The 71,067-nt window shown below is 42.0% G+C and overlaps 3 protein-coding genes across 3 annotated transcripts; 2 read left to right on the forward strand and 1 right to left on the reverse strand.

Moving 5' to 3' along the window:
• The first annotated feature begins 3,098 nt into the window (after positions 1–3,098).
• LOC135180058 (uncharacterized) lies at positions 3,099–3,818 on the forward strand. The gene has a single exon (XM_064152214.1). The coding sequence runs from the start codon at positions 3,099–3,101 to the stop codon at positions 3,816–3,818; it is 720 nt and encodes a 239-aa protein (XP_064008284.1).
• MED14 (mediator complex subunit 14) lies at positions 3,608–43,949 on the forward strand. The gene is made up of 31 exons (XM_064151909.1): positions 3,608–4,021; positions 6,402–6,428; positions 11,216–11,321; positions 11,961–12,134; positions 12,837–12,966; positions 14,570–14,698; positions 15,050–15,157; positions 16,400–16,532; positions 17,054–17,204; positions 20,127–20,238; positions 20,851–20,976; positions 21,810–21,888; positions 23,430–23,589; positions 24,230–24,424; positions 25,458–25,592; positions 26,012–26,088; positions 27,986–28,146; positions 29,068–29,214; positions 29,307–29,398; positions 30,431–30,583; positions 31,443–31,712; positions 33,014–33,169; positions 33,741–33,852; positions 34,460–34,591; positions 35,289–35,471; positions 36,098–36,333; positions 36,998–37,177; positions 37,377–37,484; positions 38,755–38,880; positions 39,494–39,683; positions 43,261–43,949. Exons 1-31 carry the CDS (start codon positions 3,840–3,842, stop codon positions 43,332–43,334), a joined length of 4,344 nt encoding a protein of 1,447 aa, XP_064007979.1. The 5' UTR covers positions 3,608–3,839; the 3' UTR covers positions 43,335–43,949.
• Positions 43,950–57,438: 13,489 nt separating this feature from the next.
• ATP6AP2 (ATPase H+ transporting accessory protein 2) lies at positions 57,439–68,992 on the reverse strand. The gene is made up of 9 exons (XM_064151910.1): positions 68,813–68,992; positions 66,182–66,312; positions 63,807–63,935; positions 62,747–62,842; positions 62,436–62,573; positions 62,032–62,085; positions 60,440–60,589; positions 59,330–59,446; positions 57,439–58,486 (listed from the first exon to the last, which is right to left on the reverse strand). The coding sequence occupies exons 1-9, from the start codon at positions 68,880–68,882 to the stop codon at positions 58,292–58,294; spliced, it is 1,080 nt and encodes a 359-aa protein (XP_064007980.1). The 5' UTR covers positions 68,883–68,992; the 3' UTR covers positions 57,439–58,291.
• Positions 68,993–71,067: the final 2,075 nt, after the last annotated feature.

Genomic DNA, 71,067 nt, shown 5'->3' on the forward strand with positions numbered 1-71,067 from the left:
CTAGAGTAACTCACACAGGAATGTGTTCAGGTGGGTTTTTTAATGTCTCCAGAGAAAGCGACTCCACAACCTCTCTGGGTAGCCCATTGCAGTGTTTTGTTCGCCTCAAAACGAAAAGGTTTTTTCCATATGTTCATGTGGAACCTCCTGTGCTCCAGTTTGTACCTACCGCCCCTTGTCCTATCATTGGACATCACTGAGCAGAGCCCAGCTCCATCCTACTGACACTCACCCTTCACATATTCATACACATTAATGAGGTCACTTCTCAGTCTCACCTTCTCCAAGCTAAAGAGACCCAGCTAGCTCAGCCTTTCCTCATAATCCCTTGAGTGTACCACTCAAATATGTATTTTTTTCATCAGTGTACTTAAATAGCAACAAATGGAGGATCTGCAAGACTGCAGGAATCAACAGCCCCAATTAGAACAGACACTTCATCATCTTTTTTATACCCTGAAAGATCCAACTCTGTTTATCATCCTCAGGGAGAAGGACACAACATACAGGGGTTATCATCTACCTTACAACAGGTCCACGTGAAAGCACTGTGCAACAAGCCCTCTCTCCCCTAAAAGTCCTGTTACTCTTTCCAGTTAGCCCACTGCCCTAGCTTTTCCCCTCCCCTGACTTCTGAAACCTATTTCCAGTTTCCTGCATGCTGGAGTTCTGAGTTCAGGCACAACACTCATCCTTTTTAAAAGTGATTGTTATCAACAAGGTGGTAGTGCTGCTGACCTCAGAAAGGCAATGCAAGAAGCAATAAACACGTGTTTAATTTTACACAAGTATTACATAGGCCAGCCACCTGATTTCTGAACAGCTTACCATTAAAACAACTGATCTTGCCAAGTCTCCCAACGGCATGATTGTTGTGTGCACACAAGCATAAGCCTTGAGCTTCTGGAATTTCTCTGCAGCTGCTCCTTCTTTGAAAGCAGCAAGAGCTTCTTCCCTATGCAGTCACACAACAAAAAAGTTCAGCAGGATCTCTGCCACAGCTCTGATAAACCTCTCCTCTTCCAGAACTGGAGAAAAGCAGCCAAGCTGAGGAAACATTCCCCCCTCTCCAGTAAGGCTGAAAAACTCACCAAGACCGGAGCTTCTCCAAGCAACAGCAGCTCTAAAAAGGACAAAGTCAAAATGTACCACAACAATTTCCCACTTGCATGTTTGTCAACAAAGTCTGAGCCTGTGCTGCTGAAATCAATTAAGAATTTTATTATGGGCTAAACTGGAAGAGATGGGAAGAAGAGAAAAGAACAATAAAGAAAGCCTATATTTCTAAGTTATAATGCTCAGAGATATCCTAATCACATCCCAGTGCACATAAGTCAGTGTTTTCTTCAACTGTGCAATCAGTTGGCCATAAAATGGGCACACTGCATTTATTCATGCATATAAAGAAATAAAAATTATTTTGAATACACTTGGGGAAATGCATATTTGCAGTAGGGAAGCAAGAACTTAACATACACTGAGCAAAGAATGCTTTTGTAGCAAAATATGATCCAGACAGTAGTAGTCATTTTAGCCTTTTCAGATCAATTTTTATCAACAGCATAGAGTAGGTATCTCTTTCACCTGTACTGAAAAAAAATCACCTCCATTAACCTAAATAAGAAAGAAAGAAATGCAAACTTCTGTCTAAACACATTTTAGTGGTTTTAGGAGTAAAAAACTCCCAACCATCAGCACCCACCTCCCACTCCAAGGCTTCCAGGTTCATGTCCCTTACCAATGAAGCAGCTCACAAAACTACAGACCAGTAAAGCTCTCCAGCTGCCGCAGTCCTGCCTCTTCCAATCCAGTTGGGTTAGGCACTGCAGTCCTCTAGAAGTGGTTATCTCTTTGCTCATTTGAGCTGTGGCACCTGCTGTCAGCTTGCACAGCAACACAGGAGCTGGCTCGACAGTGTGGAGTTAACAGTCCACCTTCCTCAATACACCTTTTTATGCTCCACCATGGGAGAGTGGCTGCCAGCTCTTACTTGCTATCTGGCTCATAACCCAGAACAAGAAACACACTCCCTGCAGGTATACAACTGACCGCTCTTGTCACTAATACTTTTAATTATTGTTAACCTGTCGATTACATACTTTACAGTTTGAAAAAAGCTTTCTTCTCATTTTTACCTTCCAGTTTGAAAGAGGTGAGCAAGAGAGGTTTTTGAAGTCTGTATTTAATAGAAAAGGACCTTTTCTTCTTTTTATTAAACTCTGAGAAGTTTGGATGTTTGTTGTGCCTATTTCAGGTACTTCTTTGTAGTTGCCAGGCAAAAATTCAACACTTGAGTGGCTTGTGATATATTTTGTACTTGACTTGTTCCATTCCTCAGCCTGAAGGGAGGCTGTAGCCAGCTGGCGGTCGGTCTCTTCTCCAGGCAACCAGCAACAGAACAAGGGGACACAGTCTCAAGTTGTGCCGGAGGAGGTCTAGGCTGGATGTTAGGAGGAAGTTCTTCACAGGGAGAGTGATTTGCCATTGGAATGGGCTGCCCAGGGAGATGGTGGAGTCACCATCCCTGGAAGTGTTGAAGAAAAGCCTGGATATGGCACTTAGTGCCATGGTTTAATGACTGGACAGGGCTGGGTGACAACTTGGACTGGATAATCTTGGAGGTCTTTTCCAACCTGGTTGATTCTATGATTTGGTAAGCAGTTCCAAAACCAAACCAACCAAACAAAACCAACAACCAACCCTATGTTGAGCTGTTTATAGACCTTCCCTCTCCCTTCAGAAGTGTCAGCTAATTGGGAAGGCAGAAATACGCAAACGTTCCCATAGCTTTGTGTTTATCACCAGATCTCACCGCCCCCTCACCTGCTCCTTTTCCCAGCCGTAACAGCGACTTTACGGGAGAATGTATAGCTGGCTACCTCTGACCCCCTTACCCGGCATCGCTTTGCACCCTTTACAAATGCTTCACATTTCTCAAGTCATTAGAAAAGGATTAGCAAACCCAGCGCCTATCACGGATCGTTGTTTCCTTGACAGCCTAAAGAACCGCATAGAAGGCTTTTTCTGACTCCTAGTCTGTAATCTGGTTCTCCTTCATCCCCTATTTCATTAACACGGCTGAGCACAATGGAAGGGCCATGCCACAGTTTTGCTCCCATTATCTTTCACAGTGTTTCAAGCGGGCGCTGCCGGGAAGCACTCCAAAAGGAAGGCAGGCGGCTCCAGCCCTCGTTCTGGGAGCAGCCTCCCCAGAATGGCGCCATTTCCCCACAGCACCGCGCCTCCACCACACCGCGTCCCACGGCGAGGCGGCCCCGCTCGGCTCTCCCGCCTCCCCGCCCACCAGCCCGGCGAACAGCGCGCCAAGCCAGCCTCCCGGGCACGGGCCACCGTCCAACTTCAAACTGCCCGGGGGCTCGGGAGAGTATGCCGGGACGGGCGACACGCCAGCCCGCCGCCCGGGCCCGCGCTCTGACCCTCAGGCAACAGCCGCACTGCCCCGCCCCAGCGGCTCGGCAGCAGCGGAACGACCTAGCGCCGCCGCCGCCCGCTGCCGCCGCCCGGTCCCCCCCCCGCCAGTTAGGCTCTCCCGGAAAGCTTCTCTTTCCGGTCCGCCACAGCTGTTCGCTTCCGGTTCCGTGCCCCCAACATGGCGGCGGCCCCTGCGCCCAGCGGGCTCTGATCGCTGCCGAGCCCCCTCGGTGGAGCCGCCGCCGCCCGCCCCAGCGCCGGGGCCCTCGCCCGCCTGCGCCTCTGGCCTCCCCGTTTCCTCGGTGCGGGGCGAGTCGGGCCGGGTGCTGGTGCGGCTGGGAGCGCCGGCCACCCCGGGCTGCCGAGCGGTTCCTGCCCGGGGTTGAGGCGCTGCTGCCGCCGCCGCCATGGCGCCGGTGCAGCTGGAGAGCAACCAGCTGGTGCCGGCCGGCGGGGGCCCCGCGTCAGCCCCGGCCCCGCCGGCCCCCGGGGCAGTGACAGCTGCCGCCAGCCCCGGCTACCGGCTCAGCACCCTTATCGACTTTCTCCTGCACCGGACCTACGCCGAGCTCACCGTATTGGCTGACCTGTGAGTGCCCCAAATTCCCTCCGGCCCGCTCCCGCCCCTCTCCCGACCCTGCTGCCAGGGCTACCGGTGCCATCTCCTAGCATCCCGAGAGGATCTGTCCTGACCCCTCGCCAGGGATGGAGTGGAGGGGACGTGGCTTCTTCTTGCCCTTCTCCACTCCTGAGGGTGTGCGGGGGCTGTGTTCGGAGACTGGGTGCAAGCTGCCGAGTGATCTGTCACACGTAGAGAAAATGATGTGAGGAATGCAGGGCAGCTGAATCCAGATCGTCTGGTTAAATATTTAAGTTGTTCCCCAAGTTACCATTAAAAAGCCTAACTGTAGTGTTTGTACTGATAGCAGAGTACACGACAATGAAATGTGTGAAACTGACATACTTTCAAACGCTGCAACTCCCTGAGTTGCTAATGTATCTTTTAAAATACCATTGGCTTATTTTGGGAAGATGAAAGTAGCTATTCACACTTACTTTATAAACGGCTGTGCGCTGATGTTGTTGTGTTTGAAGTGGCAAAACAAAGGGATGTTTTTGGGCCAAGAAAAGCTTTCCTGAAAGCGTTTGGACTCTGAATAACCCTGTTCCCCTTTAACTTTGTTTAACGTTAGAGGGTGTTGTGGGGAGCCGGTATGTTGTAAGACATGACGTAGAGAACAAATGGAGGGGGGGTGGAATAATATAGATCTTGTAAAGTACCATATCTGGTAAGTGTGCGAGCAGTTTTGCTCGGCTTGGGGTTAAGAACATTCCAACTGTGGATAGGATGAGGAGTTTTAAGATTTTAGTTTAGTTAGAAAGAATTTCTAAAGTGTCAGTGTCTGGTATGGCTATGGTATGTGTAAATGGTAATTGGTACTGTATGCACTTCTGTGGGAGCTTCTGCCTGTCATGTCTTCGAGTCTTGTTTTAAGGTATAGAACAGGTCTCTTAGACTTAAATATATAATTAAGGTACAAAATAAAATGGGTGGTGTGAATGCTTTGGGCACTTGGAGTCACGAGGTATAGAATCATTTCAGTTGACATAGAATCATTTCAGTTGAAAAAGACCTTTAAGATCACTGAGTCCAACCATTCTCTAACTCTGCTGCTGCTAGACCAAAGTCCCTGCAGCTTTTAAACACCTCCAAGGATGGGCATTCAACCACCTAACCCTACTGATCTGGGGAACTATTTCTCTGCAAGGAGCCTTTATATGACTCTCAAGCAAAGGCTCTTTCTGAAGCAGCATCTGTTGCATTTACATCCCATAATACAAAGTCATAACTTGGACAAACAAACTACTACTACTACAAAGGTAGTTTGTAAGCTATGTAATGTCCTCTCCAAAAGCAGGGTGAGATGTCTTTTTCTACTGCATTTTTCCTTAAAGTCTGGTTTGGACTAGTAGAAAGCCCAGCTAGGAAATATGTTCCTCAAACACAGTAGTTCCTCATCTTTTTACCAGCACCAGTGTAGTCCTAGAATAGGAAAAAAACAACTTCTTTAGTGAGATGTCTATGATACGTGGACAACATAACAGAAATACATTCCCCTCTCTGCAGTGGTATCTTTCTAATCAAATTGAGGATGCTTCTGATTATGGCAGAGGGTGTTGGGCTAGATGATGTTTAGACATCCCTTCCAACTCAGACCATGCTGTGATTCTCTGGTCTCTCACACAGAGTGTTAATGAAGTTGGTGACTGTGGTGTTTCTCCACTTTTAGATTCATTTAAAAAGGAAGAGAATCTTAAACATTTAAGACATGTCAGGAAAGAGATGATTTTTGACACCTGCTGCGGATGTTCCAGGATTACTACTATTAATTCATTAACTCTAGTCATATATGCTTAGTGAGTGTTTTCAGTTACACTGCAGTGAGCCACACACATGGGGTGGCTCACTAGGTTAGCAGATGTCTTGAGATGTCAGCACCCTTCATCCACCTTTTAAATTAGTTTGATCAATTCCATCTTACCTGGTACAGAGTAGTGACAGGTGCCCACCTGGCTTTCATAGAATCTTAGAATTACAGAATGTCAGGGGCTAGAAGTGACTTTAGAAGATCATCTGGTCCAGCCCCCCCTGTCAGAGCAGGATCACTTAGAGCAGATCACACTGGATCACATCTAGATGGTTTTATTTTCTACTCCCTTTTTCTACTCCTCTTTAATTAGTCTGCTTTGTAGAGCTGCCATGCCACTTCTTTAGCAAACACACGATTTTATTGTATTGAATAGACATGTATAATTGTAGACATTTAGAAATGCTCTTTATAGGTATGTAGAAGGTTTTCTTGTATTTAATTGAAGGCTATTTAGAAAAAATTCTGACTGTCTGAAATGTAATAGAACAATATGTAAAATGTATTTATTTTCACTTTTTTTCCCCCTTTTTAATATAGGTTACCAAGAAAGACTGATATGGAAAGGTGAGTTGCAAGAGACAAACTGTAATGCATGTTAAAATCTAGAGCTTTATTTAGGATGGTAAGATTCACATAGAACTGTGTCAATAAATATTTTTCTCTTAATTTTAGTGGGGTTTTTTTGCAAACAAATTAGCAGTTTCTATCTTGCTACACAGTTTAAAGATTTTTCTCATCATCTGTGGCATTATTAGTTTTTGGTGTTTGGGTGGGGTTTTTTTGTATGTATGTTTGCACTTTGGGTTTTGCTGTTGTTTGTGCAATAAAACCAGAAAGCCTTGTTCAGTGACATATCCTTGCTGTTACAGTAGGTGAACTCTTAAGGGCATTTTTCTCCTTGTGAATCTTGAAGCAATGAAGTGACAGTAAAGCTGACGTGAAGGGGAACTGGAGAACCTAAATAGTTACTAGTTAGTCTGATAAAGAAACTTTTTGTTGAGAAGCAGCAGCTCAGCAGTTAAGAGAAGGTGAAAACCCCTCTTTTCCCATGTTACTTGATCATTCTTATCACGAGCATTTTATCTGCTTCTCTTCTATGTGGTTTTGAAGTGTTGTTTTTTTTTCCTGCTACCCCACCCCTCAAGATGAGAGAAGCTGATTTACTTTATCTTGTTTCTTTGAATAAATTTTATGGAGCTTGTCAGAAAATTATTTCCTATATTTGTGTTGGCATGCTGCTTGACCTAATTTTCTTTAGAAATTTACAGCAGTTGTGATATTCTTAAGAATGTTAATAAACAATTCCATCTGCTGGGTGGTCATTAATGCAGTTATCTCAAATACTCCAAAACTGTCATAAGATGTTCTGAAATTAATCCCATTTTCAGTGAATCATCATAACCTGGGATTATTCCTTATTCCCCATTGCCCTATACATAGCATGTTATGAACAGAAACAGTCTGGGTTTTATTGGTTTTAGGTTTGAGGGTGTTTTTATCATTTTTTGTTTCTTTGTTTTGGTTTCCTTTGTTCATTTGGATGTTGCTGGGTTTTAAATATCACTCTGTTTACTGAGGAAATTACATTCAACTTAGGTCAAGAGTTCACTTAGGGGACTGCTTTTATCTAGCATTTCTTGGTAAAGCTGGAATCTATTTTGTGGGGCACACAGGTCTGGAGTAGCAACTTAAACCTTAATGGATTACACATAAAAGAAAATAAAATGGCCTTCAATGGTTACAAAGAATGTCCTGCAGTTGAAGTTAAATGTTCCTATTGTTGTTGGTTTTGACTTAGAACTTCTCCTGGTGAAGGGACTTTCCAACTCTGGGCTGCTCAGAACTTAGATGGGTGTATGCTTCACTGGATAGAAAACTTACTGGGTGACCAGGTCTAAAGTGTGATGGTGAATGGAGTTAAAACCAGTTAGTGTCTGGTGACAAGTGGAGTTCCCCAGGGATCAGTACTGGGGCTTGTTCTCTTTAATATCTTTATTGAGATGATTTGGACAAAGGGATTGTGTGCACCCTCAGTAAGATTGACCATGGCACCAAATTGGGCAGTAGTGTTGATCTGTTTTGTGGGTAGGAAGTCTCCACACAGAGACCTGGACAGGCTGGATCAGTGGGTCAAGGTCGGCTGTATGAGGTTGAACAAAGCCAAGTGCCTGGAACTGCATTCAGTCACAACAACCCCATGCAACATTGCAGGCCTGGGAAGAGTTCCCTGGTAGAAAAGGACCTGGGCGTATTGGTTGACAGCTGGCTGGGTGAGAGCCAGCAGTGTGCTCAGGTGGCCAAGAAGGCCAACAGCCTCCTGGCTTCTATCAGGAATAGTAAAGAAGTGATTGTGCCCCTAAGACATCTCAAATACTAGGTTCAGTTTTGAACCTGTCACTACAAGAAGAATGTTGAGATGCTGGAGTATGTCCAAAGAAAGGCAACAAAGCTGATGAAGGGTCTAGAACATAAGTCTTTTGAGGAGCAGCTGAGAGAGGCAGGGTTGTTGAGCCTGAAGAAAAGGAGGCTGAGAGGAGACCTTATTGCCCTCTATAACTACCTGGAACAGCCTCAAGTTGTGCCAGAGGAGGTTTAGAACTTTACAGCAGTACACTTCAGCTCCCTCAGTACCCTTGGATGCATCCTGTTCACTTCAATGGACTTTTGTATGCCAGGCGTGCTGTAGTGGCCCTTGACTTGATGTTCTTCTTTGGTACCTAATGCATTACTCCTTCAGTCTCAGGTACTGATCTGAAAGATCTGAAACCTTTCAACTAGAACTTGCCAGTAAAGAACACACTGAGAACCGTGGCCACTAAAAAGCTTTTTAATGTGCTTTGCTTTGCTTATGTAGGCCTCGTAAATGTCCTCTTTCCTTGATTTCATCTTCCTTGAGTAAATTTTTTGTGCAACCTAGCATAAGATGTTGTATCTATAATAAGGGACTAAAGAATGTTCATAAAATTGGAAGACTTTGACGTCTTAATAGAGAAGTAGATGGATGTGAATTCCCCATGCAGTTGTCATTCAGGGATGATTACAGTGGTTCTGGAAGCAGGATTCTGTTGATTAGAAGTAAAAAGTGTTCTGTATTACTAATGGAGCAGTTACTGAAATACTTTATTTTATCAGCAATCTTCATCATTAAATTGTTGTACTTTATTCTGGTTTGAGGGGTGATGTATCTACTTTGATTTCCCATCACAGAACATCAGTTTGAATTTTCCCTGCTAGTGTGATAGTTTTCACCATGGAAATTTGATTGACCTAACAACTAGATTTTAGCAACTTCTATATGGAATTTGTCGAAGAGATTACCAAGTTTCTAACATCTCACTATAGGCATCATTCAAACTCCATAAAGTTCTTCTTGGATTCTTCAAAGTTTTCTGCATCTTGTTTTCATAGTGTGGTTACTCTTAGAGCAGTATGTACATATAGTGGCTTGTCCACATCTTAAAATCTTAGTAGCAAGCTGAGTGACATTCTGAAATATATTCTCTAGAACACAATGAAGTTATTGGCTTAATGCCCAAGTTCTTGGATGAGGTTTGTGGTATGTCATGCACAAAACTGGTCCAGATGGTATTAGTTGTGCTTCTAGCCTAAATGTTCATCTGCTACAAGTAGATTGTGCTATCCTTATTGCACAAAGGAGTTAAACTCATTGCTGAAACACTTGCAATGGAAACAGGCTTTGTCTGTACTGTAATCATTGACTGGTTTGGGTTGGAAGGGACTCTAGTTTCAAGCCCCTTGCCTTGGGCAGAGACACCTTCCAATTGATCAGGAGTATGTGTAGATTATGTATTTCACCGATCAGGATCAGAAGGAAGTGCAGCTTCTGTTTGGTAGAGGCCAATGTTTCTTGCACTGATTAATGTGCTGGGGTTTTTTTCCACATGCTTTTGTTACTTTATTTGCTTTGTAGTTTTGTGGTTGTATTTTTTCAAAGTAACTAGAAAAAACATGGTGAAATTAGTGAATGCATAAAAAGGGAGGAAAACCTTTATAAACAGTAGATGCAATAGTATTTCAGAGTGTATAACATTACAGTTCTACATTGTATGTCTTATCTACTGTGTCCACAATGCAGGTCTGTAATGAAGAGGGGAAAATCTATGTGTGTGCCTCTATTATGTTTTCTTTTAGGAAAAACAGCTCAAGACAGGCAGAAATACACTGTCTCATTTTGGCTATCTCAGAAAAAGTACAGGAGGAATATTCACTATCAGTAATTTCTCCTTACTCCAATTTCTTTACAAGGCAGGAAGGAATAAGAGAGGAAAGTAAAACTATGAGCATCTTTTTGGTGGCCTTCACTCTCTTTTCTTGGCAAAATGGTAGCATACTGTGTAAATACATCTTAGAACTACTAGAGTGATATTTTGTTTAGTATCTGATTACTTCATGGTTTTGTGAATGTCACTGTAATATTACTGCCTGGCTATGTAACCCTTAGATATGTTGTGGAGTACTTTGTGCTCTTCTGGGCCCCTCCCTTCAGGAAAGATACTGAGGTTCTGGAGTGGGTCCAGAGGGGAGTGAAGAGACTGATGAGGGAACTGGAAGGAAAGTCTTATGAGGAGACACTGAGGGAGCTGATGTCCTTTAGTCTGGAGGAGACGCAGCAGGGACCTTATCCCATTCTACAACTACCTGAAAGGAAGTTGTAGTAGGGTGAGGATCAGGCTCTTCTCCAAGGCAACTTGTGATGAGAGGGCATGGTCTGAAGCTGCACCAGGGGAGGGAGGTATAAGTTGAGTATTAAGAAGCACTTTCTCATGGAAAGGGTAGTTAGACAGTGGAATGGACTGCCCAGGAAGGTAGTGGAGTCACTGTCCCTGGAGGTGTTTGGGGAAAGATTGAATGTGGTACTTAGTGACGTGGGTTTGTCGATGTGGTGGTGTTAGGCCATAGGCTGAACTTGATCTCCAAAGTCTATTCCCGGCTCAATAATTCTGTGATTCTGTAATTCTCTCTAATTGTAAATCCTGAGGAAATCCTGTAAAAAATTAAAAGTAATTCAGCCAAGGTTGCCATGGAATTGTTTCTCTTAAAGCAATGATTGATTCTCCTGTGTATCCTTTTTGTTTCCCTAGATAGTCTTGGCTGGATAGAATCCATGCACGTTGCTAGCATTTAAGTACTCAGAACAGTGGGCTTTTTATTTTTGGTTTTTTACCCTGTTCTAAGCAAGCAAACCATTTATTAGTGATGCCTCCATCAACACAACTAGACATTATTGTTACAGCTTTTATTATTTGCACAAGTTTAAAGTGCAGCTTTATTATATATCTGAGCATTGGCTTATTGTACCTTTGGGGTCTTGGTTTTGTTTTGTTTTCCAGGAAAATAGAAATCGTGCAGTTTGCAAGTCGCACACGTCAACTGTTTGTTCGTTTGTTAGCCTTGGTCAAATGGGCCAATAATGCTGGGAAGGTGGAAAAGTGTGCGGTAAGTTAACAGCAGTTTGGTCTGAAATAAGCTCTTAAGTGATACAGGATTTGGTGCACCTTCTTACTATAGAAGTTTGGGAGTTTTTTAAAGCCTACTTCGTAGACAAATCAATATTCAATTATATTTAGGTTGTTTCCATTTAGAAATTAGATAATCTTTTAACAGTTTGTGTTCCCAAAAGATCGTCAGTGGCAAAAAATGAAAGGATTGGCCTGCATGTGGTTTCAGAAGTGCTTTGGGGTTAAGGGAAAATGGTGATCTCAGGGTTCGTATTATTGCTTTCATTTTGAACTAGGTTAAATATGAATAAAGTCCAGAATGTTGCAGAAAACAAGCCCTGAGTGATTACAAACACGGTTGCATTCCAGTAGTAGTTATCAGATAAAGAGCTGTGAGACTTTACATATCCTCCACAGCATCAGAAATGGTATGCAGGTTTAAAGTGTCCTTGCATACAAATGTAAAAGGTGGCCAGAATATTTGTTCTTTGTCTTATAGATGTGATTACTTGAAGTGGAAGTGACAGATAAAATCTTCTCAGTCACATGCACCAGATGAACTGAATATAAAGGAGTATTGATTTGTGCATTTTATGATTTGGGTTTTTTCCCCCTCTTCTCTTCTTGCTCTCTATAGATGATATCAAGTTTTTTAGATCAGCAAGCCATTCTTTTTGTGGACACTGCTGATCGTCTGGCGTCGCTAGCTAGAGATGCTTTGGTTCACGCTCGTCTGCCTAGTTTTGCTATCCCATATGCTATTGATGTCCTAACAACTGGGTCGTATCCACGTCTGCCCACCTGCATTAGGGTAAGTAATGCTGCCATATATCAAAGTGGAGGAGTATCAAATGCATGTTAATAAAACTAATCATCTGTGTGCAAAAGGAACTGTAGTTTAATACAGGCCAGGTGCAGTCTCTGTACCATTAGTTTCATATGCAGAGGACTTCCTGCTTGAACAAGCTGTGCTTTCCCAGTAAGGTATTTTCTCAATTTAAACCAGTTCTGCTCTAGGATACACATAGTAGCAGCTCCTCTTCCTTGTTTCTTTTAAGTATTTGCACATAGTAAGCCACCATCCTAGGAGCATCCCTTCCTAGAGGTCTTGCATGTCTTTGGATGTGTACTGAAATACTTCACAGCTCACTTGAATGCTGCTGCCTTTTCTTACTGTTAAAATGCAGAATAACAGGATTTTGTGAAGTAACTTAAAAGCAGTACCTGTGACTTCGATTTGTAAATACAGATAAGGATTGGCTTTTGAATCTTAGTATTTAAAAACAAGTTTAGAATGATATAAGGCCCTGAGTTTATTTAACTGATCCAACCTGAGGAGTTTTATTCAGCAGTAAAATGTAACCAACTAGAAAACAAGTCTTAGTGTAAGTTATAAAACTTCACTGGCGAAATGGCCTGTAATATTTAGATTCTCATACTTGTAGTCTGGTGAGTTTTCACCACTGCTACTGAATTTTGAGATATGTAGATTTGTTTGTGTTGTTTTTAACAGGATAAAATAATCCCTCCTGACCCAATAACAAAGAGTGAGAAGCAAACCACACTTCATCAGCTAAACCAGATTCTTAGACATCGACTTGTGACTACAGATCTCCCTCCACAGCTGGCAAATCTTACAGTTGGTAAGTACTGGAATTCTTTTTTAAAGAATACATTATTGCAGACTCGTTTAAATTTGTTGCTTTAGTTCTAAAGTAATTATAAAAGATGGAGGTACTGGTTGACAGCCAACTGAGTCAGCAGTGTGCCCAGGTGGTCAAGGAGGCCAATGGCATCCTGGCCTGTATCAGGAATAGGGTGGCCAGCAGGACCACGGAAGTCCTTCTGCCTCTGTACTCAGCGTTGGTTTGACCACACCTTGAGTACTGTGTCCAATTCTGGGCTACCCAATTTAAGAAAGATGTTGAGGTGCTTGAATGTGTCCAGAGAAGGGAACCAAGGCTGGTGAGTGGGCTAGAGCATAGCTGAGGCTGAAGGAGCTGGGATAGTTTAGTGTGGAGAAGAGGAGGCTCAGGGTAGACCTTATTGCTCCGTCCCTGGAGGTGCTTAAAAGGAGACTGAATGTGGTATTTAGTTTCATGGTTTAGTTAATTAGAAGGTGTTAGGTAATAGGTTGGACTTGGTGATCTTAAAGTTCTTTTCCAACCTGGTTAATTCTGTGATTAAGACCATTAGGTGTGATCTTGTCTCTGTATGTACATAAAAATATGTGTTTTCTCCTTCTGAAAAATGAGGGTACTGATAACACTGCTGAAATATTATTTACTTTCAAAAAGAAATCCCAATGCAGGTAAGGTGAGAAAGTTGTAGACATTGTCTTGCGCTTTTCAGCATGAAAGAGTCTTAGGCCTTAGTTGTGTTAACAGTGTAATGGCTTTGCAAATGCAATTTAATTAAACAGTTAGGTCTTTCTGTAGAAACTCTTTGAAGTTCAGCTTAAACAAGTCACTCTAACATTGCCTTTCTAATCTACTCATCTTGGTGCACAGAATATCTTCATATTTATCTTTCTTTTGTTCTGTGGCTTTACAGCAGTGGAGGGATCTGTTAATCTGTTTTCAGACCTCTGTTTTCATCTAACCCAAGTAGTGGTGGAAATTAAGATGATGTTTTTTGCAGAAAAGGTGGCACTATACTGGACAAGAGTATTGCAGAATCACAGAGAGTAGGGCTGCAATGGACCTACTCAGTGTTTTTAATGAAGGCAAGGTTAGCTGTATGTAAACCATACTCCACAGGTCTAACCTGGTGATTCTCTTTCTCACATGAAAATTGAGTGATAATGTTTTAAAATTAAATAGTCTGCAGTGAGATGTGTTTCTGTGGCTAGATGTCAGTCTATACTGAAATCACATTCTAAATCTCTTTTGAATATTACTTAAAGTAGACATTGTTGATATAGCAAAGAGAGGAGAAATTAAGACAGACATTTTATCTGTGTAACTTGTCAGCTTGGTAGTCGATTCAGTGTTACTCTGTAGCACAAAGGTAATCAAATTATTGTGGCCCAAGTACTGCTCTTCAGGACAGCTTGGTCTATGTTGCTTATTGCTGCGGGTTCCATTGTGAAGTGCTAAGACTTGCACAGAAATATGCAGCAGAGCAGAAAATTTAGAGATGTGATCCATTGTGAATGCCAGGAGCTACCACACTAATATTTTGAGGCATCTTATAAGTAAGTAAACCTTTTTTTTTTTTTTTTCCTCTATTTTTTCTAATTCTCAGCCAATGGCCGTGTGAAGTTCCGAGTTGAGGGTGAGTTTGAGGCCACATTGACAGTGATGGGTGATGACCCTGACATCCCCTGGCGCCTTCTCAAACTGGAAATTTTAGTTGAAGACAAGGAAACTGGTGGTGAGAAAAATACTAAAATCAAACCTCTACACTTTCTCTTTGACATGTTCATCTCTAATGCTATATGAGTCTTGTTTATACTGGATCTTTTGCATATCGCACATTAAGATAATGAAGCTGTAGATACTTTTGTTACCTTGCCTGATATGCTTTTAGAACCTTAACAGTGGTAGACTGGACATTGTTGTAGACTGACTGAAATTTCCAGAATAAACCAAAGGTTTTGTCATTTTATTAGAAATTATGATAGGGAAATTGCTCATTAAGAGTTGACATTTTTTTAAATTTTAATTTATTAATGATTTCAAATACCTAGTTTCCTGATATCTAATTATTTTTAATTCATGAAAGATGGTCGAGCCTTGGTTCACAGCATGCAGATCAACTTCATCCATCAGTTGGTCCAGTCACGGCTGTTTGCTGATGAAAAGCCACTTCAGGACATGTACAGCTGTCTGCGTATCCTTCTGAAAGTTGCTTCCAAATAAGCTGTTTAGTGTGACCTTGCTCATCCAGGTAGCTGGAGGTCAAGAAAGATGGATCCCCTCTTAATCTAGAGGCACATGTCTGCATATGGAGTAAAAATTATTGCCATGGAAGAGGTTATTTTCAGGTGCTAGTATGTCAACTTTGATTTTACACACACTTAATTGGCAAAACTGAAGGTGGAGTGCTCAAGACAGCAAGTTGTGTGTCAGGTCTTGCACTTTGATTGCAACAACCACAAGCAATGCTTTGGGAAGGCTTTGGGAAGAGTGACTGGAAAGCAGCCCAGTGGAAAAGGATGTGGATGTGAGCCAGCAGTGTGCCCAGATGGCCAAGAAGCCCAATGGCAACTTGGCCTGTATCAAGAACAGTGTGTCCAGTAGAAGTAGGGAAGTGATTGTACTGCTGTACTTGGCCCTGATGAGGCCACAGCTTGAGTACTGCATTCAGTTCTGAGCACCATGGTATACAAAAGACATGGAGCTCCTGGAGTGTGTCCAGGGAAGAGACTGGTGAGAGGTTTGGAGGCCATGTCATATGAGGAGCAGCTGAGGGAACTGGGATTGTTTAGTCTGGAGAAGAGAAGGCAAGGGAGATCTTACTGCTTTTTACAACTACCTGAAAGGAGGTTGGAGCGAGGCTGATGTTGGTCTCTTCTTGTAAGTAACTAATGATAGGATGAAAGGAAATGGATTTAAGTTGTGCCAGGGGAGATCTAGACTGAACATTAGGAAAAACTTCTTTACAGAAAGAGTGGTGAGACATTGGAACAAGTTGCCCAGGGAAGTGGTGGAGTCTGCATCTCTGGAGGTATTCAAGAAGCATGTAGATGTGGTGCTTCAGGATATAGTTTAGTGGTCATGGTAGTTGGGTTACAGTTGTAGTCTATGATCTTTAAGGTCTTCTCCCACCTCAGTGATTCTATTAATTGCTTTGTTAGTAATGGTATTGTGGCACTATTGTCTAACAGCCTAGATAAGCCCAAAAAAGAACATACACACACACCAAAAACAAAACAAAAAAAGGACAAAACACTTTGAGAAATCTTTGGTGATGTTTTCACATCTTGATGCCTGGATTAATATATTAGTGTGTTTTCAGATGGCATTTTGTCTGACTTTTGTGACAAATGGATTTATGTAGCTGTCAGAAACAGATGTATATATTGTACAGACTTTTTGGAGGCCTTATGTTCTCTTAACTCTGTTCATTAAGACTCCTTCTGCCTAGCACTTCAGTTGGAAGTCTTACATTCACAAACACTAATGCTGATTCGAGAGCGCTGGGGTGACCTTGTGCAAGTGGAGCGATACCATGCAGGGAAATGCCTCTCACTCTCTGTTTGGAAGTAAGTTAATTTTGAAAGGACTGTTAACAAATAATGAATGAAATAATAGGAGGGTTCTCATTTACTAAGCCAGATTTTTCAGAATTGTGCTTTCTTTTTGATGTGAGACTCCTGAATTCTTGTCATTAAGTACTTAAACATGTTGCTTGAAATGAGAGATGTACAGTAATGTACAGGAGAACAATGGATGCAGTTATAAATCAGCTCCTATTTATGCAGACATCTAAATCAGTTCTTTATCAGTCTTCTACTATATTTATTGCCTGACTTGCACTAGACAAAATGTTAAAAGCAGTGCTTTTCTGATTGTGTTGCATTTGCAGCCATCAAACTTTTTTATGTAGTTACAGTTTACCAGCAGTTCTGCATTAAAATACAAACTAAACCAAATACCTTTTCAATGCTGTTTTTAACCAGAACTCTCTAGACCTTTCTTTCAGAAGCCAATCAAGAATTAGCCACTGAAAAGCATATTCTCTGCTATTCTAGTTACATGGTTTAATCATTCTCTTTATTTTAAGTCAACAGGTGCTTGGGAGGAAAACAGGGACTGCATCTGTTCATAAGGTCACTATTAAGATTGATGAGACTGATGTCTCAAAACCTTTACAGATATCTCATGAGCCACCACTGCCAGCCTGTGATTCCAAACTGATGGAAAGAGCCATGAAGGTAAAGGTTTGCTTAGCAGTAGGCATCTAGTTTTATACAACTTTAAAATGGTTTGCATTGTCAGTTTGTCTCGCTTTGATTCTGTTTAAGGGTTGTTGATAAGATTTCTGGTTAGTAGTTACTGTAGATGATGTTGTGTTTATGTTGCAATCTAAAATTGTCATTACAAATTGCTAGCCTTGACTTCATCTTACAAAATGCACCTATTTCATGGTGCACTGTGTACCATTTATGAGACAGAATGCTGAGCCTGAATGGGAATTTCAGTTATGCTTTGCATTTGGCTTGAAATGCTTTACAGAGAGGCAGTTCTTCCCTTTCCTGTCTTGGAGATGCTGTGTAACCTTATTCTGGAAATGAGGTTCTCTATGTTGCTAGAGTTGGCTGCCCAACAGTATGATTTGCTTCAGAAAATCTTAACATTATGGCTTGGAAGTTCTGTGGGAAAGATCTGAAATTGTTTGCTTTTTTCAAGTGTTAGGTAATCTTGGGCTTACCTTTTCAGTAACCAGGTTGTCATGTACCCTATTTGAATGTGCCTTCATGTTGTTAAGATTGTTGCTCCAAAATGACTAATGGCAGTCAGCTTCCAACTTGGATAAGGCTTCACTGATGATAATAACAGATCATGGTTAATGATAACATAGAACAGAGAAACTGCATTGTGGAATTTTTAATCTTCTCCAAGTTCTCCAGGAAGCTTGGTTGTGATACATCAGGATTTAAGAGTTTATAAACTAGAGTGAACAGTGTAGTTTTCAAACTTCTGGGACAGTTTTTCTACAGAGTAAAACTCCCCAGCTCAGATTCTTCACTTTCTGCTGCCGGTAGCCTTCATGTACCTTGAATCTGAGCCTCTTGGCTCATCATCTTTACCAAGTCTGACAGACAAGTCTCTGTGTGGTAAATGTCAAGAACTTCATATAGAATCATAGAGTGGTTTGGGTTGGAAGGGACCTCCAGAGGTCATCTGGTCTCCAAACCCCTGCAGTGAGCAGGGATATTCTCCTCTAGATGAGGTTACTCAAAGCCCTGTCAAGCCCAACCTTGAATGTCTCCAGGGACAGAGCCTCAGCTACTTCCCCAGGCAACCTGTTCTGGTGTTACACCACCCATCATGGTAAAGAACTTGCTCTTAACATCCAATCTAAATCTGCTCTTCTCTGATTTAAAACCATTGCTCCTCAACCTATCACTACAGACCTTCATAAAAAGTCCCCCTCCAGCCTTCTTGTAGGCCCTCTCAGGGTATTAGAAGGCCACTATTAGGTGTCCCCAGAGCCTTCTGTTCTCCAGGCTGAACAGCTACCGATGAATGTGGGAAACTTAGTGGAGCACATTAGTTCTCTACTCCTACAGTAGGAATGCTACAATTATTATAGTAAATGTATAGCAAATATACTAATTTAATAACAGCCCAAATTACCATCTTCAGGCTACTAAATACATAGTTAATTTAGTGAAGATACTGTATTTATGCCTACATCCAGGAAAATGAGCTTTATCTAGAACATCTGCTAAAGTTCTACTAGAGCTGATGCAATCTAAGCTCACTGAATCAGGTTTGCAGACTGTAGATTAAGATAGGAGGCCACTGTAAATTTGAGAATTATCCAAGTTAACACTCACTCCCTTTATAACTGCTTGCTCTGAGCTTAAAATATCAGTGGTGCTATACACACTGCTGTGCTAGTGTTTGATAATGGTCTCAGCTGCAATGACGTAGATAGCACACTGTGTTTCTGTTTGTTCAAGATACTGTATGAAACAGTGGTATGAACAAATATGTTTGCTAAGCAGGTTATTATACATTAACTGAGTGAAAACTGGATGCAACTGTGGAACCTGTAGTCACTTATTTGCAGGGAAGATTTGACTCACAGCAGCTGCTAGCTGAAAAGCTTTTGTGGATGGATAAACACCTGATGTGTAAGACTTTGTCTTGGAAAGCTAGTCTTTGGGGGAAGCCATTCTGTTAAGTATGATGGCATTGACTGAAATTCTGTGTAATTTTATTCTGATATGAGCCTCTTCTGTGTTTATCTCTTATGCTAAAATATAATTTGGGTTTAATTCACCTTGGAAAAGTTTTCAGAGCCCTGTGAGGTTAAGTGAAAAAAAAAAAGGTTTTGCAGTAATTTGCAGCTTTGTTTATCCAAAATATGTAAATCATGTGAATGCAATCTGAGTAAATATAAAACCAAATACTTTAATTTAGGCTGCACAAGTAAGTTACAGTGGATATAAGTAGTGGCATAACCTTCAGGTAGTGCAGCAGCCTCTAGCTGCTCTAGATCTAGGGTCTAGGTGCTCTTAGGTTCAGTAGGTTTTCTCCATATTCAGTGCCTACATTGTTAACCTATTAGCAGGACTAAAACTAGTGTGTTGTATTTCATGCTACAGCTGCATGTGTGTTTGTGTAGAGGAAATCAGGTGTGTTGTTTAGGGGGGAGGTTGTGATTGTCTTTTGTGTTGTTTTTTTAATGATCTTAAGTTAAACAGAGATGTGTTAATCTGGAAAATATTCCATACTTGATCCACATCTAGAGCATGCTTTTCTCTAGAAACATTGGACCAGATGATCCTTGAGGTCCCTTCCAGCCTGTTATTCTATGATTCCATGATTCAGAAGTAGGTTTGAACAGGGAGTGGGAACAGTATCGTTTGGGAAACTTCTTTCCTCTATATTTAATCATAGTCTTCTTTCCAAAGCTCTCTCACTGCCTGCTCCACAGACAGAATCTTATGTTAGTTTGTTGTATTTATGGTGATCCAAATACTCAAATGATAGTTTATTTGATTCATCACAGTTTGAAGCAAATTCTTTCTGAAGTGATTGTTAAGTGGCTTTGTTCCAGCAGGCTATTGCATAAAGTTTATGCATCAAATTTGAACTTACTCAGGTATATTCCTTTGTTACAGATTGACCACCTGTCAATAGAAAAACTCCTAATAGACAGTGTCCATGCAAGATCTCATCAAAAACTCCAGGAACTGAAAGCCATTTTAAAGAGCTACAATGTTAATGATAATTGTATGTTGTTTCCTACTGACATTTGTTTCAAGTGAATTGCCATTTGTGCCTAGAAAGGATTTCTTGTTTCTTTGGTCTTTTCTTGTTTTCATTAATGTGAATTATAAAATATGAAAAAATAAAGGGAGATGTGTTCTGCGTTAACAAGGCTTAGCTTACTCTATGTTGTTAGTTGTAAAATACTCATATTTCTGAGTATGAGTACAATAGGTGAAGCTGGTAGTACATGATAGTCTGGGTTGAAGGGTTAAAAGTTGTCTGCTGTAAAACGTGAATGCATTCAGAATTGAAAGTAAATTCTTCTCTGTCTTGAGATAGTTTTGGGTGAGTTTTCTTAAATTGCTGTAGAAACTATTGGGGTTTGAACTGAGTTCATAATTGTGAAGCAGTGAGTTAAAAAAGATATTAAAGGATTAATATTGTCCTCCAAATTTGGTCTGTCTTTTCATGTTTGTTTGTTACTGTCGATGTTTTCACAATTCTCTTTTTGTTAACAGTCTTAATAATGTGCTGGTGAGAATTGCCTCTGTAACAACAAACAGCTTTGTGGCTAGGTTTTAAAATGATGCACTTGAATTTGGTGTCAAATTATTAACACCAATTTTTGTTTAGCATTCATTGAGACGGCTCTTCCAACTCTCGTCATTCCAATTTTGGAGCCATGTGGTCGATCAGAGTGCCTGCATGTATTCGTTGATCTCCACTCTGGAATGTTTCAGCTGATGCTGTATGGTGTTGGTAAGTAGGTGCAAGACAAGACTGTATTTAATACCTTGCAATAATCCTGCACTATGAGGTAATTCTGTGTGAACAGAATCTGCAAATTCCTTCATGCAAATAAGGGTAATGCAAATGAACACTGCATTTGAGTCATCATCTGGGTATTTGTGTTTGGGGAATGGAGAAGTGGATTTTTGTGCCTAAGAATCACAGTTCAGTTAGATATATTTTGAGAGGACAATAAACCAAATATTGTTACACATCATTGCAATGCATATTCTTTCTAACTCATGATTCCTGGCTTATGGTGTTAATGTATGTGGTCATTTTGCATGGAGCTGATTGATAGTGTTTATGTGACCTAATACACTTTGAGTTACTGTTCAAGTCTTCAGATTTCTTAAGAAAAGAAGGGGAGTGAGTTCTTTTAGGGTATTTTTTTGCCTAATTACTTGCTGCTGTGGCTTTACGAGTGTTATGGATCGTTTGTTATGTATCATCATCTTTTTCTTCACAATGAGTCATGTGGAGAAAAGAAGTGGCAACAATTCTAAGTTGCACCAGGAGAGGTTTCATCTCAATGTAAGAAAGAAGTCTTAAGTGAAAACAATCAGTCGCTGGAACAGTCCCCCCAGGGATGCAGTGAAGTCCCAATCATTGGACATTTGGACAGGGTGTTACATCCCCTTCCCGTGAAAGGTTGGACCAGATGCTTATTTTTTAAGGCCTTTTCCACCTGGACTGCTCTGATTCAGCATTTGTTAGATTTAATAAGACGTTTTCATTAGAAGGTCAACATTTTGTTTAAAGAGCAGGTCTTAAGACCATTCATTCACCTAATGTTCTTACAGATCAACTGACACTCGACGATGTGGAGAAGTCTGTTAATGATGATATGAAGCGTATCATTCCTTGGCTCCAGCAGCTTAAGTAAGTGACTTGGATGATTCACTTAATTTGCTTACAATAAATCTCCATATTTCTTGTTTGGACAATCTCACTTGCATGGCTTTGTGTTTTACTCTAGCAGGGCATATACTTTCCCATGGTTCTAAGCAACCTTGAGCATTTGCTGTCTCCTCTAAATGGGTGCAGAAAATTCTGCTTTTGCTTGGAGCTGATTCCATGGTCCTCCTCGAGTCTTCCCCTTCGCACATAGCCTCATGCATTGCTGTGCACGTGCTCTGCATGAAGTCTTTTCAGTTTAAGTCAGTAGCAGTCCACTTGCTTCCTGAGGATCTCGTTTTGTGATCATACCTCATTTTCTATCTCCTTTTCTCCACTCTCTTTCTACAGCTGAAGTCTGCTTGTTTCTCAGCAAGAATAATCTCCCTTCTCACAATATAGAGGAAAAGCAAGGAAGTGGCCTAGGATAATTTAAATAATGGCTGTTTATCCTCTGACACTTCAGCCCTTGTTGGTTTAAACCTCTGATCTTCCTTCCATAAAGCCCTGAGATTTAAGCACAAGATACATTTTTGGCTCCTGTAAGAGGCTGTAGCATATAATACAAATACCATTTGCATCTGCATGAAAAAAAGTTCCACCTGCTCTGTCATATTGGAAATTCCCAGTACACTGAGCTAATCGCAGGGTGAAACCTCCATCTGAGGAGTTTTGCTTCTAAAAGGAGCATTGTGACGCATGAAGCACTGGCACCCCAGAGAAATTAATCAACCTCCCTTTGTTATTAATAATGTACTTGAGATAATGGCTTGGGTAGTACTGTGGTTTTTGAGGAAGCCAGACAGTCCTGTGAAGTGTCTTTTAGGACAGTTAGTTCTAGCATGTATCTACACAAATATGCCTGGTGTGTTGTGATGGAGAGATGCTGAACACCCACACCTGCTGCTGCTCTTTTTTGGGGGAAGTTTGAGAAACCACGCCGCATGTTTCTGACCCCTTTTCAAGCCTAGTTAGTCTTTCTGTTCTTGCCACTATAGCCCAAATCAATTGGAGTAAGACAAAATTGAATCCCAAACATTGGAATAAAGTTGGTGTGTTGTGTGTAGTTGAGTCTGTTCATAATATAACTCAGAGTGACAGCCAGCTTTGGTGACTTTTTTTCACTGCATTGCTTGTCAGAATATGGAACCAGCATTTTCTATAACAAAAGATAATCAGAGATTGCAGAGTGTAGAATAACTGTGATGTATGTGGGGTTTAATCTGTCCCTTTCCTTTTTTAATTGTCATTTCATATTGTGGTGTGTAAAAAAATATTGATATGATCCTTCAGTGAATAATTTCTCAGGGTTTTTCTTTTTGAGGGACAAACATGTTAATCTAAGCTGAGACAATTTCTTAACACAGAAATAAACTCATGATTTTTGGTAGATAACTTGTGCAGCAATGCTAGATGTTGACTTAGTGTAGGATCAAGAGTCAGTCATATTCTAATGTTCTGAACAACAGTACACTAGAATAATGTCAAACAGTCTCTTGGTACTAACACTGTTATTTCAATGCAAGGTTCTGGCTTGGACAGCAGCGTTGCAAACAGTCTATAAAACATCTACCTACAGTGAGCAGTGAAACTCTTCAACTAGCTAATTATGCTAGCCACCCAGTGGGAAGCCTTTCCAAACACAAATTGTTTATCAAACTCACTCGCCTTCCACAGTACTACATCGTAAGTAACTGAAAAATGCTTCAATCTTTTGCTCCCAGTCATGGATATACCAAACAGTTTGTCTTTTGGACTGTTAACTCTAACATTAAATCATAGAATCAACCAGGTTGGAAGAGACCTCCAAGATCATCCAGTCCAACCTAGCACCCAGCCCTATCCAGTCAACTAGACCATGGCACTAAATGCCTCATCCAGTCTTTTCTTGAACACCTCCAGGGATGGCAGTTCCACCACCTCCCTGGGCAGCCCATTCCAATGGCAAATCACTTTGTGAAGAACTTCCTCCTAATATAAAGCCTGCACAACTAATATCCCCCAACACAACTTGAGACTGAGCAACTTAAGAACCAAGTGGCTGATGTAATTCTCAGCTTTCCTCTCTTCCTCCGTTCTCTCATTAAATGGGTTTGTTAAGCAGTCAGCCTTAGAGAGGAAGGAGCATAAAGATGTATTACTCAACAAGCTTCCCATTCTCTTTGTTTTCTGAAAGTTTAGTCTCCTTTCTCTTCTTGGGATTCCTTTCCTAGCCACAGTATTAATGTCTTGAAATATTCCCCTTCTTTGAAGAGAAGAGGGTAAGGAACTGATAATGATATTCTTAGTTTGAGAGTCTTCTCAATTTGTTTTGTTTTAAATATAGGTGGTGGAGATGTTTGATGTTCCCGGCAACCCCACTGAACTGGAGTATAAGTACCATTTTCTCTCTGTGAGCTATGCTGAAGGAGATGACAGCCCTGCTACTGCACTGCTATTGCAGCAGTTCAAGCCAAACATTGAAGAGTTAGTACTAGACACAAAAAGTGGAAAACAAATGAAAAGTGGTACCAAGCGCAAGGTATGTGCTTCAAAAGCCATTGGGCTGGTTGTAGAGCCTGAAAGCTAAACACACATTTCTGAGCATCAGTACCAGCTATGGTAGTGTTCTTTCAAAAGTTTGTATGGCATCCTACTTGGATTGCAGCTTGGTTCTCTGGGCTGCTTCCCTAGGGACATGTTGGGAAACTATTTTGCAACAGTTGTTTTCTAATTCATGCCAGGCCATTAGGCTCTTCCAGAGAGCCAAAGCAGAAGACAGTGCTGAGGAAGCTGAAGCTCTCTCTATGCAGAGCACTGGTATCTTAGTGGTATCACAGTATCATCAGGGTTGGAAGAGACCTCATAGATCATCAAGTCCAACCCTTTACCACAGAGCTCAAGGCTAGACCATGGCACCAAGTGCCACGTCCAACCTTGCCTTGAACAGCCCCAGGGACGGCGACTCCACCACCTCCCTGGGCAGCCCATTCCAGTGTCCAATGACTCTCTCAGTGAAGAACTTTCTCCTCACCTCCAGCCTAAATTTCCCCTGTGCCATGTAGGTGTAGCCTTTGAAAGACTTTCAGGGGCTGATAAAAATCACTTTTTGGGGTCAAGCTAATATGGCTTGATACTAAAGAAGAGCAAATTTAGATTGGATGTTAGGAATAGGTTCTTTACTATGAGGATGGTGGAACAGGTTGCCCAGGGAGGTGGTTGGGGCCCCATCCCTGGAGATATTCAAGGTGAGGCTCAACAGGGCTCTGGGTAACCTGGTCTAGATGAGGATGCCCCTACTGACTGCAGAGGGATTGGACTAGATGACCTTTGGAGGTCCTTTCCAACCCAGACCATTCTGTGGCTTGGCAGTATACTAAACACCGTTTTAAGGAGGGATGCAATTAGAAAATTACTTCAGTTGAATTGCTTCAGTCCTGAAGTGGGCCACATCCCTCTAGGAGCTTGTGCTTGGGGTGTGGTTCATTTGAAACTCATGTGAATGAGCTTCTCTGACATCTTTTCAGATATGTACTCCGAATGTGCAAACACCTTTGCCTTTACTTTTATTCTAGTTATCTGGTGATCCGTGTTCCATTGAACCTAAGAAACCAAAACGATCGGGAGAAATGTGTGCCTTCAATAAAGTGCTAGCTCATATTGTAGCCATGTGTGATACAAATATGCCATTCATAGGGCTTCGTGTGGAGGTATGTAATTAAAAACAAGTCGTTTTCTTCTTCCCTTCTACTACTCTTGATGCTCTTGTCTGGGTGCAGCTATTCAGTATACTTGTGGTCATGTGTTGAGTTTGGAGTTCCCCCGTCCTGAGCTACTGATCTGCTCTAGTCTTGTTAGAGCTAGTTCTCTAATACCAAGCACTGCAAATTCTCTAATACCAAGCACTGCAAAAATAAGGGAAAAGGGAAAATGGCAGGGTGAAGGACAGTCTTCTGGGACAGACTAGGAGACAGCTTTATACCAGTCTCGCACCAACTGTTTTTTGGCTTTCCAGTGCTTGAGGATGTGAAACATCTGTCACCCTTAGGGGGAGAAAAATCCTGGAAACATATACAGTTAGTTTGCTTGATGTTTTACTTGGGATAACATCTTTCTTGTTTGTTCCTAGTTGTCTAATATGGACATTCCTCACCAAGGAGTACAAGTAGAAGGAGATGGCTTCAGCCATGCAATACGCCTATTAAAGTAAGAGGATATGCTTCTTTGTTTCGTTTCAGTACTGCACATAAACTTGAGGGAGAAAAAAGGATTGTTTGGCAGTAGCACTAAAAATAGCAGGATGGGGGAGCATTTTTGGGTTTTGAGGGGTTTTGTTCTATTGTTTTAATTATTGCCTTGCACTGTCAGTGCTGAAGAGAGGGAAAACAAAAGTTGACACATTTCTTCCATTAGCCTGAGCTGGGGAGCTCTGAAAACAATCTGACAGTCTTTAAAATCCAGACAATACAAAGGAAGATACAGTGATGATCCTTGAACATATAATTGCAATTTTAGATCAGGTCAGAGGCCTACATATTCCATATATTATTTGGCAATTACTGGTATGTGACACTGCAAAGTAAAATGAAGGGAATCCCGGAAAAGAGATGGCTTGGAAAAAATATCCTGGAGGAGACATCTGAGAATTGTAGTTTAAAAGTGGAAGAGACCTGTGGATGTTTTCTCGTCCAATCTTGTGCTTGAAACAGGCCTGGCCACCTGTGTTTTCCTATCTCCCAAGGTTTTGTGTACATCAGTCTCAAATGCTGAATAGAGGAGAGCAGTCATTTGATTGCCAGACTAGAACAGTCCAGGATGCAATAGCCTGTCATTCCTGCAAGGGCACACAGCTGGCTCCTGTTCTGGCTGTCTACCAGGCCCTAAAGATGTCTTTCTGCAGACCCATTGTGCAGCCACTCAGTCCCCACTCTGTGCTGTCGTTTGAGGTTATTTAGGCCCATGTTGCAGGACTTAGCGTTTGCTTTCCTTGAGCTTCCTAAAGTTCCTGTTAACTTGTTCCTCTAGCAGTCTGAGGTCTCTTTGAATGGCAGTGCCAAGTGCTCCCTTCAGTTTGGTGTCATCTGCAAACTTGTTACTCCTTTGCATTGCACAGTAGATTCTTCAACAGTTGTTAAATAATATTGGCCTCTGTGTTAACCCTGAGGTCTGCTACTAACTGGACCTGCAACTATTGATCACAGTGCAGTCCAGCCAGTTTTTCACAATTCTTGGAGCCTACTTCAAGCCACAGCAGTTAAACCTTGGGTTTTTAGGAAGTAAAACAGACTATATCAGTTTAAAACATAAAAAAACCCCAACAAAAGACAAAACCCAAACACACCTTCCAGAGGAAAACCTTCCTAACTTCTTTTATGCTGCATAAATGTATAGTGCTCTAAAGACATCAGTCTCTAAATGCATCAAGGCATTTAGGCTTTTTAACTCTTCACATGAACAGACAAGTACCAATGAAATTGTGAGCTAAAGTTAATGGTTGTATGTGAAATTTCTGTATAGACTTTCAAGGGATTTGAAGAAGAGTTTGGCATGTTCTTCCTTAAGCTCTATTTAGTCTGTCTCCTGAGCTCAATTGCTCAATTCTTGCATTAGGATATGAATAAATTAGTGGGTTCTGAGATAACTGACAGGTGGTTCATTGGTTTTAGAGTGAGCTTGTTCTAGAAGGCAAACCAATTCATGAGTTCAGGTTGCCACAGAACTTACTTCTTTTTTTCTTTTTTCTTTTTTTCTTTGCTTGTTTCTCTGTATTAAAGCTTCATTAAAGCTGCCATTGCTTCATCAGGAAACTGGGACAATTCGGCACATCCCTTCACAGTCTTTAGTCTGTAGGCACTGAATCTATATAAAATTGGTTTCAACGCTGACTGTTTTTGTAACACTTAACAGACCTCAAAGAGGAACAGAGTATCTCACTGTGCAGGCCAGCTGTCTTGGCTGTTGATTTTTCAATTCTTTCATGGCCAGACTTGAAAGACCTTTAGGAAATGTTAGAAAGTAGTATTTTTACCTTTGAAACTGTACTGCGTATAACTGAGTTTGAGCTTTGTGTGTGGGTTTGTTTTTTTTTTTTTATCATGAATAGAATTCCTCCATGTAAAGGTGTAAATGAGGAAACTCAGAAGGCTTTGGACCGATCTCTTCTTGATTGCACTTTCCGATTACAAGGCAGAAACAATCGCACATGGGTTGCTGAGCTAGTGTTTGCAAACTGTCCACTGAATAGCACTTCATCCAGGGAGCAAGGTAAGCTTTATTTAGGAAGACTGGTACTGGAACTGCCTGTTCCAGTAGTTCTAATCTTTTGTTATTGCTGGACAGCTACCTGCTCTTAAGACTTCTAATAAACTACACTATACCTGAATCAAAATTTTGATTGCCGAGTCGATGTACTTCTGTGTAGTGGGTTAGGGATTTCCTCCCTGCAATTAAAATTTACCAGAGCAGTTCAGGTGCCTTGGAAGTAAGATAAAGCTAAATTTACAGCAAAGCTGAGTTTACAAGCATAGATAGATAGAATATGTTTACATGTATTTACAATTTAGAAATAATACAGAAATCCAATCTTCTGCCCCGAGACAAACAAAGCCCAGAGAGGGCCAATGCCACCCTCTCTCTCTCCGCAGACAGAAAACAATCAGCAAGGCTTAAGTGTTACCTGGTCAGCCAAGGTTAGTGGACGTGATTAGAGAGATGTGAATAGAGGCAGTGCCCCAGAGCAAAGAAGAAAGATTTGGTTATACTTTGGCTTTTTATCCGATTTAGCAAACCAATGAATTACATAGACTTTATTCTTTTACAACCAATGACCTAATTTTCTCTTGTTAGAATATTCCAATGAGCCTTGAACTAGCATATTCTGTAATTCAGCTATGCTTCCCAGTCACTTCACAATATCACCAAGGTTGGAAGAGACCTCACAGATCATCGAGTCCAACCCTTTACCACAGTGCCCAAGGCTAGACCATGGCACCAAGTGCCACATCCAACCTTGCCTTGAACTGCCCCAGGGACGACGACTCCACCACCTCCCCGGGCAGCCCATTCCAGTGCCCAATGACTCTCTCAGTGAAGAACTTTTCACTTGCTGCAGTTCATCCATAGTCTGTAGACCAGAGTTTAGGAACCATTAGTTCAATCAGTTTTTACCATCTCCTAACACTGCAGGCCCGACCCGTCACGTTTACCTAACCTATGAAAACCAGTTATCTGAACCAGTCGGAGGTCGCAAAGTTGTTGAGATGTTCCTTAATGACTGGAACAGCATTGCTCGGCTGTATGAATGTGTCCTGGAGTTTGCACGGTACTTACCAGGTACGGAAATCCCTTCTTTGTCATTGAAATGGTGTGTTTACAGACTGCTGTGGTTTTCCCACTCTGAACTCTTTTCACTCCTCTCTTCAAAGACATACCCAACCACTTGAACGTCTTTTCAGAAGTTCGTATCTACAACTACCGAAAACTTATCCTTTGTTACGGAACTACCAAGGGGAGCTCAGTAAGTAACTCCTCAGTGCACTTTGTGTTGGAAAACAAATTAGAGTTCCCAGAGTTGTGCTACAAAACATATCCTTGTAGGACATCATCGTGGAATTATTTTTGCTTTGTGTTGAAAAGACAGAAATAGAGAGTGCCAGGTTGCAGATTTGCTGGGTTACTAGATGCTCACAATGTTTGAGGAGCTGTGTAAGATACTTAATGTGGGAAGGACAGCTTTGTGTTCCTCACTGGTAAAAGCAGGTGTGGCAGCCTTTTTCTGACATACTTACAGTAAGTATTGCTACTGCTCCCTGCTGGATTGGTACATATGGATATATGAAAGATGAATGCCTAATTCTGCCTTAGAGGAGAGAACTCAACAAAACTTTAAGTGGAGTAATGTTCTTTCAAATTAGGTGGCCCTTAATTATTTTGTGGTAGTATTATTCCCTTGTTCAGACCTCTAACTTAGTCTGCAGTATTTGAATTTAGAGCCTCTTATTTCCTTTGAATGTTTGCCAATATCTTTGTCTTAAATACAAGGCAAAGAAGGAAGTAAGTGACAGACTAAGAGTCTATTGTGTGCAACTGATGCAAAATATTTGCTTCGTGGAAGGTTTTTGTATTCATATTCTAAGCTGAAATGTTAAGACAATTCCTTTGTGCATCTTACTGGGAGCAGCAGTATGGATTTTGCATGTTACTTCTTTATAAGGAAGTATTAACATGGCCAGAACAGTGTGAATCTCTTGCATTTTAATTTTTTCTATCTCACCTTTGGCAGAAAAAGGTGGTTTCTTTTAGGTTGACTTGCTAAAATACTTCCCCAGTTTCATGACTGCCAACAATCCAGATAGCTAAATAGCTGTTAAAGCTAACAGCACTTTTTTTTTTTCCTTTCTCACAACCTCAACAACCTTTGGGGAAGGTGAGTTAGGAATCAGAGTTAACAAAGAATGGGGAGGGGGGGAATTAAAGCAGACCAGCTTTCTTCCTGTAACTTCATAGTTGTTTTAGCTTCCAAGATAATTTTATGTTATTGACATTGCAGATCAGCATTCAGTGGAACTCCATACTCCAGAAGTTCCACATTTCACTGGGAACTGTTGGCCCAAACTCAGGTTGCAGTAACTGTCACAACACAATTCTGCACCAGCTCCAGGAGATGTTTAATAAAACACCAAATGTGGTGCAGTTGTTACAGGTAATGTTTTTAAAACTTCACTCAAGGAAAGTGCAGGAAAGTTGAAAACTCATTTGAGGTTAAACTGCTCTCTCCAAAACTACATCACAGAATCACAGAACAGTATGGTAGGGGTTAGAAATGACCTTGAAAGATCAAGTCCAACCCCTCTGCCAGGGCAGCATCATGTAGAGTAGATCAAACAGGAGCACGTCCAGGTGGGTTGAATGTCTCCAGAGAATGAGGCTCCCCATCCTCTCTGGGCAGCCTGTTCCAGTGTTTTTGTCACCCTTACAGCGAAAAAGGTTTTCTTTATGTTCATGTGGAACTTCCTATGCTCCAGCTTGCACCCATTGCCCCTTGTCCTATCATTGATCATCTCTGAGAAGAGCCTGGCTCCATCCTCATGACAGCTGCCCTTCACATATTTATAAACCATAATGAGACCACCTCTGTCTCCTCCAAGCTAAAGAGCCCCAGCTCCCTCAGGCTGTCCTCATAAGGAAGGTGTTCCACTCCCTTAATCGTCTTTGTAGCTCTGCACTGGACTCTTTCAACGAGTTCTATGAGGTCCTTCTTGAACTGAGAGGACCAGAACTGGACACAGTATTCCAGATGTGGCCTGACCAGGGCAGAGTAGAGGGGGAGGAGAACCTCTCTCGATCTGCTAATCACTCCCCTTCTGATACACCCCAGCATGCCATTGGCCTTCTTGGCCACTAGAGCACATTGCTGGCTCATGTATATCATGATTGTTTATGGTTCTCACCGTCAGAAGGTGGCTTGGGGAAGGCAGATTGTATCCCCTGCTGTGCCCCATTTTCCCTGCCCTTTACTTAAAGGTATACATCCTGATCTCTCAACGTCTGTTCTCTCTCAGGTTTTGTTTGACACTCAGGCTCCCTTAAACGCCATCAACAAACTTCCAACTGTGCCCATGCTGGGTCTGACTCAACGCACCAACACTGCCTATCAGTGTTTCTCAATTCTGCCACAGTCCCCCACGCACATCAGGCTGGCTTTTAGGAACATGTACTGCATTGACATCTACTGCCGGAGTCGTGGCGTTGTAGCCATACGCGATGGGGCCTACAGTCTCTTTGACAACAGCAAAATAGTTGAAGGCTTTTACCCTGCGCCTGGATTAAAGGTGACTGTTTCTGTGGGGTTTGGCACGTTGTCAGTAAACCAGTGTCTAACGTGGAGGTGTATGAATCTGTTGTGAAGGGTGCGAGAAGGTTTTTTGGTGAAGAGCTGCAGTCTTCCAAAGATTCCGAGCAAAAGTTCTGTCAGTACAGTTGTTAACTGTACAGTAACTGTACTGTACTGTTAACTGAATCAAAAGATTGTCTTTAGGAAACCAGCATTAAATGTTAGGTTGAGGGGTGTTTTTTTTAGCTGAAATAAAACAACATAGAGGCTATTTTCAGGTATCCTTTTGTTTAAAATTGCTGAAGCATTGCAACTATCCTAGAAGTGTTGTCCAGGGTTAAAAACAACTGATCCTCACAAACAGTGTGGCAGAAGACTGCTCATAGATTGCAGATGAGGAAGTGCTGCATGTCAGATGATTATTGGCAGATACTTCTTTTCAAATAGTTTCCATCAGTGTGTGGCAGGAGCTTATGGCTTTGCTTCTGAACACAGTGCTGGTTTGCTCTTTCTGAAAAGTGAACCTGTATATGCTGATCCAATACTGTGACTTGGGGCATCTTTTATCAGTGCCAGTTGTACTTAAGTGTTGGAAAGTGGCACCCACTGTGAAACAGGATACTTTGCTAATCTTTTTCTTCTGACAGCAGTAACTGAACACTAATTTTCTGGTGCTACATTTAGCTGATCATAAGTATCTACCTTTTTTATGATTTCCAAATGGAAAGCTAATGGGAAGAGGGCAGGAAATTTAGATACCAGTGGAAAATACAAGAGGAGGAAAGTGGGAAGGTAAAGGAGGAAGTAAGACAAGAAGGCTGTCTGGGAACAAGAGAATGTTATGGAGGAAGTGACCTGGGTGTTCTTACCCAACAGGGTTAGCTGTAGGTGTGATACAACAGCCTGGTAGTTATAGATATTGATGAGCTGTTCTCAAACAGCTATTTCCAGGTGCAGAGTTTTCCCTTTTTAAGGGAGAACGAAGAATGTTGATACTTCAATTAACTAGAGATATTTTGTGTTATTTTATGTTAAGGTTTCTTGTTTGGTGGTGATTCATAACCTTGTGTTTTAAAATTAAGAAAAATAAAGAAAATTAAGCTTGAATATCCACTGAGAAGCTCTGTAAATTCTTCATGCTGTATATAGTGAATGCCCACTGGCAGGTAGTTCAGGGACCTGCTTGTTTTGTATGTTCTGTAGCTGATCAAGTTGTATAAAAGCTTGGCAAATACTGATGCTCATTTGTGTATTAGAATTCCAACAGAAGAATTGCTAACAGAGATGATTTTTCCACAGACATTCCTGAATATGTTTGTTGACAGCAATCAGGATGCACGAAGACGATCTGTAAATGAAGATGATAACCCACCTTCTCCTATTGGAGGGGACATGATGGACTCGCTGATATCGCAGCTTCAACCCCAGCAGCCACCACAGCAACCACAACAGCAGGTATCCTGCAGGCAAAATTTTTCTTGTTGTCTTCCACAGCTCTAGGTTTCCAAGAACTTACATTCTAAAAGGATCAGCAGTGAAAAATGGAAAGGGAGACTATAAAACTGCTCTGCTGCAGAACTCCCCTTAGGGCAAAAAGTATTCATTTATTTTGCCATTTCTCATGCCAGTGTAAACAGCCTGTAGCGTATGAACAGGAGGTTTGGAAGGTCACATGAGATTTGCTGCCTTAGAAGTGAAGGACTGAGGGAGGGAAAACAGCTGTTTTAAGATAGAAGATGGGGGGAGGGTATGGCAGAGTCAGTACACTTGGCTGTTACAGAGTGGCAGATAAAAGGAAATGAGGTGCAGAGGTTAATAGCTCTGTCTTGAGGAGAACCTGCAAAAAGCCTCTGAAAAGAATAGTGAGCTATAAGGCAATACAAGTAATCAAACAACTATCTTGATGGACCTGTAAGATTCGTGGGTGGGGACCAAACTTTAATTTGTGTTCTCCTGCCCGTACTTAACTTCAGTTTTAGTACAAAATTGTCCAAAATGTTTATTGTCCTTTTGCTGACAATTTCAGCCATTTGCAAAACAGGCAGGAGCATCAGGAGCATATCCTCTTACTTCACCACCCACTTCCTATCACAACACAGTGACCCCATCTCCATCTATGATGCACACACAGTCACCAGGTAAGATGTGTGCTAGAAATGCATGCATGTAAACCTTTGTTCACGCATGCTCCTTCTGTTATTTGAACTGTATTTAGCTCCAGGCTTACCAAGAGAATTGACCTTATGTTGTGAAAACTCAGCAAAGCAAAGTCCTGCCATGCATGGTTTGGAAAGTACATTTTGAAGCTAAAAAAAAAATCCATGCAGTGAAACTTTAGCTGTGTAATGCTTGGGACTGTTTCATTCTTATGGCTTATAACTTGCTCAGATCAAAACCTGTTAATTTTAAATACCTGCTTCTTCAGAAAAGCTTTTCATCACCGAAACTCTGCCTTCTGCTTCCAGCTATTGATTCAGCAGCTAAAAGTGTTTAAATGTGGGGAATGGCTGGGCAGAGGGAAAATGCCATTCTTCAAGCCAAATATCTTGGAAAGCTTCCCTTGGGTGGTGAATCAATCTGGAAAATGTAACGCTCATGCACGTACACAATAAAGCCTTTGAGTGCAAAAATAAATTCTCGTGAATTTTGTTTGCTCTCTCCCTTAAAAGGGGATAGCTGATAGGAAAAAATTGTAACAGAAACCCAGGAAATGTGTGTGTTGAGTGATGTGATGTCTTTGCTTAGGCAATTTGCATGCTGCAAGTTCACCCAGTGGAGCTCTGAGAGCGCCATCACCAGCATCCTTTGGTCCAACTCCTTCACCTTCCTCTCTTGGAATCACAATGGGACAAACAGCCAACTTTGCCAGCCCACATGGTGAGTCCTTCACTGGCAGGTGTATATAGTGACAGGGAATGCATATTTGCTTCTTGAAGTCTTCCAGAACAGATCTAAGTTAATTGAGGAAGCCTTGTGTTCTGTAATTGGTGTAAACAGCTGTTTTCATACATGTGAGTGTAGCTTTTAACAGTGGTCAAATGTAGCTGCATGGAATGTTGAGGTGTTCCTCACATGTTTAAAATTCACTGTCAGTTACTCTTTCCAGCTTACTAACATGGGAAAATTACACATGGTCTTGTAACACAGCAGTGGCTGCAGCTTTTACTGAGTGTTGTCTCTTGTTAGATTAGTTGATGTATTTTCACTGCTTATGTTTCCTGCAACTGGAACAGATTAGAAATTGAGGTACTTGCAATTTTGAGACATTGTCCCAGTCTTTCTGGTTTGACATACCTATACCCAAACAGCATGCCTTTTGGTTGTTTCCTTTAATTAAGATTTTTGGAAAGCTGCCAAACAAAGGTTTGTTGTAATCACAGTGCATTGGAAACCATGTTGTAGGTCACATTAAATGAATAGTTTAGATTTGTAGTTGTAGCAGACCGATTTAACTGTCAAGATGAGCAAAGTGAGAGAGATATTTACAGATTTTACTAAGCCTTTTTTTTACATTTCTAGACTGGAAAAGCTGATGCTTTAAAAAAAAATAAAAACTCTCTTGTAACATCTATAGGTACCATAGACCCAAGCTCACCATACACCATGATGTCACCCAGTCAGCGTGCAGGGAACTGGCCAGGATCTCCTCAGGTGTCTGGTCCATCACCAGCAGCACGGATGCCTGGAATGTCACCAGCCAACCCTTCCCTTCATTCACCTGTCCCAGATGCCTCTCATTCCCCACGAGCTGGAACAAGTAGGTTTCTTCATCAGTGTTATGATTGTAAAGCACTCATGCTTAACGCTTCTAGTTCTGTTCTGTTTGGCGTTTTTGTGTGTCAGTCTAACAGTCCTGTCTGCTCTCGTGCAATGAAATAGCTAAGGAAATTAATCCTTTTTTCTGTTCTAGTTCAAATCTATAACGACTTGGAAAACCTGTTAGATCGTACAGCAAACACTTCAGCAGGATTGATACCTCTTAGTGCACTGCAGAAATGAGTCTTAAACTATTGACTGAGAAAATTCCTCAGAGCAAAAGCAATCATAGCCATATTTACCTACCCAAATACCAACTTTTCGGATGATGGAGTTCTAGTGCTGCTCTTGCACATCTGATTTAGCCATCTTACTGAGTTTGTTGTGCAGACCTGCTATCTGCTGGCATGCTGCAGAAAGGGACAAAGGGAGTAGAATTTTAATGTTACTGAGACATTCTTTGACTCCATCTTACCTGTTGCCTATCACCAGGTAGAGAAATTCTTAAATAAGAAGGATTAAGCTTTAGCCCAGAGAACTCATTGCTTTTATAGTGACAAATACACCGAACACCTATCTTCTATTTTGGCTTAAATGATTCCTTGCTTACCTTTTCTGTATCAACAGGTTCCCAAGTAATGCCAACTAGCATGCCTCCACCTCGTAAACTACCTCAGCGCTCTTGGGCTGCATCCATACCTACAATCCTTACCCACAGTGCCTTGAATATTCTGCTGTTGCCCTCTCCTACCCCTGGGCTCGTGCCAGGACTAGCTGGCAGCTATCTTTGCTCCCCTCTTGAGCGATTCCTTGGATCAGTTATTATGAGAAGACATCTTCAGAGGATTATACAACAGGAAACGGTATGGTTCAGGTTAAAGTTGACCAACTATGACTTCATAGTTTTCTTTCTCGTGCTTCTGTATTCCATGTCTTTCAAATTGGGCACAAGCTGAAATGCTTCACATGTAGTAAAAATTTGCTGTTGGATTTTTGTTGTACTTCTGAGTCTTGCCATCTAAACTGTCAAAATGTAGAAAAAAAAACATTCAATTCTATTTTGAAAAGAAGCAGAAGTGGAAAGGGAAATCCTGTTTGGTTTGAGTGAGGCTTGATAACCAACATGATAGCAAGACTCTGACCAGAATTTATCTGTGGTGGCTTCTTTGAGTTTAGCAATGTCTGTTGGAACCTAACTAGAATAGCCACAGGGTTACTATGGATGCCACACTTGGCAGAAGTGCCCAAATTACTAGTTGACAGTAACTGAACTACTCAGTCACAAATGTTGCTTTAGGGTTTAGGACAGACAATGTGTGTCTCCTCTTCTTTGACATGATTCAGTGACAGAGAAAGAAACAAAATCTTGCATAAGCTTCATTCTCAAGGCAATTTTACCCATATCCAAATATCACACACTTCTTTCTGGAACAAGGGCAGATTTATTATTGGAGTCTTGGGACTCAATCTGTGTGTTCATACAGTTTAATGAGTCATTAATTGAATGTGATGCTTGTTTTTATGCAGCTACAGTTAATAAACTCCAATGAACCAGGTGTAATTATGTTTAAGACGGAGGCATTGAAATGCAGGGTTGCTCTCAATCCCAAGACCAACCAGACTTTGCAACTGAAAGTAACACCTGAAAATACAGGACAGTGGAAATCTGAGGAGTTACAAGTTCTGGAGAAGTTCTTTGAAACAAGGGTATGTGCTCAAATCCTTAATGCTTAGATTTTTATGCATTGCTTTCAATCTCTGGTGGTGTTTTGAGTGGCGCCGGTGACTTTCACAGGCAAAGGTAGAGACTGCAAATGTAACATTAAGAGCTGTATGTGTTGGTTACCATATTAAATTGCACAGCTCATTATCTCAATAGTCAGTGCTAAATGGTGTCTTCTTTTAGGTTGCAGGACCACCTTTTAAAGCGAACACACTAATAGCCTTCACAAAATTACTAGGGGCTCCAACGCATATCCTCAGGGACTGCGTACACATCATGAAACTTGAGCTGGTAAGTTTACTGTTCTATTTAGTTCTCCCAGCTTTGGTTGTTATGTTTTAAAAAGGTGCTATATCATTATCTTTACCTATAAACATATAAATCACTTTAGTTTTATCACAGAATTGTAGAATCACCCAGGTTGGAATGGAATCTTTAAAGGTCATGTAGTGCAGCCCTGCTGCAGTGAGCAGTGACATGTTCAGCTGCATCAGGTGGCCCAGGGCCCTGTGGAGCTTCACCTTGAATATATATATATGTATGTATAAAAATGTCATTTAGTGTTAATAAGCAAGTTTTCATTTTACTGCTAGCTGTCCTAGAAACTTCCAAAGCTTCTCCTTTAAACTGATGATTGTGAGAAACTGCACAATAGGCATATGGATAGGCTGTCTGGAATCTTTCTGTTTGTACTCTTGTTTACCCTATGCTCAATTCATTCAGAGATATTCTGACTTGTGCTAAACCTGGCAACATCTCCCAGGTTTAGGTAGAGAGGCACGTTATACTTTCTAGTGAATCACAGAATGTTAGAGGCTGAAAAGGACCTTGAAATATCATCCAGTCCAACCTCCCTGCCAGAGCAGGATCTCCTACACCAAGTAACACAGGAACACATCCTGGGAGGTTTTGAATATCTCCAGAGAAGGAGACTCCACAACCTGCCCTAGGCAGCCTGTTCCAGTGTTGTGTCATCTCCACAGTGAAGAAATGTTTCTTCATGTTTCCATGGAACTTCCTATGCCTCAGCTTCCAGCCACTGCCCCTTGTCTTACCATTGGGCATCACCCAGCAGAGCCTGGATCCATCCTCTTGGCACTGATCCTTTACGTATTCATAAACATGAATGAAGTCACCCCTCAGTCTCCTTGTCTCCAAGCTAAAGAGCCCCAGCTCCCTCAGTCTCTCCTCATAAGGAAGATGTTCCACTCCCTTCATTGTTTTTGTGGCTCTGCACTGGACTCTTTAAAGCAGTTCCCTGAGGTCCTTCTTAAACTGAGTGGCCCAGAACTGGACACAGTATTCCAGATGTGGCCTCATCAGGACAGAGTAAAGAGGGAGGAGAACTATTCTGGACTACTAATCACAGCCCTTCAAATGCACCCCAGAATGGCATTGACTTTCCTAGCCACAAGAGCACATTGCTGTCTCATGGTCAACCTTCCATTCACTAGGACCCCCAGGTCCTTTTCACTTTCACTGCTCTCCAGCAGGTCAGTCTAGTTGATAGCCATGTGTGTCACTGACACAGGGCCCTCTCTCTGTTGCTCTTTCTAAACAGTTCCCTGATCAGGCGAGTCAACTGAAATGGAATGTGCAGTTTTGTTTAACCATTCCTCCCAGTGCACCGCCAATTGCACCCCCAGGAACACCTGCTGTTGTGCTGAAGTCCAAAATGTTGTTTTTTGTAAGTAGAGATAGATAATCTGTTTTAAAAATCTGTGGGCTGTATGTCTTTGAAATCATCATGGGGTAGCAGCAAATCATAACTGTGCTATATCTGTCTACTCTTAAGAGGTAAAACTGTTCTGCCATTTGGAAGCTGAGATTTGCATGCATCTCTTGTAATTAGTGCAGTTAGTGTTCATACTCTCCTTCCCATAAAAGCACAGCAACCTCTTGTGTTTTGTCTTCTTGGAGAAGTGTTGACTATATAGAGTTCATTTCTCCCTGAGCTTCAGGTATCTTAGAGTGCTCAATTTCAGGGTGTTTTGCTCTTCTCTGAGGTGCTAACCACCTAGATTAAGTGATATGCTCAGTGGTGCTGGAAAAGGATAGCAGGAGTGAGATGTTTAGAACAAATCTATATTAGTGTTGTCTCTGAGGCAATTCTCCCTGTAGGGTACTTTTGAGAAGAGTCTATACCTGATTGATAACTACTTGTTACAGAATTGAAAAGTGAGGAGGTGGAAGTGCATGCTGGCTGTAGACCTAGAGTGTTTAAGTGTATCAGAAGTTATGTTGTGAAGTGTGTGGTCATTCAATTTAACACACTTCGTGCGTTTTCTTTTTCCCCACAGCTCCAGCTAACACAGAAAACAACAGTCCCACAGGAAGCTGTTAGTATTATTGTTCCAATTATTTATGATATGGCTTCAGGTACAACGCAACAGGCTGACATTCCGAGGCAGCAGAACTCTTCTGTTGCAGCTCCAATGATGGTTAGCAATATTCTAAAGAGGTTTGCTGAACTGAATTCACCACGACCAGGTACCGTACATGTCCAGTAGATATATTCTTCTCACCCAGACATCAGTGATAAATCTCCAATGTAAAATTAAATCTCTCTTAGATCTGAATTCTTCTTGGGTTCTTATCGTACTTCTTTAGTGATTACAGACTCCTGATGTGACAGGCAATATATACCTTAGCAAGTATTGGCAACACAACACTAGGTTTACATGGATTTTGCTGTTCTGCCCAAGTGACAGAATGAACCTCTTGTTGGCTCAACAGTAGGAGTCGTGATTTTTAACAGATGGGCCCAGAATGAGTCACAAGAAGTATGCTCTGGTCAAGTTTTCTTGGGTAATTATGGAGTCACTGAGATTAACAGTGGCATAAAAAGGGATGTTAAAATAGTTTTCAAAACTTGTGCATGTGCTGTGAACGATTGAAAAGTAATTGGAGTGATAGTATACACACTGACAGAGGAGGAGTATGCAAATGGAAGTGCATACAGTTTTATCCACCAAATGTGCTGTGAAGTGAGTGAGTTGCATAGGTAGTTAGGAATGTTCATTGGCCTGTAGGTAGTGCACCTTGAGTAGCATTGTGCTTTCTTTTCCCTCGTTTGTCCTGCTTTTTTTGAAGTATCCAAAACATTGAATAGCATTAGCAGGTTCTTTGAGCAGCATGTTGTCTGTAAGCAGTGGTTTGAGGTCCTGATACACAGATGGCTCATAAGAACAGTAGTTTTTGGTTCTGCTGTAGTTGCATACTGAAGAGCAAAGCCTTTTTTCAATAATCGAATAGTTGGAAGTTGTGAATCCAGAGGTTGAATTCTGCTTCTGTTCTGTACAGTTACTCATCTCATTGTTATGAGGTAATTCTAACAATGTTTGGTGGCTCGTTTTGATTGCTAGAACGTGACCAATATTTATCTTAAATTGGTGTGGATATGCATACGTACTGAAAATTGTGCCGAGATTGAAACTAGGAGGCATTTTCAGTCTAACTTATAGTAATAGTGTAGGTTAATAGGAGAGATAATAAATAGCCTTGAGGGCGTGTCTGGGTTTATATGTAAGAGTTCTGTATGTGGTACAGAACTATTGTTTGTGTAGCATTTTGATTGCAAGATAACGTTCACCTAAACTTCAGGTGTTTCTTTTGGAATGTGCTTCCCCACTGAGCTCCCCTGGTGTGGGGAAGGGTAGGTACTTGTCTTGCTGTTTGTTATTGCACTAAACTACATTTTAAGGTAAACCCTTTGCAAAGTACCACAGCACATGGAGTAACTGTCAAAGCTGCTCTTGAGTATTCCAGGTTTGATGTCTTCTGATGATCAGGATAGACCATTTTTGTTTTGTCCAACAAGGTTTGATGTAGTTTGTGAATGCGGTACAGGGAGCAGAGTATAGACAAGGGAGAAGAATGCATCTGAAAAGAGTTTGTGGCCCCAAGCAAGACCTTATCCAGTCAAAGACAAAGGTAGCTAGCTGAGCAGATGACATTTCTAGTAGTCTTTCTTCTGACTTCTAAAAGAAAGAATGAGTCTGCATGGATTGATTTATTTGTTTATTTCCACCACCCAACCAAAGTAGGATCTTCCCTGAGGACACTTGAAATGCAATTTCCTGTGTTCTTACTGTCAAAACTTACATTATATCTGACAAAAGGGAAACTTCTTTTCTTTGCTGTTGAAAAGTAAAGGAGAGGCAACAGATGAAAGTAGATAGTTGGGAGACTTCTTTTACAGCAGTAGTACATGGTGGGGGGGATCTCAGGTGCATATTCTTTCTTTTCTGATGCTATTTTGCTGTACCCAGGATTTTCCTACCTGCATTAGCTTTTCTGCTTCTCTAATTACAATTTGCTTGGTTAAATGAGTTTTTCACTGCTTCAGTCAGAAAGAACCAGGGCTTCCCAGCGTGCACGTATGATATTACTGGCACTTTCATTGTAACTCATAATCAGTGTTGCCTCGTTTTGGCTGTATCTTTTTTACCTTTCTCTCTTTGTGAGAAAGTATTTTGTATTCAGCTTAATTTTCCTCTTAATAAAATGGTAGTGCCTGAAAAGTAAGTTCTTCTGGAAGAGTTTTCTTTTCAGATCTGTGGGCAAACACGTTCTGCTGTATTTAACAGCAGTAAAATGTTTACTTGTTGTGAGTATGCTGTCATTCCAAGGTCACTTTACCTATGTCTCCATGGGGAAAAAATACTTTATTTTGGGACAATAATTATACAAACCAAGATGGAATATCCAGTGCCTTGGAATATTAGGGTTAAACATGAGCTGTACGTCCACAACCTGCATTATGTAGTGGACATCAAACTGGTAAGGAAATGAGAAGTCCCTTCAGATACTGAAGGGTAACAATTAGAGAGGAACTCAAGGGACTTGTGATATGTCTTAAAGCACTTCACAGCCAGGCTTTTTTTTTGTAACTGATGCAGTGGATGGTGTTTAGCCCTGATTTTGTAGCATTGGTATGATAGTATCCCGCCCAAAATAATACCAGGAATCCCTATTGGCAGTTAGGACTAATGCATCTCAGCAGGCTCTGCTTTTACCTCTTTGCTTACACTCTTGCTCCTTCAGCAACAAAACTCAACCTCTTCTAACTGACAGTTCTTGAAATATGCAATAAAAATTCAGCTCAGCGTGACCAGGGAATAATAGTGGGTGTTAATTGCATTCTCTTTCCAGGACACAGTAGATGACATCTGTGTAATGCTTTTTGTTGTTGTTGTTCTAATACATCGTTTGTTACTGTGATGAAAACCCTTTTGATTCTCTTGGTTTTAACCTTTTGATTCTATTGGTTTTAAGTTATTTCAGAATGCCTGGGGGGGGGGGGGGGGTTTGTCAAAAATGATGGTATTCAAAACTTGAGGCAATTCTGGCTGGTCTTTCCTCTCTCTGTTAGATCTCAGCTGTTTGAAACAGAAGTCCATTTGCTCTGTCTTTTATTTAGCAGTTCAGATGCCGTGGGTAAAGCCAGAGCCAAATGGATTGAAAGAAGCAAATTTCTGACTTTTGCCTGGTCTTGGAACTTGAAATGTTTCCAAAACAAGGCTTGTAACAGAAAACATCATCCAGCTGTCTCAGACTTGAGTCATTGGGAATGTTTAATTTGTGCTCTTGATCAACTGAAATAGAACTTTGAAAAAGTTGAGGGGGAAGAGGTGTGGGGTTGTTTTTTTTTTTCTTTCTAAGACATAGTGTTTTTAATTAATAACACGTAGAAAAATTCAGATACATTCTAGTACAGTTTCAATCCAACACGCAAAAGCAATTGCAGTTGAAGAGCTCCCTGCCATTTAATGCCCAATAAAAGCAGGCCTGCTGGGCAGACCCAGAGAGCCGCATCGCTTAAACCGAGTGCCAAGGTGCTGGAGGCCTGCTGGGCCGGGAGGGGGCGCTGTGCGGCGTGAGCAGGGGGCGCTGTGCGGCGTGAGGAGGGGGCGCTGTGCGGCGTGAGCAGGGGGCGCTGAGCGGCAGCAGGGGGCGCTGTGCGGCGTGAGCAGGGGGCGCTGTGCGGCGTGAGCAGGGGGCGCTGAGCGGCAGCAGGGGGCGCTGTGCGGCGTGTGTGCTAACCTATCTCTTTTCCCTGTTCCAGGTGAATGCACAATATTCGCGGCCGTTCGTGATTTGATGGTTAATCTTGCGCTGCCCCCTGGTGGGCGTCCCTAAGACACTTTTAAAAGAAGGCTGAGAGTGAGACAAACACCTCTAAAAAAATTATATATATATATATATATGTGTGTGTGTGTGCAATATATATATATATATATATGTATAGCAAAGCCTTCGATTAAAAGAGGACATTTTACTTTCTTTTTTTTACCCCCACCCCCCTCCCAAGAGCTAACTATAATAAACTGGCAAACTTTCAGGGATGCACTTTCATCAACTTGAGTATCACCACGACTTTTGTATAGTGCTGTTGTATAGTGTGTTTTAATGAGAGACACTTGGGACAAGGTAATAGATTGAAGTATCAGCTTGCTGGTAATAGATTTAATATTCTGTTTTATACTATAAAGATTATGAAAATGCCAAACTTGTTTGTTTATTTGATTGTTTTTTTTTTCCCTGGGTTTGTTTGGTTTTTTTCTTACGTTTTGGTGTAATAGTCCTTTTTTAAGGCAGGTCTGTCATTTTTGAATACTGTAAAACTGTGACAAACTTTATATTGAAGCTGTATTTTAATATGACTGCTTTGAATCCTGAAACAATTTATTTGGGCTTGTTGTAAACATGTCCCCGAAAAGCAATATTTAATAAACTGGATTAAAAAAAAAATCTTCAACTGGATACTGTATAATCTTAAACTTCATTCCTCTCTAACCACTGGCCAGACCTCTTGTATTCACAATTACTTGGCTGTATGTGATCTTAGAATCACAGAAGCAACCAGGTTGGAAGAGACCTCCAAGATTACCCAGCCCTATCCAGTCAACTAGACCATAGCACTAAGTGCCTCATCCAGGCTTTTCTTGAACACCTCCAGGGATGGCAACTCCACCACCTCCATGGGCAGCCCATTCCAATGCCAATCACTCTCTCTGCCCACAACTTCCTCCTAAAATCCAGCCTACACCTTCCCTGGCACAACTTGAGACTGTGTCCCCTTGTTCTATTGCTGGTTGCCTGGGCGAAGAGACCAACCCCCACCTGGATACAACCTCCTTTCAGGTAGTTGTAGACAGCAATGAGGTCCCCCCTGAGCCTCCTCTTCTCCAGGCTGCACACCCCCAGCTCCCTCAGCCTCTCCTCATAGGGTTTGTGTTCCAGGCCCCTCACCAGCTTTGTCGCCCTTCTCTGGACGCATTTTTATTCGCACACACACACACTCTGCGAACTGAACAACTAAACAAAAGTTCTACTCATTTATTCTGTGGATTTGATTTATTCCAGGCCATAGGAACACAGGGTCTGTTAATTTTCCTGATTGTAAAGATAACCAGTAATTAGTTAAAACAATGTGTCACTTCTTAAAAGAACCTGCATCTTTTCTGTTCCAACAGCAAAGTTGTGTTGGAAGAAAGCACCCTTTGTCGTCTGTCATGGAGTCTGTGATTACAGACACCTTGATAATACTAGACTCTATTTGTTTGTAGTAAAGGCAGGTAAGGTAGGAACTTCAGCTATGTATCACAGCATTGGAGAAGCTGATCCACAACCTCACATTTAATTCTTTTGAGTTGGATGTTTCTAGATAATTTTGTAAGTGGTGGCTGAAGAATCCTGTCACTGAATAAAATTTCCATTCTCAGGAATCACTCTGTCATTTAACCATTTGTCCTCAAGGATCAGGAATTCTCACATTTTTACGGAGTTCAGGTTGGTTTTCTGATTTCCTTCAAGAGCAGCTTTCTGCTCTGCAGCCTCACTGACCCTTTGTAGAGCTCTGTCGGCTCCCTGCTCAGCAGGTGGACAATTGAAAGTAACTTTAAAGAAGCTTTGGGGGCTGTATTCCAGCCTGCCTTGCTGTCTCTAAAGCTGTCCATTGCCCCTACAACTGTTGCAACACTTCTTTCCCTGTGAATAAATTAATCTCTTTCAGAGCTTTTGCCATTAGAAATAATCTCTTGGTTGGTGTCCACTTCAGAGCTTGGCCTTCAACCCATGTTTTTAGGCATTGGTATTGTCTCAGTATTTCTCTTGTCTGTGTGTATCTAACAGATGGTTATGCAGGTTCAGCTTCTGAAATACAAAACTCATCTGCTGGAGTGAAAACCCTGGAAATCTTTAAACGTGGCTGCTGCTCACTTGGGAAGGGATAAATATTTCAGGATTTTTACAAACTCATGTTTTAAAAACCTGGGGGGGGGGGGAAGGGGAAGTGTGTGTCAATGAAATATATATACATGTATATTATGAATATATATGTAGTGTGTGGGTATGTATGTATACCTGAAAAAAACATCAGCTATTGTGGTGGATGCTACTCTAGATCTAAGGTCTGAGCATTGCCACACCTTAAAGCAGCTTTCTGATACACAAGTACCTCTGGATCAAGGGTAGGACTGGATGATCTTTGAGGTCTCTTCTAACTAGATGTATTCTGTGATCTGCTGGTCTCTGTGTTTTAAGGGGCAGATGAGCATGCTGGCACCTAAAGGCCCTCACTCTTGAAAGCTTCAGCACTGCTTGGAAAACAAAAGGGAGGAAAAGAGGTGTCCCCACAGGGCAGAGAAAACAAAATAAATGAACTAGTGACATGTTTGTGAGCTGATATTCCCAATCTGAGACATGGGAAGATCAGATTTTGTTTTATACTATACACACCACCCCTCTTAACACACACCAGTTTTAAGCCTTCCTCCTGAATCACAGAATCATTGAGGCTGGAAAAGACCTCTGAGATCATCAAGTCCATCTTATAATCTAACACCATCTTCAGGAAAATGCTTTTGGTAAAAGGAAGCATTTCCTGCTGACCAGTGGCACTTGTTCCTTTCAAAGAGGAGACTGTGAGTATTTACAAATGCAGTTTTAAGTTTCTACATGTGCTCAGCCTGGTTTTCTGGTAGGTAGATGTTAGATCCACCTGCTGCATTGGGACTGTTTGCAGCTTTTCGTCATTACAGGAGATTTCTTTGTCAGTATCACAGTATCATCAGGGTTGGAAGAGACCTCACAGATCATCAAGTCCAACCCTTTACCACAGAGCTCAAGGCTAGACCATGGCACCAAGTGCCACGTCCAACCTTGCCTTGAAGTGCTTTATTTCACTAGAAGCGCTGCAGTGACTCCACATCCTGTGGTAGCCATAGGTTGTTGCTCGTAAACCTGCTCGGAGAACAAGCATGAGAGAAATGGAATTATACTGAGGGGGGGAAAAAGCATTTCTGGTCTGATCCACAGATCTAGCTGGTGTCTGATGGGAAGGCAGATTTTCAGCTATCCAGAAAGCCATTCCAGGTGACAGCAATAGATTTTGTGGCTTTCCAGATAACCATTATTGATAATCTTAAGGGTTTTCTTAGGATAGAAAATATGAGAGAGGCTTTTTTGTGCCCTGCAAGCAAACCAGTTGTTGAATGAGAGTGAGGTTTTGAGGGGGTTGGTGTTCAAAACTAAGCTTAAATTATTTGCTATTGCACTTTTGAATGTCCCTCAGGCTGCCCTTCAGGCTGCAGATGTTGTAAGTGAGCTTACAAAGACCGCAGGAAACAAGTTCTGATAATAAATAGCTGAAACAAGTTCTGATAATAAATAGCTGAAACAAACAGCTCCATAGAACTGAAAGTTGTTGGGGTTTCCCCCCCCCCCCCCCCCTATGATTTATCTCTAAGCATGTGTTTGGTTTCATTAGTTGAAAGCTGCTCTGCTCAACTGGCATTTTAAAGCCAAATCTTAGTATTCAAAATGACAAGCTACTGGGAGAGTATTTGGGTCGTTTTAATCAGGTTGATAAAACTGTCAGAGGTGTCACTTCCTAAATTGTGCTGTACTGGTGGGGTTAGATCAAGTGGTTATAATTGTTCCCCTGACCCAATTTTTCCGTGCACCGTGGAGTTTCAGCTGTTTCTGAGCTAAGAATCTGCTGCAGTGAATCAAACTGTAATTGAAACGTGTGAACTGTACGCAGCGCCTCGGCTGCAGCTCCAAAGCTGTGACTGCTGCATCACCCCAGTGCAATGGGGAGTTTTGTATTTAGATGAAATTCCACTGACTGCCACTATGGGAGGCTTGTCCTGAGACGCTCCAACAGCTGCTGGTGGTTTGGATCATCACTTTCTGAGGAGTGCTTTGGCTCTAGGAGCGTCGCGCTCCCAGGAACGGTGCTGCGCTGCCACTTGGCTGTGTGACCCTATTCACGAGTGCTCCTAGCCCCTCCCGTTCTGCCAGAGCACTCATTAACTTAGCTGGGAAGTGAGCCCATGGGATGGGGTTTGCAGGCAATGTCCGGCTGCTGCTCTGACAGATAAATGCTGAGTGAGGAAGGGCTGTGCTCGTCTTGGGTGGAGTCTGCAGAGCAGCTTGGAGGTAGGGAACTGTGGCAGCTTAAGCTGGAACAGTCCAAAACGATCCTCAGAGGAGCCTCCCCAGGCGATGCAGGCAAACCCAAACCAGGACTGTGCACATGGCTTTGCCAGAGGCTCACTGCACGAACCCAGGAGCAGCCAGCGTAAGCGCATGCTGCAGGGGAAAAGCTCTGCGCTGGGCTGAGCGGGGCACTCGCAGGGCTGCCAAGCCATGCTGCTGAGGCTTCTCCCTGGCTGCTTTTGCTTCTCCTGTGATTCTCCACCACCACATGCCTTTATAAAAGGCTTTTGTCGAGGCTGCCAATACCAGAGTGAAGCAGTTTCAGCTTTACCCGAAGCTTTCTTTAGGGGAGCAGAGGCTAAGGGAGGGATCTGCCAGAAACAACCAAAAAATGCTGTTCTGACTGGCCAGTCTGAGGTAAGAAAAGTCTTGCCTGGATGATTCTGTGATTCTATGTTGGGGCAGGCAGTGCCTAAGGCAGAGCAGGTCCAGGTGAGGAGGAGTTTCTTCTCTCTCTGCCACACCTAGGGATGTGTCTGCCTCCCTGATGTCTAATTCCTCTCAGGGTCACTATAGCTGGTCAAAAATTCATTAAATGAAGACTCTCTAAGGAAACATGCACTGACCGTGAAGCATCCCTCTCTCTGCATTGCCACAGCCTGTGCACTGGCAGGGCAGCCTAGGTACCGAGCCACCAGCTCTTCCTCACAGCACCCCCACCTATCTGGTCCCCAATAGCCTGCCTTGGGCTACTCTGTGATCAATCAGGGTGGTTTTTTCCTTCACTTTTATATTTTTGGGGGTTCCTTCATGATGAATACCACCTTGAAAGCAGCTGGCAAGCAGACACTAAGCACTACCTTAAAAAGAATCAGAGAAAAACGTTTCCATTATTTGAATCTGATTTTGCAGCAGAGGGAGGGAAGAGGCAGCTGAGGGGCTGCAGGCCAGCCTGGGCTTTGCCCTGCTTCTGGCACACAGCTGTGCAATGTTGCATCCAGAAAACACAGATGGAGCTAGCCTGGCACAGGGCTGGGAGCTGCTGTTGGTGTCACTGGTCCTGCTCTGTATGGCAGCTTCTGCCTTACTCCTCAAGGTGGGGTGGGATGGAATAGGATAGGATTTCAGTTGAAAAGGACCAGCAACCATCTAGTCCAGCTGCCTGACCACTTTGGGACTGACAAAGCATGTTGTTAAGGACATTGTTCAAATGCCTCTTGAACAATGATATGCTTGGGACATTGGTCATCTCTCTAGGAAGCCTGATCCAGTGTTTTACCACCAATTTGATAAGGAAATGTGTCCTGATGTCCAGTCTAAACCTTCCGTGTTGCCAACTGCTAGCTGAGACCTAACCTGTATTTGAACCTGGTTCTACCCTTTCCACCTACTCTGCACTGTTGAGTTCAAGTTTTTCCTGTTCAGCTCTTGGTTAACATGTCAGGGACACCACATGAGAAGCTGTTTGCTGAGCAGCTCTCCCAGTAGCACCTTACCAGATACTTCTGCCATGGGAACACACCTCTTATGTTCTCCACCCTGTCATGCTGGTCCAGCAGGGATGCAGGAGTCAACTGGGGAGACCAAACTGCAGAGCTTAGCTTCCACCATGCAGTCATGATATTGACTTTCCTGCAAAGAGTGGGCTCAATCTGGGCTTGTTTCCCCCTGCTAAAGAACAACAGGGCTTGCCACTCTGACCTGCAGGTGCTGCATGCTTGCAAGCTTACCAGCTCTGTGCAGGACTGCTCTGGCTAGCTCTCTGCAAGCTGAATTTGTTCAGGGCAGGTGTGGGGGCACATGGCAGTAGGATTGTCAGGGCCACTTAGAATCATAGAATCATGGAATTCTTTCTTTCTTTTTGTCCAAAGGCCCCAGGCTGGGTCCTGTTCCTTTCCTGTAGCCAGGTAGGTACCATCCCTCACCTTCAGAGAGCTCCATGCTGAATGCACAGGCATAGCATGATTTTAGGGTAGCTCTGGATGCTTGGAGAATTTCAGAATCTTCTGATTTCTGTGATCTGCCTTTCCTTTCATGAAACCTCACAACCCCTAGTGGGGACTAGGACAAGCTTTAGAAATAAATTCATTCTTTTTTTGTGCTTCAGGTGCCCAGGTTCTTACATAGTTGGTCATAATCACCTTGAATTCATCTTAGATTTGAAAGCACTCTTACTGGTTCTGTAATCAGGTTTGTTAAGTTGCTTTCCTCAGCACACTTATGGACTTGTTTTTCTGCATTTGCTTTGTTGCAGATGGATGCTTTAAAAAACCAAACCAAAACAAACAAGTTAGCCTACACACCCCCTGCCTCTTGCTGGCTGCACAATGTGGCACAGTATGGCACCATTCCCGTTCAGCTCTTAGTGAGGAGTCAGCTGCTCAAAAGGGGAAACATTTAAGTCTGAAGGAATCAACCTTTTATTCAAATGTGCTGTTGACTCCCTGGGATAGGACAAGGAGCAATGGGTGTGAGTTGCAGCAAAAGAGGTTCTACCTCAACACAAGGGGGAACTTGTTTACTGTAAGGGTCACAGAGCACTGGAACAGGCTCCCCAGAGAGGTCGTGGAGTCTCCTTCTCTGGAGCCTTTCCAGGCCTGTCTGGATGTGTTCCTCTGTGATCTGTGTTAGATAGTATTGTCCTGCTCTGGCATGGGGGTTGGACTCAATGATCTCCTGAGGTCCCTTCCAGCCCCTAACATCCTGTGATCCTGTGACTAGCAAGCAGCACATTCTGGGCATCACAGAAGAGGATTGTTCCAGTTTGTTTCATTTAGTTCAGGTAACACCAACTTGAATCGTCAGTGACAGTGACATTCATGGTTGGGTAGTGACATTGGTCAAACTATGTAGCTGAAGCCCAAAGTGACCCATCAGCCATATGGGTGGGGATTTTTTGTGCAAATTTACTTAGCTTGTGGCTAGATGGAAGTATTTGGGTCAATGTGGTGGGACACAGCAGCAGAACTCCATATTTCTAACTTTTGTAACTGCCTCAGAGACAGACATCAGCAGGAAGCCATAGAGTGTTTCCAGACAGCCTTCTTTTCTTTCATGATACATAGCTCTGCACAGCCCTATGTTGTACAGGGTATTGGTGGGCAGCAGTACCAGTGCTGGGTGCAGAGCAGTGGTGGCTCTGCAGTGGCATTGCTTCTGCCTTTCACCTTCTCCTCGGGGAATTGAAGACCTCAATGAACTGATGCATTCTGCAGAAATGAGAGTTTCTTCCTCTTGGCTGAAAGAGTTTGGGAAGGAGACCTGAGATTCACTTTTTGTGTTACAAAAGGTGCCAGAGGTTGTACAGCCATATAAAAAGATAGACCAAGTGGTTCTGCTTTGCATTTCATGAGAAATATAGGGCTGGCAGTGGCCTCCTGTGTCTCCAAACCCAGATCTATTGCAGGCAAACATGCTGCAAAATGTTCCTTCTAAACTGGGCAGGCTCTATCTTAAAGTTATGTGCTTTTGCCTAAGCTCACAAGTCCTCTCAGCATCCTCTGAGACTGAAACTCTTGGACATCCTCACTGCTCTGAGCTTTGTGCTGCACTACAGAGATTATGTCAGCCACAAAAAGATGTGAGCATGAGGTGATATTTGTAAGCATCCAAGGAAAGAATAGCCTTTCCCCCGTCTTGTTTCTGTGTTTCAGTCCCTTTGGGCTGAGTTAGGACCACAGTCAGGCAGCAGCTGCTAAATCATGATTTCAGAAGCATCTTGATTCTTTCTCCTGCAAGAACAACAACAAAATCCACCTGGCCACAGCTCTCTTTCAAAGACCTGTCTTAAAGTGAGGAGAGCAGTGCAGGCTGGCCCAGAGGTGCTCATCCTCCTGGAGAGGACCCACCATGGGCTGGATAGAGGGACTGTTCCTGGCTGCTTCACTCTCTCCTCGTGGCTGCTCTCCAAGCGCAGGGAGCAGGACACACTCTCTGCAACTGGGAGGGAGTGGTTGTGCATCTAGTGACTGACCTTGCCTGTTCTGTTCTGCTCTGCTCTGCTCTGCGTGCCTTGGACAAGTTCAGTTATGGGGTAGGGTTGGGAGGAGGCAGATTCATGAAGTGGGTGGGAAGGAGAGATGGGAAAGTGCTTGATCTCCATGCAGCTAAATGAAAGAGAACAGGAGCAGCTAAATGAAAGAGAACAGGAATTAATAAAGAAGAAACTTCAAGAGATCTAGAAGAGCAGGAAAGGCTGTCTGAGATGGTACTTCAGCTCTCCCTCTTGAACTCATCGTTTTAGAGAGGTTGGTTTTAGGAAAGCAGCAGGCAAACAGCTCTGTAGGACTCTCGCTTTTGAGCCCCCCACTTCAAGAAGGCTGTTGAGGTGCTGGAGAGGGTCTAGAGGAGAGAAACAAGACTGGGGAGGAGGCTGGAGGGAAAGTCCTATGAGGAGAGGCTGAAGGAGCTGGCATTGTTCAGCCAGGAGAAGAGGAAACTTAGAGGGGACCATGTTGCTCTCTATGACTACCTAAAAAGAAGTTGTAGTCAGGTGGGGGTCAGGCTCTTCTCCCAGGCAACCAGTGACAGGACAAGAGGGCACGGCCTGAAGCTGTGCCATGGGAGGTTAAGGTTGGATATTAGAAAGCACTTCCTCACAGAAAGGGTGATTAGGCACAGGAATGGGCTGCCCAGGGAGGTGGTGGAGTCACCATCCCTGGAGGTCTTTAAGAAAAGTCTGGATGTGGCACTTGGTGACGTGGTTTAGCTGATGTGGTGGTGTTAGGTCACAGGCTGGACTCGATAATCTCAGAGGTCTTTTTCAGCCTCAATGATTCTGTTATTCTGTGACTCCTAATCTGACCTCAAAGTATTTGCTGCTGAGGCCCTGAATGAACAAAGGCAGATTTATTTTGGTTTAGGCTGCTATGTGACAAACTTGGACTTCCTCCAGAAGGGACCAGAAACTTCTCCTTAGCCTCACAACTCTCTTGTTCTAGTCCAGCTTGGCAATCTCACAGCTAATGTTTCACACATTCACCTTTGCCTCCATTGCTGGCATTTGTGAGCTGCTCTCTTACTCTCAGTACAATGTCTGAGACACATTCTGCCTGTCTCTGCCAGCAGCAGGGCTCCTCAGTTCACCAAACCAACCGAAATAAATGCCAAAAGAAGAAATTTATTTTAGCTCTGGTTTGGGGGTTGGGTTTGGTTTTTTCTTCCTTATATTTTGTTGGAGCTTTTTGTCCTACAGTCAACAGTTTGGAGAAGTGAAGGCTCTGAGGAGACCTTCTTGTGGCCTTTCAGTGTCTTAGCTACAAGAAAGCTGGTGAGGGACTTTTTAGGGTGTCAGGTAGTGATAGAACTAGGAGGAATGGAGCAAAACTACAAGTGGACAGATTCAGATTGGATATTAGGAAGAAGTTATTCACCATGAGGGTGGTAAGACCCTGGAGCAGGTTGCTCAAGTTGGTGGTGGAAGCCTCATCCCTGGAGGTATTTAAGGCCAGGCTGGAAGTGTCTCTGAGCAACCTGATCTAGTGTGAGGTGTCCCTGTCCATGGCAGGGTGGTTGGAACTAGATGATCCCTGGGGTCCCTTCCAACCTTGACAACTTTATGGTTCTATGATTTTGCATGCATCCTGCTATGACTGCGGAGGACTTAAAGTAACAAAGCTTATAGAGGGAAATGATTTTTCTTTTTTTTTTAACCATTATCAGGTTTTAGAGCAAATTGAATTGTGTGAGAGTGAGGTTGTGTCTACATAGTTTAACGCTACAAGGAAATCTTTAGACGTGCAAAGTTTTCAACATTAACAAAGCTTAAAGTGGAATTCTTACCAAACAAACCTTCATTCAAATTCCAGCTCCAGCAGAGACAGTTGAGCTGGTGGTACCATGGGTTTGGGTTGGATTTCATTATTGGGCTGCTTTTTTCCAGTGTGAGCATCACTGTACTTTTGTAAATCTGTTTATAGCAACGTTGTGCTGATCAACAATGGGCAGAAAGGGAGATTGACCACCCCGTGTCATTGTTTTACCTCAATACTTTTCATACCTTTTAAAGACATTAAAATCTTCCTCTGATTCTCTTTGATTTCTCAGAAGTTCCTCCCCATTGGAGTTGTACAGGTGTTAGAATAAATACATACATATATGTAACCCGTGCCATCCCGTGCTAAATCATGCCCAGCATGACCCAAGGCTGAAATACACAGGATTAGCCAGCTTCAGAGACTGGCAGAGTGCAGGTTAGAGCTGACAGAATGAAGCCCTTGCAAGTTGTGCAGGCACAGGCCAGCCCTGGAGAGTTAAATCACATCACCCTCTCGAGCAAGAGGCTTCCTGAGGAGCCTGCTTCTGGCTGGCACCTGCAGGAGTGCACAAGGGGAAACCTTTCTCAGCAGGAACAGATCTAGACCCAGGATGCCATGGAGCCTTTCAGAACGACATAAACACTCTGACTGAAAAACGTTTTCTCTTTTCTTTTTCTGTTTCCTTTCCTCTCTTTTTTCTTTTCTTTTCTTTTCTTTTCTTTTCTTTTCTTTTCTTTTCTTTTCTTTTCTTTTCTTTTCTTTTCTTTTCTTTTCTTTTCTTTTCTTTTCTTTTCTTTTCTTTTCTTTTCTTTTCTTTTCTTTTCTCTTTTCTTTCCTTTTCCTTTTTTTTTTCTTTTTCTCTTCCTCTTTTTCTTTTATCTTCTTTCTTTAATCTTTTTAGTTTCCTTTTTATTTTCCTCTTTTCTTTTTCTTCTTTTTTTGTCTTCATATTTTTTTTTTCTTTTTTCATAATAAAAATGTGGCTCTGAGCATATGCTGGATGTAAGATGTGTTTAACCTTTAGTTTCCAGCTGGGGGAGGGTGCTTAATGTACATATACCTACACACTCTATTTTTACTATGGGTAAACCCACCTGCTGGACCACACGGTGCTGGCCCAAATGTGGCTGTGTTGGACTGCTTTCTCCTTCCTCTTTCTCATTTCCTCTCTCTTTCTTCCTTGTTCTCTTTCTCTTCCTCTTTCTCGCTCTCTTTCTCTCTCTTCCTCTTTCTCTCTTCCTCTCTCTCCTTTTTCTTCTTTCTCTTTCTTTCTTTCTTTCTTTCTTTTCTTTCTTTCTTTCTTTCTTTCTTTTCTTCCTTCTCTCTTTCTTTCTCTTTCTTTTCTTTCTTCCTTCCTTCCTTTCTTCCATTCCTTTCTTCCTTTCCTTCCTTCTTCCTTTCTCTCCTTCTCCTTCTTCTTCTCTTTCTTTCTCTCCTCTCTCTCTTTTTCCTCTTCCCTTCTGTCTGTCTGCCTGTCTTTCTGTCTCTCCCTGTAACATCTCTGTTTTATTATTGCATCCTAAACTCAAGCTGATGTGGGAGCCTTAGGAAGAAGAAAGTGATGCTGACAGCTGGGTTTCCATTGTGAACTACTGCCCACATTGCTAATTTCTGACCTTTACACTTGGACATGCTCTTCCAAACCTGTGCTGTCAGAAGCCCATTTTTCTGCTCTATGTAGGGCTGTTTTTTACCAGTCTTTGATATTGGCTGGCTAGCAGCCTTCCTCCTTGAACAGCTCTTGGTTGTTTTCTTCCATAGATCAGATCTTAAAATACAGATTTTAGCAAATGTAGCCTTTCCTCCTCCTCCACTCTTCTATTGTCACAGATGACTTGATGGAACACATCTAATTTTACCTCTAGCAAGTGGAGTATTTTTTGTTTGTTTTTTCCCCTTGTTTTTGTTGTTTTAAACAGCAATTCTTATAATTAAATGCTCCTTTAAATGAAAAGTTGATTTTTCTCAGTGAAAAATATCCTTCTTCTCTGGTTCTACATATTTTTCCCTAAAAAATGTAGCAGGTTTTCAATTTGTATGAGACCTCTCAACCTCATGGCTACCTGGGACATAACTGGATCCATAAGAAAATGAAAATCAATCTTTTCCCCCTGAATCTATTTAGTACATCACAGTTACTTGCTATTTGGCTCTGCTGTGTACTTGGTAAGGACACAGAATTGTCCCTTCACAGAATTACAGACATGGTATTCCAGATGCAGTCTCACCATGGCAGAGTAGTGGGGGAGAAGTTCCCTAGACCTGCTGTACACACTTTTGCTGACACATCCCAGGATACCATTGGCCCTCTAGGTCCCAAGGGCACATTGCTGTCCCATGGACAACTTGCTGTCCACCAGGACTCCAAAGTCTTTCTCTGCGAAGCTGCTCTCCGGCAGGGCAGAATCACAAATCAGTATCATTTTACTCTAGAGATACTTCTCTTCTACATTGCAGAACCTGAGAGGTTCTTCAGAAAAGGTCTGTCACAGTAACACTTCCCATTTACTCTAAGTGAATTACAGCAGTTTTACTCTTGGGGCAGGGCCAGGCTCCTCATTTCCACCAGTACAGAGGGCCACCTTAGCACACTATCATCCCTGTTTCTCATGGCAAAGGTGCTGCAATTGACCAGAAAGCTCATGTGACATCTCAGAAATGGAGCTTAACCATCTCCTTCAGGAATAAAGGAAATACAGAAGATTTAACAACTGTCAATTAGCAATTTGAAATACCAGAGAAGCTACTTTGTTTTTCTAAAGAGAATTGCAGCATTTTAAAATCTTACAGCCATGTTTAAGACAAGCAGAATCCCATGAAATGGTTGGATTTCAGCTGCTTTATATTCAAGAGCTGAAAACCATGCAAGATTCTAAATATTCCCAGAGCATTTACCTCTGCCTTTACCTTTGTGTTTGTTAACTTCTTACTGCAAACTGGTCCCTGCAATCTGACAGTGGCAAATCTTTGTCCTGCCACAGAAGTAGTTTTCAGTTGGATTCTATTGCCTCATTTCTTCCCCTAGATGATGCTTTCTGTAGAAGTTTTGAAGTACTCTCTTCCAAATTATGTGTCTCACAACAGTCAAAGAAATTTAAAACAACATACAGACTGAGGTTTACCTAAAATCTTAGGCTTTGTGCCTATCAAAGAGGATCACAGAGCTGTATTTTAATTGTTCCCATAATCAAGTTGTGCAGCTTTATCAAATGGATTTGATTCTCATCAAAACATTGCAGTGTTTTACAGAATGGTCAATAATCAGATTACACATTCTTGTCAGAGAAACTGGCAGTGCAATTCTTCCTTTCAATCCATTCATCCTCATCATCCAGAGTTACATTAAATGCCATTAAAAGTAATGTTGATGCTTGTAACTGGATTTCCTGGACTTGGACAAAGCTGCATAATGTTACTCAATTCCACATGAAGCAGTGTCGAAGAACTGCAAGACATGAACAACCTGAACTCCTGCAAATCTGACACTGCCAGTAAATTGAGAGAAATTAATTCAATGAGATCTCTTCTGGAAGTAGAACAAAATAGTTCCTAACAGTATCACAGAATGTTAGGGGCTGGGAGAGATCTCACCTAGTCCAACCCTGCTACTAGAGCAAGATCACCTATTCCAGATCACACAGGAATGCATCCAGGTGGGTTTTGAGTATCTCTGGAGAGGGAGACTCCACAACCCAAGTTGGGTTCCCAGTAGGCAAAGTTAAGCACGTGAGAAGATGTAGTTTCCATTCACATTGCTGTAGTCTGGAAGAATTCCTTTTATCATAAGAGCAAATGAGTCTCTGAGAAGTAGCTAGTTATGAAAAAAGGTCCTGTACCACTTAACCACAACCACTATTTGCTTTAGGAAAATTAATCCATAGAGAATTATCTTCCTACATTTACTTTTGAAAGGCATTTCAAACTAAACTGTTACAGATTCAGGGTCACTGTCATACACTGAAGGCTGCCAGGATCCACTTTATTCATCTGAGTCAGTACTAAACAGAATTAGCTACACCTATGAAGCCACAAAAAGAAATGTCTTCAAGAACAACTGTCCTTTATTTTATTGAATGGCTGAAGCAGGACTATAATCCAGGTATATTTCCATCAAGTGTTGGTCCACTCATCCTCAAAAATAATTATTTTTTTAATAACATCAACACAAATGGAAGGATTATGAAGCACCATTAATAGGAACTTTCAACTGTGCATGACTTTTGATCACAATCAGACTGGTGCTACTTCATTATTTATAGACTCTCCACAGTATAGACCAGCCACACCAGTGTTATTTACCTCCAAATCATTGAAGTTCTAGGTAAAGGATCCATCAACACAAGATCAAAATGCCTTTTTTTGTGCCACTAGAATCGTAGTCTTGAAGAAATATTTCTCTATTTCATATTTTACTAAAGAATAATTACTATCCTCTCTGAAATTACATACAGCCATTATAAATATTTACATCAAACATTTACAACTGGTTCATAATATACAACACAACAATTTAGCTAGAATTTCTTCTCTTCCAGTGTGAAAGTCTCAAACAACATCTTGCTATCATCATTTCAATTTATCTGTTTTGCACACAGTCACAGGCATCTCAAAAAAACTCATGAAACATGATTTTAAAAAAATGGAATGATGTTACTTTAATAACAATTACTTTGGGGACTGCCCCTCGGGGGGATCTGGGTTTTTTTCTTTTTAAACAAGCAGATTTCAATTTCTAAATCCCATCTGGTACTACTACTAACATCTAAAATAGGCTTGAGAGGGAAAAAATACTCAGAAATAAATACACCTTTTAAAAAAAATCACAATTAACCATGTTAGAATATTTGTTTTCCACACAGTTTAAAGGAGGCTTTACTCTTCATCATATAGTGCAGTTCAATCCATTCTTATCTTCTGATTTGTCATCCTGTAAATAATGCTGTCATAGCCAGGATCCATGTTCCAGAGGTTGTAGGAGATAACTATCACAGCTAAAGCAAGGCCTATCATCATCCACAGAATAATGTTGAAGATCACAGAGTAGTTGTAGTTGTATGGATAGGCAAGGTTATATGGATTGTCTGTTTCACTCTGTAATAGAGAGAATGTGCATTACTTTGAAGTTAGTCAGAATGTGTTTTGTATGCAAGCTACCTCAGGAACCTAAGCAATCTGAGTAGGAAAGATGCATTTTCACCTCAAACAAGATACAGAAGTGATTATGTGACTGACATTAATGGAATCTGAAAGAATGAGCTGACAGGAGCCTGACTTAGTTCAGTCATGATGAATGCAAAGCCCTGCACTCAGGACATAATAACCTCACTTGGCAGCACAGGTTAGGGACTGATGAGCTGGGCAACAGCTCCGCAGAGAGAGACCTGAAGGTGTTGGTAGACATGGTGAAAAAGGAGTCAGGAGTGTGCACCTGCAATGATGCAAGGCCACTGCATTCTGGGTTGCAAATGAAGTGCAGGCAATAAGCCAAGAACAATTCTTCCCTGCCTGGGGAGCAGGGCTCACATGCACTGCTGTACTGGGGAGGAACAGGCTAAAATGCAAGTTCTAATGTGACACATGGGGAAAAAGCCTTCACAGTGAAACTGGTGAGGACTTTGGACCAGGCTGACCAGAGAGGCTCTGGCACTTCCAGATTTTAAGAACTTGGCTAAAAAAGGACCTGAGCAGTCTGATATAACTCCTAAATTAATCCCGCTTTGAGAAGTAGGTTGGACAAGATGACATCCAGAGGCATTCTTCAACCACAATTACTAGATGATCGAATGAAGATCAAGACAAGTAAGCTGACCTCTTTGTACCCATGCCTGCATCAGTCAGTATTCCAGCCCCTTAAAAAATGATTCTCAGGTGAAGAAGTGATGCATAGAGGACCACCTTAAATAAATTACATATAGAAAAATGCACATCTACTACCTGTGAAGACTGAAGGATGGAACGAGTCTTCCTCATGAGGGGAGAATTAAATGCCTTGACAGTCACCACTTCTACTACTGCATTCCCACTATACAGATTAAACATCTCATCTGCAAACTGGAAAAACAAAAGGTGATTCAATTTAAAATCTCAACTGTAGCCAGGAATTAAGGAGAGTTTTGTCAGCAAGATGTACTAAATCTAAGGTATCAGCTTCAGGAGTGAGAAGCTTATGGAAGTTTACATTATTTTAGAATTGCACTAAATGCCAACTTTATCTGATTTACAACATCTCTTTAAAATCCCTTGACCACTGTTCACCAGACTGTAGCTTATGACTGCTTTCTGGGCTGAAACTCATTCTTTCATCCTTCTTACAGAAGGCTCTAAGCACTACATAGTTTCCCAATTGCATGTCTGTCAGTTTCAACAAAACACTAGGTGTATTATGAACCTGAACATTGTAATCTGGTCCAAAGAGTAGTATGTCTAGTATTTTATTTGCTTACCTCCAAAGAGCAATGCTTTAGAGAAAACACTTACTTGTCTTAGCAAATTCTGGCTTTTACATCTTTCAATTATATATTTGTAACTCTCAGAAGATTTTAACTAACTACTACCTAAGACCTACTGAAGAATTACTTCCTCATGCACAGTAATAGATGAACAGTAGCTGTCTTAGAGGCTTGGGAATTTAGAACTAGATAGTTTTTGTGGGCAAGAGGCAGCTAACCACTATACCCTGGAATAAAGATTTCCACCATTTTGAGCCAATTTTTGTGAGACTTACTGGTTTAAAATGCAATACAGTTAAGAAAAACATTCTGAGTTGTGTTGATATGTTTTCAATATAATCCTGTTTCTTTACACAAGATATTTAACACATTGTAGAATCATGTCAACACCTCCTACAGTGACAAATTGTAACAATCAATTTTATAAGTGAACAGCTGCAATTTAAAAAACAAACAAACCCAAGTCAAGCCATCACTAATGAAGTGACAATTCAGAGCAGAAGATGGTCAATATGCTAACTTCCTTGTAGCTGACACCAAAAAGATTATTTCCTTAGTAATCCTGTGAGTTTTATTCATTAAGCAGAAAGTATACCTTTTGCAAAGAGTCTACAAGAATCTGGGAAGCATCCTTGAACTGCTGAGAGTCTTCGCCATAGTGCTTTCCAACTTCTTCCAAACCAGCCAGTTCCAGAGAATACAGGTCTGGAGAATGATCTTTGGCTAAGTGCTTGTGTCGAGACAGCTTTAGCACACCATTGAAAGCAGAAAGAAATTAAAATGATACACAGGTTACTTTAAAAACACATTTCACATCTTTTTGCTGTGACTAATCCAACTCCACTTTCTACAGTCATATTTCATATGGATTAGGAAGTGGATTTTTTTTCCAGTGTAACTAGATGTTGTCCATAATTCAGTTTTCTTTGTGTGTGTTTTGGTTTGGGCTTTTTTGTTGTGCTTTTTTTGGTTTTGTGGATTTTTGTTTTGTTTAATTGTACAGACAAAAGCAGATCATCATCATGTAGCACCTATTCCTAACAAGGTTATATACACAGAGCTCTACTAAAAAGAAAACATGATATTCATTCACATCAGAATTCTTGTTCTGCAATTGCCATAAGAAAACACTTGGAGAAAATACAAACCCAAACCATAACTACAATACTTGCATACTACTGTTCCTCGCACTGGAGCTGGCCCCTGCAAAACTAAGTTGCAACTTTAACCTTGCTGCTGCCCATGTAAAAAATTTGGTTTGCTTAAGGAGTATTATCCCATTGTCACAAAATCCAACCAATACTATCCAAATTATCCCACAGGAGAGTAGTGGTATTCTTACACCTCTACAAGTGCAAAGCCACAGCACTGGCACCTGCCTGCGCAAAAGAAGTCTCTGAAAACATGAGATTTCATGTGTTCCTATCTTTCCATATACTCTAAGAACAGAGATTCTAGTCTTGCAAGACAAATCCAAGCTGTTCTGCATCACTTGCTCTTCACCCTTTTCATTCCTCTCCACCAGCCCTTTATCTAATGTGAACTTCCAAGTTTTTCATGTCTGTTTCTTTCATTTTATGTAGCTGAAAGCTGCAGCTTAAAGGACAAAAATAATAACCCAAGCCTCAAAACAAACCCTAAGTCACAGTAACAAGACAATAGCTTCATAGCAAAAAAATCATAAGAAGTTTTTTGATTAAAGAGATAAGAATTAAAAGGTCATCTTTATACTGGAACATTTCTATCACCACCACTATTCACACTCAAGTCACTCCAGTCTTTTCAAATAAAATGTTATAGTGATGATATTTTGAAGCAAAATGGTGGACACAGCAAAGAACATGTTCTTAACTACCATTACACTTCTCAAGTAAGAAAACAAGGAAAAGCTCAGAAAGTTCTTCATTGAGGCCTTTCCATGTCTTTGGATACAGAGAAATACCAGCTTGTAATTCCCTAACACAATACAAAAGAAACTACAAGAAAATAAGGTTCTCATTTCCTTCTGTCAGCGATGAGGCTGATACAAATTAGCTTGAGAATGCATTAAACCAATGTAACCAGCTGATGACAACTGAATGTATGTGACTGTTTGCCAAGTATCCTGGCTATAGCTTCTCTACATCTGTTTGTGACCTAAGATGGGGAAAATATTAAAAAACAAACCAACAGAAAAGAACCACTTACCATGCTTGCAATATCACGTAGGACTTGTAGTTCTGAGAGAAAAAGCAAGTCAACCTGGGGAAAGAGGCAAGGAATAGAGACAGGTATTTTCTTTGATGAAACCATAAGCTAGAAAAGTTTAACTTTGTTGCAAGTCTCAGTATTTTGCAAGAGGTTATATCTGTTATGGCATCAGAATACCCTAGAAAGAAATTACTCTTTCACTGAAGTTACTTTCTGTTTTCTTTTTAAACTCACCAAAACCCAACTTTCTTCTAAGAATTCAGTTAGAAAAAAATTCAAGTGGGCACTTCTAAATAAACCAAGAGTGAAACAAATAAACAAAACCCAAACAACAACAGAGCAAAAACACAAGCTAAGATTAGAAAAAACACTAAAGATTCTCACTGATTTGAGTGTTTTACCTCATTGTTTCTGCTGAGGGAGTTCAGAGGAAGGGAGCTTAGAATGGAGTTGTCCTGGAATAAGCGGTTTCGCAGTTGGCGTAGCGTGACAGAGAGATCTTCAAACACAGAGTTTGCCTTGCCCACCATGTACACTCTCTGCAGGAGTAACCATTGATAACAACAGAGGTTACTTTTCACTTCTTTCAGTCACACATTAATAGTCAATCATACTTGAGATCTCTCTCCAATGCAAAATATTTCATACAATCAATTGCTGGTTCTCCAGCCACACAAGTGGGATCTGGAATCAGAACTGAAGCGATACTCACTTCCTCACTGGGGGCCAGCTGCAAGACCACAGGAGTTTCCTCCGAGAACAAAGTATGTATGGCATTTGCAACACTGTCAAGACTGAAAGGAACAGCCTGGAACACAAAGTCAAGTCAGATTTGGGGTAAGATGGGGGTAATGATATCAAAGGAGATAATCTGGTTAAACTACAGAAGTTTGGAAAAACAGGAAAACCTCTTTTCAAATCAAAGAGTAGAAACACTTCCAAAGTGATAACAACAACTAATAGGTGCCAATGGGCAAAACAAACCCCCAGCTGTCTAATTACAAGCAGTCCATTTATTTGTATATATGCAAACAATATATTATTAAGTCCAGGAGGTCACGACTGTGTAATTAAGAGACTTACTTAAGCTAAGAGTACTGCTTTATCATCAAATATAGAGGCAATATAAAAGGAGAAATCAGTCTTAGTGCAAATGTAGTTACGAACCCCTGAATTCTGATGAATTCAAATATAGCAGCAAAAAGACTAAGTGCTCAAACACAAAGAAAGGATCCTCATTAAAAAAAATACTAAGAATAAGAGAAATCCTAGCACAGTACAGTGCCTTTACTTGCAAGCTAATAACCCTAAACACTTAGATTACGGTTTCATCTAAACAGAAGCAGAGTGACACATTTTAATTCACTAGTTAGAGAATACTAAAATAACCTTTTCTGAGACGTTTTAGTAGGTCTGTAAGGTAGGATAATTTGTACCCAGCAGTCCTGAACAGGGACTCAGTGACAATCATTTGAAATCATGCCTTGCATACTGGAGAATCAGTACTTTGCCAGCACACATTTGAGGCACCTAACTGAAACCCACCCATTTGAACCCTGGGTGATCTTAAAGGGTCTCTCACCTTGTACAGGAGTCTGACCGTATTTTTTTACCTACATAGCCTGATCTATTATTCTAGGAGGGTGGTACATGAACTTCAATTGTAATAAGGAATAAATGAACATCAAAGACTACGGTACAGAGTCAAGTTGTTCTCATTAGCTCACAAGAGTAACAGAAATCACATGACAGTTCCAAATGTGGATACTTACATTCTCAATAGGGTATGAAACTCCTTTCACAGGCAACGGCAGCTTGTCTACTCCTTTCACTGTTACCAGGACAGTAGCTCGAGGTCTGTGAAACAGATCGCCCACTGCAAGCCCAGGCCAGGAAAGCTCCTATTACAAAGCAGCAAAAAAACCTCTTATTTCATGAGTAAGTTAACACCAGAATGTTTTCATCTTGAATAATATTGTCTCAAGTTAACCGTTAAGAAACTGGTAGTTTAAAAGCTGCCAGTAACTTCGTAACAAAGCCTACACTGAGAAAGCATTATACATACTGGATATACTGTTATTTCCCATAATTAAATTAGGAATGTCATAGTCATAGAATGGTTTAGGTTGAAAGGGACCTCAAAGATCATCTAGTTCCAGCTCTGGCCATAGGCAGGGACACCTCCCACTAGAACAGGTCACTCAAGGCCTCATCCAACCTAGCCTTGAACACCTGCAGGGTGTATGTAGTGAGTGAAAGCTGAAATTAAAAAAAAATCCAAAACAAAAACAACACAGAAAGAGGATTAGGACATTAAAACATTAATATCTTGATATTTTCAGTACCAGAAAGAAACATGAGGGAAAAAGGGATGGCAGTGTCAATCGTATCAACAGTCTACTAATCTAACATGTTCAAATTTTCATAGAAATATGAAAAGACTCCTTATTAGCTTACTACATATCAGTAAGAGCACAGTGAAGGCTACCTGGCTGGTTTATTCAGGCACAGAATACAAATTCATCTATTCAAAATTAGTTCAAAGAGATTTCTCCATTTGTTTATAAGATATAGCCACTTAAGTTTCATGAAACCCATTTATTTGGATTTTAGAGTTAAATGTCATTGACATTGTGATCCGCATCACCACAAAGAAACAAAAGAAAAAGCTTTTAAAGCCTTTTCAGGGACAAAAAAGGGGTTGTTTTATCTTAACAGGAGAGGAAAAGTTTGTGAGAATCTCCAATACAATACAACAATAATTTTAATTTCTCTACAGTGCATCTATTGCACTGTCAGTTTATGTTCCAATAGGAACATAAACAGCTTTGACCTACAACTGACTTACAGTCCTGATGTAAAGAGTAAAACAAGTGTTTGGGTTATGCAGTACTCTCCACACCAGGGCTGGAAGCTTCCTACACAGTGACCTCTGCCTTGGTGACAATGCTGGTAACTTGCCATTTCAGGGCTTAACTGAATAGGCTAATTTAAACACTTCTCTTCCTGCTTCTAGAATTCACAATAATACCATTTCACAGTATTCTATAAGCCATCACAGCAACTGGATTCCAAGCTTTGGTAAAGGCAAATGCTTTTTTTGCCATGAAAACCACAGTGTACTTCCAGATGACCAGTATGCCAAGCCAGGAATGCAAAATTGGCCAAATCCTACTGTTTTCCCATGCAATGCACACGAGTAATATGTGATACACTGTTGTTGTTGGTTTTTTTAATGATAACATAATTAGAATACACTTAAGTATACTACTCACAAGAGTTTGTGACTAGCTTAATGAAAAAAAAATGTAATTCATAGTAAGGTATTTTCAGACAAAGTCTAAAGCACAGGCTAACCAGACTCACATTCAAATGAGACATATCAGACCTTTTGCCTGGCTGCAGTATGATAAAAAAAGAAACTGACCTCCCCTGCCATCATTGTGATATTTCAGCTTTTGTAGCTTTCAGTATCTGGCAGCACGCAGACACTGCTAGAAATGCCTGTCTGTTATGCTTTCACATGCTTCCTCAACAGCCACTCATCTTTGCTGAAGCCCACTACAACACGGAGTAGGCAATATGGAATCAATCCAAGGACTAGGACTCCTACTCATGTCTCACTTCAAACAGCAGTAAAGCTATACTCAAAACCCTGCCACAAATTAGGTTTTCAAGTCTTTGGACTACGACTAGGTACTTCCTAATTATCTAGTTTACTTGTTCTTACTAACTGCACAGACAAGTTTACTGACTTGACAAAATGCCTGAGTAGCCAAGTCATTTCTCACAATCTTTAGAGTACACAAGAGCTCATAGACAAAAAAATTACATGGTCAGTATGTGACCACGGATGGGAGGATACAGCATGAGGCTGAGTTGCTGAGGAACTGAGTGAAGACTCCACAGACTTGCTTGCTTCCTTCTACAGCTGATGATTCAAACTAGCCAGCTAGCACCGTCTGTTGCTGCTCATCTGACTGGTACAGCTCTATGCTTGGAAACCACGCTCTGACAAGTCATGCATTCCTCAAGACAAACAAGATGGTATTTTATATATATTCCAGCACATGACAGGGAGATTTGCATGTCAAGTGAGCAGGGCTGTAGTTTAAGAGGCATTTCAAAATCAAGGCTTGAAACATACATCTTCCACAGAAAAGCCCATGGATAATGCAGCTACATCCGGGATCCGCTCGCCAGGAATGGGCCAATTTCCATCTCGAAAAAACACCGACTGAGGTGATCGTAAGATACTAAATTCATCACCACATACACCTGAAAAACAAACATAAACCACCATCAAAATTCTTGCACTCTTTCTCTTGCATAACACTGAAAGACCATTTTAGAGCTTTGAGTCCTTCTTCCTCCCTTTCATGCCTACCACTTTATGTAACACAAGTAATGAAAACTTGCTGTTTTGATGCTCTGGACAGAAAGTAAGAAAATACAGCAATGACTAGGTATGGACAAATCCACATTAACAAAAGCAGAACAACCATTCAAGCAACAGCACAGTACACTTCTGTATAGTCACTAGCAGGTTGTGAGGGGTGTTAACAGTTCAAACTGATGAAGCTAACTCTCTGTAGAGCCAGGCAGACTCCAAAATCCCACTAGCTCACAAGCAGCTATGCACCAACTCAACTCTGTTTGCTTCCAGGACTGCTTGGCATAACATCTCTTCTCGTGTAGACAACAACCTGAGGCACTGGACCCAGAGCCAGGAAGATCAGCAGAGTCAGTGCTGGCTTAAGCAGTGCACAGTCAGGAACAAACTGGCTTCTGCAGAACCACTCCAGTGTCTCTGCTCTGTCTTCTCAAGCACGTGATGCTTTGAGTTATTTTTCTTCCTTGGGTGCAGCACTAGACCTAAGCAACTTGTGCAAAGCTACAATCTTAAATACTTCTCATGTTGGGTTTTCACTTATTCAAGATCCCACACACACTCTCTCCCCCATTACTACGAGTAATAAAATTGCCTAAACTCTTATTTCTAAACTGATTGTGAAAACAGTAATTTATTGTGCAATTACGTCAGAAAGGACTCCACAGAAGATGGGTTTATTTCAACCTAGCTTCCTATTTTTAAAGTCACTTAATCATAACTGTAACACTATGTACACAGAATATTTATCTACCTAAATTTTAAAATTTGGTGTATATAAGCACTAACATGCCCAGTGTGACACTTCTGACATACCCCCCACCACGTGCAATCTGTGTAAGTTTTTAACAACAAACCAATCTGATACATAAGTTGAGAAAATCAAGGAAGAAAGCAGTGATTATTTTCAGGTCATCTAAGTTAAGTTCTAATTCTACAGTCAGTCTAACTGCATACCTCAAAATTGCATGAATAAGATAACCACCTAAAAAAATTATTTACTCATATGATCACTGAAAATTAGCAGCAATATTAAATTGATGTATTATGCAGTTACCATCTTCCCTAACATTAACTTAACCAGTCTGACCTTGAAGATGCTGTTTTAAAGCCTGGGTCACGATCCTGCATATAAATGTTGACAGTAAATCTCAGCTATGTTATGATAAACATACTAAAGGAACAAAGTACTACAATGAAGGCTGGGGAAGTGTGACCAAAGAAAGGACAAAGGCCAAATGAACAGAAGTATGCGGAAGAGATTCAAGCATTTTTTGTTTTAAATTGACATGCTCATTGCATGGCCTGCAACCAATTTTAATGGTGTGTCAATCTCAACTTAAGGACAGAAATGTTCAATTTGCTTATGAAGGACTTTGTAAAATTGGTACAAATATTTTCCCTCAGTCTGTAGAATTTCACGTGTTGCTTTCCACAAGGCTAGAAGCCACTCAGAGGTTACTTAGGAAAATATTGTTTAGGTGGATAAAATTAGAGCATCATCCTTTTCAATGAAATCTGCATTGCCAGACTAGTTCAAGGTCTTAATAATCATACCTGAAATCGAACTTGGGAGTGCAAGGCTTTCCTCAGACACACTAAAATTGCTTGACCACAGTACTCCACTAGGCCGCATAATCAGTGAAGTCTAGAGAGTAAATTCTGCATACCGTTACCCATCCACCTACAGAATATATACATTTCTACCTTGCAGAGGTTGTACCTGTGGAGAGCTTCAGCTCTCAAAAGCCTTTGTGAGCCCAGAGCGAAGAACTTAGGCATACTGAGCGAAAACTACTTTATGGGGCCTAGATGCCTTAAGTGCTGATCACAAGCCTGACTCAACGCATGAGAGCCTCCAGCGATCACGAAAGCAGCAAGACGCGGAAAACTGTACATCGTGTCAAAGCGACGTGTAGCTTAAAACGCTCCACAAAGCCTTTGCTAGGGTGAGAGACGCCTTCCACACTACTCGGAGGAGCTGGGCCAGGCACAGGGCAGGAAGACTGCCCCTTGAGCGGTTGCCGCTCCTACCTCTCTGAGCCCTGAACGGGCGCACAACCACACACACACCACCTGCGAGCGCTGCCCCCTAGTGGGAGAAGTCCTGGGGCTGTCTGGGCGGGGCTCGCCCTCTGAGGGTGCGCCTGGTGCCGCAGAGCCCGCCCAGGGCCGTGCACTCGCCGGCAATCCCCACAAAGCTTGTGTCCCTTGTCACCGGGGAGGGACATCACCACCCTAACCCCACACTCCCCTGGCTAGCGTCCCTCTTCCCACTGTTGTCCGCTGGGCTTACCGCCCTCTCCCCAGCTACACAGCCCTCCCCGCCCTCCGAGGAAGCTGACCAGGCCAGCGCTTTCCTATGCTGGCTCGAAGGTGCTTGCTCACCGGCGAGACAAGCCGATGTCACCAGCACCGCCACCTCGAGAGCCCAGGAAGCCACGCCACGCCGCCCCATGTCCGCCGACGCGCCGGCCACCGCGCTGCGAGACACCGCTGGGGAAGCGCCGGGTTCCACCGCCGTCTGGAGGACCCCTCACGAACTACCCCGCCCACTGGGGAGCGCTGACGGACAGCAGTCGCAGCCAATCTGGAGGTGAGGTCGGGACAGGCGGGCGGGACTCTGCAGGAGTGACGGGCGGAACTGGCCACTCGCCAGTGAAGCCCACCCCCACCCTGTCACGGGGCTAAGCGGTCAGCTGAGACGCTGCCGCGCCGGGGGAGGAGTCTTATCTTGATTGGCGTTCCCAATCGGCCAATCAGATCGTGAGAGATCTCTGCAACATTTTCCTTCCCTACCGCAAATTCCGAGGGAAGCACTGAGGAGGTGGAGCCTCGCCGGAGCGAATTGACGCGTGATTCAGCCAATCAGCGCGAACTGATCGAGGCCCCCGCCTACCGCCCATCTGTAGGGCCGCAGTGTTAGGCAGGAAGGAGCCCTGATTGGCAGCTAAATGCGCGTTTCGGAGAGCAAGGGTACATCCTCCCCCCTTTTTGCGCCTGTGTAGCGAGAGGGTCTCTGCCTGTGTTTGGCTGCTGGGGTCGGTACTCTCCGGTGGTGCTTGTGGGCATGCCGCAGTGCCTCTCTGGCTGTACGCCTGTTGTACCTGAGAAGGCATGGAGAGAAGGACAAAAATCCGTGTTAAGGAGGAGCTGCTCCCTGTACTCGTGGGGCTTGTGTCAGGGGAGGAGGGAGGCTGTCGTTGGGTTTCTGTTTTGTCAGGGGGAGTTGAAATAATAAAGATAATTCTCAAATTTTGTGCTTGTCATTTACCTCAGTACATCACCCTTGAAAAGCGAGCAAAGCACCCAAGTCATTGAGTTGTCCATTAGTTTAGGGTTTGGATATGTACAGAGGAAGTTGCCTTTGAGGTCTTGCTTGGGTTCATAAAAATGCTGAAGGAGAGGGTCCAACATGGTCTAGTTGATTGGTTAGGGCTGGGTGCTAGGTTGGCCTGGATGATCTTGGAGGTCTCTTCCAACCTGGTTGATTCTATGATTCTATGATTCTATGAAGTGTTTGGAAAATCCCTGCCGACTTCCCAGACGGATTTGTTGTTGAGGGCAGATACAGTAACATGGACTGCTCCAGCCAAGCTCTTCAGCTGTTCTTATTTGTAACAGAAATGGTGAACTGAGTGTGTTGCTGTCCACTGTACATGTAATATTCCTCTAACATGCCATGAACAATCAAGTTGCAAGTATTTCTTGACACCTTTGTCCATTTTTAAGCTTGGGAATCTTGAGATTCTCTACAAGTCGAGTCAAAGGAAATTGGGCTTTGAGGTTTATCCGCTACGTAGCGTAGGTGTTTCAGACCTCTGTTTCATGGTGGAGAACATCACCTGTGAGTAGAACTGTCTTATTGCTATCCTGGATCCCTTAGAAAACTATGTAAGTTCACAGGAAATCCAGTAGTGCTACTGAGCATTTTGTTTGCTCTGCTGGGACACAGCATCTGTGTCACATCCTCATAGTAAGGCTGTATTTATGTGTTGGAAGTACGAGAGATTATTAGCTGCACAGCTCTCTGACCATGGCTATTCTGCTATGCATTTAGAAATTCTAACAAACTCCAGACATACTTTGAAAATCTGCCTAAGCAAGATTTATGTACCAAAAAGAAAAGAAGTGGGGGAGTGGGCTGTGTCTAGTGGAATGAGTTGGGGAATGGCAAGTAGTAAACTGAAAGTGTGTGTACAACAAGTAGAACGGTATTTAAGAGAGGGAAGTTATATCCCTGCATCAGCCACGTGATAGTGTGTGATGATGAGCAAATCACTTAAGCTTTTCATAGATGCCAGGCAATAATAGTCTACTTATTTGTGAGAAGATTTGTGTAAGTGAGGAGCAGCTACTTCTCCCACTCGTATCAGGTGGAAACTACGCTTTGGACATGAAAATTATGCCAGGTATGTAGAGTGCTCTGAAATCCAGCAGCCAGGCAAGTTTTGAGCACTTCAAATTAGTAGTTATTCTTCCCTCTGTGTTGTGCATCACAAAACCAGCACTGTGTAACAGCTTTTGTAAAATAAATGCAAATAAATGTTTGTGGGATTACCTGGATGCTGTAGCAAAGAGCATGATCAAAATAGTTGCTTCCCGGTGGGATTTTCTGCCTATAGAATAGGATTAGAAGAGTA

The sequence above is a fragment of the Pogoniulus pusillus genome, chromosome 12, assembly GCF_015220805.1.
Source record: "Pogoniulus pusillus isolate bPogPus1 chromosome 12, bPogPus1.pri, whole genome shotgun sequence".
In the NCBI taxonomy this organism is placed as follows: domain Eukaryota; kingdom Metazoa; phylum Chordata; class Aves; order Piciformes; family Lybiidae; genus Pogoniulus; species Pogoniulus pusillus.

Bases quoted from the DNA above. Each gene is read 5' to 3' on its own strand.
- LOC135180058 (XM_064152214.1), top strand. From the start codon at position 3,099: ATGCCACAGTTTTGCTCCCATTATCTTTCACAGTGTTTCAAGCGGGCG.
- MED14 (XM_064151909.1), top strand. From the start codon at position 3,840: ATGGCGCCGGTGCAGCTGGAGAGCAACCAGCTGGTGCCGGCCGGCGGG. The intron at 6,429-11,215 runs GTGAGTTGCAAG...TTTGTTTTCCAG, and splicing joins AGAAAGACTGATATGGAAAG to GAAAATAGAAATCGTGCAGT. The intron at 38,881-39,493 runs GTAAGTAGAGAT...TTTTCCCCACAG, and splicing joins AGTCCAAAATGTTGTTTTTT to CTCCAGCTAACACAGAAAAC.
- ATP6AP2 (XM_064151910.1), bottom strand. From the start codon at position 68,882: ATGGGGCGGCGTGGCGTGGCTTCCTGGGCTCTCGAGGTGGCGGTGCTG. The intron at 63,936-66,181 runs GTATGTTTCAAG...GCTTTGTAATAG, and splicing joins TGGGCTTTTCTGTGGAAGAT to GAGCTTTCCTGGCCTGGGCT. The intron at 62,086-62,435 runs GTAAAACACTCA...CTCTTTCCCCAG, and splicing joins CCCTCAGCAGAAACAATGAG to GTTGACTTGCTTTTTCTCTC.